This window comes from Mesoplodon mirus (assembly GCF_964341445.2).
Source record: "Mesoplodon mirus genome assembly, chromosome: 10".
NCBI classification, from domain to species: Eukaryota; Metazoa; Chordata; class Mammalia; order Artiodactyla; family Ziphiidae; genus Mesoplodon; species Mesoplodon mirus.
In genome coordinates this window covers 39436710-39508798 of record NC_138986.1, presented here as the reverse complement: position 1 = coordinate 39508798, position 72089 = coordinate 39436710, and the positions used below count along the sequence as shown (strand labels likewise).

General features: G+C 37.4%; 1 pseudogene across 1 annotated transcript; it reads left to right on the top strand.

Annotated features, from left to right (window-relative positions):
- The first annotated feature begins 30958 nt into the window (after positions 1–30958).
- Positions 30959–50595, top strand: LOC309811177 (tRNA endonuclease ANKZF1-like; annotated as a pseudogene). Its single transcript has 5 exons — positions 30959–30994; positions 41959–42283; positions 49714–50185; positions 50337–50447; positions 50479–50595. The product of its transcript is annotated as a tRNA endonuclease ANKZF1-like (transcript).
- Positions 50596–72089: the final 21494 nt, after the last annotated feature.

Sequence of the window (72089 nt, the reverse complement as noted above, 5' to 3'; positions counted from 1 at the left end):
AACTGAATTTTTTAAATCAAAGAAAGAATGCTTATGCTAGAGAGGAAGAGGAAAGGGAAACATATTAGTCCTTAGAACTGTTCTTTTTTTTGTTTTTTTTAAAAACACAAATATAGGCTTTCCCCGATCAAAAGTGGAATCATACTTCACGTGTTTGTTTTTTTATTAGTTATCTATTTTATACATATTAGTGTATACATGTCAATCCCAATCTCCCAATTCATCCCCTCCACACTCCCCAACCCCCGCTTTCCCCCCTTGGTGTCCATACATTTGTTCCTTAGAACTATTCTTAATTCCAACTACAGTTACTAATTCTCATCTTTTAAACTTAAGAAGTCATTAATACATGTACAATATCAGTTGTGTACATGTCTATGGTATTATCTAGTGACACACAAGATATTGTGACTGCTTATATCCAAATGGGAGAAACAAGTGAATGTGTATATTTGCCTGTACATGTACAAGAGTACGAAGATGGATATGTAAATATCAGAGCACATTTTAGGAAACACAAGTATAAGGGTGTGTTTTCATATACTGTCACAGAAGTGTAAACATATGGGAAACTGGAGACAATGAATTCATCAAGCCAGATAGTTCAAGGAAAAGGTGAGATTGCGTTGTTTAGGAGGAGAGTAGGAAAGTGACTTAGCAGAAAGGAAGCAAAGAAATACCATGTGTCACATACCTCTGTGTGATCCTCCAGAACCATTTTCCCTTTATTTCCATCTCCCCTCTGCCTCAAAAGTGGGACCGCATTGACCCCATCAAAGGACCCTGGTGTACTCTGGCTTCTGAATAAGTTTGAGACTTTATTTCTTCCAGGTTTCATTCCTCAGCCCTTTGGCATTAAAAGTGGTAACGTCTCACTGCTGCTGGCCTCCATTTCTGCCCTGTTTGTGGTGACCCACTTCTACTCCAGACAAATTTTTATAATCTGTCACTTTGTAAATAAATACTCATCTAATGATCTCTTTTCTATTGGGAACTTGGCTGATACATTAGTTGGTACTAGAAATGGCCCCAAGAAACAGACTCCTTGAACTAAGACTCTGGGATTAGCACATCATATATTTGAGGCATACTGGGATAACCCCTTTGCTGGGGCTGTGAGGGATTGGGTAGGGGTAACGCTTGGCATATTGTAGCCTCATAAATATTCAGGTAACCACTGCGGTTGCATGAGATGAAGAGCTGGCAGAGATCAAGTGGCTGTAACACATAGCTGCTCTGACAATTAAGATTTTAGCGTCATTTAGCTTCTTTCTACAGTTCTAGATAATATTGTTGACTGAAAAAAAAATGCACAACCTAAAAGTTGAGAGTTATGTTTTATTCAGCAGACAAAACTGAGGCCTGAAGCCCAGGACATAGCCTCTCAAATACCTCTAAGGGACTGTTCTGAAGAAGTAAGGGAGGAGCCGGGACACACCGGAGTTTTTGCAACAAAGACCAGGTAGTTGGAAGGTCTAAAGGTTACTGTTATCTAAAAAAGGGTACAAATTAACTTATCTACAAAACAGAAATAGAGTTACAGATGTAGAAAACAAACTTATGTTTACCGGGGTTGGGGAGAGGGATAAACTGGGAGAGTGGGGTTGACATATACACACCATTATACATAAAATAGATAACCAATAAGGACCTACTGTATAGCACAGGGAACTCTACTCAATACTCTGTAATGGCCTATATGGGAAAAGAATCTAAAAAAGAGTGGATATATGTATAACTGATTCACTTTGCTGTACACCTGAAACTAATACAATATTGTAAATCAAGTATACTCCAATAAAATTTATTTATTTTAAAAATATTTATTTATTTATTTATTCTTTCATTTTGGCTGCACCAGGTTTTTTTTTTTCTGTAGGTTTGTATTTTAATGATTTGTAGTATTTTTGTGGTATATTTGTGTGTGTGTGGTTTTTTTTTTTTACATCTTTATTGGAGTATAATTGCTTTACAATGTTGTGTTAGTTTCTGCTGTACAACAAAGTGAATCAGCTATATGTATACATATATCTCCATATCTCCTCTCTGTTGAGCCTCCCTCCTACCCTCCCTATCCCACCCCTTTAAGTCATCACAAAGCATCGAGCTGATCTCCCTGTGCTATGCAGCAGCTTCCCACTAGCCATCCATTTTACATTTGGTAGTGTATATATGTCAATGCTACTCTCTCACTTTGTCCCAGCTTCCCCTTCTCCCCTCCCTGTGTCCTCAAATCCATTCTCTACATCTGCGTCTTTATTCCTGCTCTGCCACTAGGTTCATCAGTACCATTTTTTTAGGTTCCATATATGTGTGTTAGCATATGGTATTTGTTTTTCTCTTTCTGACTTACTTCACTCTGTATGACAGTCTCTAGGTCCATCCACCTCACTACAAATACCTCAGTTTCATCCTTTTTATGGCTGAGTAATATTCCATTGTATATATGTGTCACAACTTCTTTATCCATTCATCCATTGATGAATGTTTAGGTTGCTTCCACGTCCTGGCTATTGTAAATAGTGCTGCAATGAACATTGTGGTACATGACTCTTTGAATTATGGTTTTCTCAGGGTATATGCCCAGTAGTGGGATTGCTGGGTCATATGGTAGTTCTAGTTTTAGTTTTTTAAGGAACCTCCATACTGTTCTCCATAGTTGCACCAGGTCTTAGTTGCAACATGTGGGATCTTTAGTTGCAGCCTGCGGCCTTCTTAGTTGTGGCATGCAAACTCTTAGTTGTGGCATGCATGCAGGATCTAGTTCCCTGACCAGGGGTCGAACCCAGGCCCCCTGCATCGGGAGTGTGGAGTCTTACCCACTGGACCACCAGGGAAGTCCCTAAAAAAAATTTTTTTTAAAGGGTTACTGTTTTTTAAAGAAAACCAGATATCTCAAGTTAAGGAATTTGGCACTTTTCTATGCATGGGAAGATGCAAGAGCCTGGGTTCAATGAAATCATTCCTTTGACATGCACCTCAGCTATCTGGGGCCAGTATCCTGTGATTTCTCATCCTGAGTCTCCTCAGTATATATCATTAGGAGTGGCTGTAGTGTGATAGCTTGATGGCTGCAACATCCCTTATTTACTGATATGGCAGGCAACATTTTTTTTCACTGACAATATCGATAGGGAAAAAGATAATTAAAACTATGAACATGTAATTACAAATGTGTACAGAGAGTCAGAAGGTTTCCTGAGTCGCTTTGAAGGAACTCTTCTCTCCTATAGTCACTCAGAAGATATAGCTGACAACCAAGCTCACAACCTGATTGTAAAGGTCGTAGAGTCACAGCACTAATTATAAATCAGACCCTCCATCTCTATTATGCTAAGAGAAAGGCAATTATCAGGAAACAACAGAACCATGCCGCATTGGATGTGCTATTTTGGAAGATAATGATGAAGTTAAGAACTATGAATCTCCAAATTCTCTTGAACACTTACCTCACACCAAATATTGACTCTCTTCACACTCATACCCTCCAGTGGAACATGGAATTGGATGGTGAAAGTAGGCAGTTACGATAATCAGTTTATGCCTAGTGACCGGCTTCAGAGGGAAAATTCAGATGCTGCATCTTATGGTATTCCTTTATTTTTTTTTTCTACTCTTTTCCCCATTAGTTCCTATATGAAGAATAGCAGAGGGCTTCCCTTGTGGTGCAGTGGTTGAGAGTTTGCCTGCCGATGCAGGGGACGCGGGTTCGTGCCCTGGTCCGGGAAGATCCCACATGCCACAGAGCAGCTGGGCCTGTGAGTAATGGCCGCTGATCCTGCGCGTCCGGAGCCTGTGCTCCGCAACGGGAGAGGCCACAACAGTGAGAGGCCCGCGTACCGCAAAAAAAAAAAAAAAAAAAAAAAGAATAGCAGAAATAGCTAAAATTTTAGACTTTGGGAAGGAATATGATAATTAATGTTACCCCATGATGATGCAATAGCTGATGAGATTTTGTTCTTGCTGGTTGCAGATAAAGGCTTTCCACCCAGACAAAGACAACACCGGGTGCCGAGAGGCAAAAAGGGCTGACTCTTTTTGTACTACAGCAAAAAGCCTCCCATACCCTCTGACTTCAGGTCAGTGGGGAGCCTAGCATAAGGTAGGAAGTAGGGAAGAGAGTGATGGCAGGGAACTTACTTCCTTGGCTTCTTTCTGGCGAAGTGACGTAGGGCTGGCTATATTCTCAGTGGAAAAATCCCTGCTCCTCCCCAGGTGGTCTTCTGTTCTCATCACTTCCTTGGTGAGTCCTCCTCTTAGGTCTCAGGACATGAATGGGGTAGGGGAGGGGAGTAAGAGCTCTGTTGTGGGTGGTCCCAGGTCCCTGCATGATCCAGTTGTTTAATAAATTCCATTCACACCTTGGTCATTAGTCCCTTTGTAAATGAACATTCCTTAAGTTACTCTGATGTGAGTGGGCCATCTGTTTCCTGTGAGGAAAGACCCTGACTGACACTTAGATGTCTGATAACAAACATGCCAAAACCAACTTTAGAATATGCAGAGGCAAATTTGGCAAGCTTCCCTGCTTGAAAAAAAAAAAAAAGTTCACTAAGAATTTTCCTCTATTCTGTATCTTTTCTGAAAAGACATCACTGAATCTCTAAGAGAACATAGGTTTTGAGCGCCAACCATTTCTGAAATGATACTGATGTTATCCATGAGTGTTGCCAAATCTCCAGGTCATGTCTGAAATATAGGATGATGCTTTGGAAGCTTTTAGTGAAGGTAATCTTTTCTAGAAACCTTAAAAAGTCTATGAATACAAAATCATTTACCATACCAATGAATACAAAGCTGTTTACCATAATTACCCTTCAAATTCCTCTTCTTCTCATTTTACATCTGGGTACTCAGTCTAAATAAGCATGACATCATCATGTAAATCATGAGAATTTTCAAGTAGTGATGGTGGATTTTAACTGATCCATTGGATCTCTCTTGCTTATTTCTCTCTGGTGACTAATCGTGAGTAACCAGAGAAGGTAACTCATGTGCAGTTAGGTTTGCTATCTGGTTACCTATCTAATAGTGGGTTAATCAACTGTAGCAAAGACTAGAAAACATTCCAAGTAATTAAAATCCATTAGGTTTGCTGGCTCTTACCTAAAAATCTAAAACAAAACAAAACAAAAAGTAAACAAAAATAAAAGACAATAACATTGTCCTAAGCTGGAATTAGGTTTGTTATTTATCTTTTGTTGTCTAACACATTTATTAATTCAGCCAACATTTGAACATCAAGTTTCAGTTTAGGTACTGATGATGAAAAAATAAAAGAAAAAAGAAAAAAGAAAATAATACACAAATCCTCCCTTTGGGAAAGTTTCTAGTCCAGTTGGGAGGAAGCAATTACAATATAAGTACCATGATAAAGGTAAACCATATACACACATAGGAGGGGCATCTAAGTCAGGTGGGAGATGGTCCAGAAAAATCTTCTTAGAGGCATCACATAGGAAAAATGTTTTGGAGAATAAATAGAATTAGATAGGCCAAGAAAGGGGACAAGGACATACCTAGGAGAGGGACAGATACAGACAAAGATGCAAAGATCTGAAATAGCATGATGTGTTCAGGGAACTGCCAGGGGTACTTTATAGCTGGAGAAAAGGGTGAGTATGAGAAGGTGACTGGTCAGGAAGCAAGAGAAATAGAAAGGAACAAGGTTCCAAAGCCTGGAGCAAGGCTACAAAGTTTACACTTCACACAAAGTTGTAGGGCTGTATTATTCAGAATGCCAGTTGCAAGTATAGTAAATGGCTTCAAAAGAAAGAAATGGACTGGCTTAACTGTAAATCCATGATAGGGTTGGCTTCAGGGTTAGCTAAATCCAGAAGCTCCCATGATTTCCTGAAGTTTGCTTTCCTCTATGTTTTGGGTCCAACCTTGGACTATAAAAATGTCTCATGGGGGCAAAATAAATGTCACTGCCCTTGGATTCCTTTGTACATACCATAAGGTCCAGAGGAAGATAAGAGTCTTCTATCCTGGCATTTGAAGCAAGAGTTCTGAGATTCACCCAGATTGAAACTTTTTAAGTCACATACCCACCTTTAGACCAAACAGGGTTCAACCCTGTGAGTGGGAAAATTTCCAATGAGGCATGTGTGTCAAATTCTCAAAAAGTAATTATTTCACAAGTAATGGAACTACCCTCTTTTTAACACTACATTTTACTAAAAAGCTCAACTAGTGCTGTCTTAGAGGCTTTACTTTTATCCACCTTAGTAAGCCACATGGTCAAATGATACTAAGTCCTGGAGAAAAAGGTGACACGTTATAAACCAACTGGAATTTCATTATGTTAGTTATTTTACTTATGCACGATGGGCACCAGAATTCCAATGCCTGTTCTTCTTTTCTAAGGAATTAGTGAGAACTTTTACCCAGAATCAGTATGGCCAAGAACAGTGTCATAGAATCTAATATGAGTCCTTTGAATGTGGGTTTTATATTATTCTATATTGGCCAATTCATGCTGAGATGTCCAAATTTTGCTTCTGGCTTGTATTACCGAATTCCTACTTCTTTCTAGGTTTTCTTCAACATACAGGCTTTGAGGATGGCATCTTTGCCATTTGATTTCTTGAAGAGCTTGCTTCCCTCTAATGTGCTTTGCACAATGTGGCCTGTGCCTTTTCCACACATTTGCTTTGGTGGCTGTATCTTCCCTCGGGTGAGATGCTTGCTCTCACCTCAGTGGTGGCAGATGCATTTTAATCCCCTTTTGTGAGAAGTTATTTTTGTTAGGAGTTTGCATTGTTCACAGTACTTTGACATGTGAAGAAAAAGAATACTAAACACTAAAAGATGAAGCCATTCTTGACCATTACTTAATGTACAAGATTAAGGATATATCTCTACTAACTGACTTTGTGAATGTTTAAATTGATGTTTGTTGAAGTTCATTTCACATTTGTATTAATAATAGTAGATTATTTTCTTCCCCTTTAAACTGGTTACCTTGGTTTTTACTGGTCCTTAATGTTGATCTGTATCTGGACAGGACTGACTAACCTCTTCCCAGGTATTTCCAACTTCTAACAATGTTTGGGTCAACTCTTGCACATGACTCATATTGATTATACATTCATTGTAATATCTTCTCCATTAGGTAATAAATTTCTTAAGGGTGACATTAGTGTTTTCCTTCTCAACTATTCTATATACTTTCTAGTGCTCGGAGGGCTAGATCTTCAATGAGTATTCAATATATAATTAAGATATGTTTTTAAAACCAAGTCAGGAAAAGTGTTCTTAACCATAGTCCTTTTATTTGAATAAATGTTTAAATCAAGTATCTTACCTAAAGGTGAACTATCCAGTATTAAATTATGTCGGATTCACTAATGATGTTCTTCTTAGGAAAGATACTTTCCTGTAAAGATGATTTCCATTCACCATCTCTGTTGATGACTTCAAGTACAGAGTTTGGGATTTTCTTATGAAATATGTAGAGAATTCTAAATGTACAGGGGTAAAAAAAACAGGTACATGTAAACTGGTCATAATACTTTGCAAAAATGACCCTATAAAAGTCTCAGGGATTATATTATGTTAATGTATGTAAGATATTTTTAAGGTCATAAGTCATAAGATTTAGTGCAAAGGTGACCAATATAATAAATAAAAATAGAGTGTAGAATTACCAAAGAGCTATATCATGCAATATTTTTTATTGCTAAGAGAAAAAAATTATTTGTTGCTTTGAAAGTAGTGATATTTCTTCACATTGTTCTCATTTCATATTTTTAACACAATACTTTAAAACAGAGTACTCTTTTATTGTAATATCAATTTTATCCCCCTTGCTTCAAGGAGTATATCCCATAATCAGAAGAATTGTACATCCTAAGGCATAAGTTGGTCACCCTTTATTTGGATAGCTACCTGATGAACTCAGTGGATTTTCTGAGGTCCTTTTCAGGTCATTGTCCTATTATAATTGTGAGAAAGGAATGATTACTGCGTAGAATAGCAAAAAATTGTTAACAATTTCTCCTCCCTATATCCTTTGAACCCCACTAAAGTTTATACTTCATTTGTTTTGCATTACAGTTAACTTTATACTTGTCTAACTCCTTCATTTTTCTATCTTTAAAGGTAAGGACATATATCTTCTCTTTTCTTACATTGGTAATAAAAGTTCTTTTCATGTAAAAGGGAGACCCTAACATTCGGTGAGTTGACTGTCCGGAGGACCATGTAAAACCCACTCTTACTGTTAACTAGCCATGTGATTGATTTTTGATAAATCACTTAATCCTCCTGGGCCTCAGTTTCTTCATCTGTAAAATGAAGGAGTTGAACCAGCTAATCCTGAAGACATGATCCAGTTCTAAAATGCTACAGAGTATATGATGGCAATAACCAAGCATTATTCTTCCCTATCAACATAACGCCACTAGAAATCTATGGAACATGTTTATATCCCAATATATTTGGATTTCATCTGCTATTAATCATCTACAAGTTACAAGATGGTTTGGATTCCAGAGTTTTATTTAGGCTCTTTTCATTAACAAATGAGCTGAATCGTATTGGTTTAATGCATTCTGATCGTTGCTCCTACTCTGTGCCAAGTCTGGGTAAAGGGATCCTTCCCTGTAGGTTAAGTCACTCTAGAGAGACGTGGCACCTCCTGTAAGAATTTCTGGATGCAGTATTTGCATTACTTTGCCATGTGTCCCCAGGCAGGAACTTGTCTGGTGATGTAGGCAAAAGAATTCAAGATGCAAGTTTTGTTTGTACTCTTTTTTTTTCTTGACTTTCTAACCTGTACTGAAGCAAGTGGTCGAGCTCTCCCCAGTCCTTTCCCAGTTTACTTATTAGGAAAAAATGAAGGAGGTGCAAAAGCTGCTGACTCTCAGGTGTACATGGTAGAGACCAATGTGAGTAAGGGTTCATTGTAGATTAAATGTATTCTGAAATAATGAGTTTCCCAAATTTCTAAAACTACATATTTTCTTTAGCTCTGCATTCTGAAACAAAGCACACACAACTCCCCCCAACCCCCCCCCCCACACACACTTTGCAGAGCTGCACTTTGGCACTGAGGGTGTGACTGCAAAGTCATAATAAATGAGTAGCCAACAAAAACCACTTAATGAGGCCCACCTATACAGTGTGACCCAGCACAGGATAAGCCTTGCTAAAATATTTCACCTGGCATGGGTTCAAGTTTTGAAGTTGAATGAGTCTGCTTTTGTTTCTCACTAAGTTGGGAAGAAAGAGGACTTGTTGTGGAGGAGAGCAAAGAAGGGAGGAATGAGTTAAGTCCTCAGCATCTGTAGTTCTTTTGCTTTGCTTCTTTTCAAACAAGCACACCACATTGAATAGCATGTGGAAAATTGGCATTTCCAGTGAATAAAAATTAACTGGCAAACAACAAAAGGAAAAACTGAGGAATGCTGTTTGGCTTGTCTTGTCTTGTCAGAGAAAGAACACGTGTGAATCAAATGGTTTAAGATGAATTTCACCTACACGTCTGGCTCCTGTTCAGATGTTTTTAGATTTCTTACTCAAGTTTGTTTACTTGGTAAATTTTTTAAGTATAATTTTTCTCTAAGTTAAGAATAAAAAAGGAGAGGACCATAAAAGTAGTATGGGTGAACAACTGTTCAAATGTTCCACTTCAAAAAACTTCCTCACTTTTGTTTTCTTTTGGGGAGACATTTAAAAATTTATGTGAAAAGCCAGAAAACTAACAATAGTATTGTAGAGTTCTGGCCTTTAGAGAAGATTGCTAATCTGATATTTTCATATGAAAGTATGTGTTTTTAAGAAAACATACAAAACATTTTTCAATATCAAAATACTTTTCTTCATGCACAATAGTTCCCCACCCCCGCACCGCCCAATATGCTGCATGCACTTAAAATATTTGAAATTAAAACCTCATTTTATTCTAGGGAATTTAGAACTGTTCATTTGCCTCCCTGTGTTGTGAGGTTATCCACTGACTGAATGTGTTTGATCTTAGTACAAAGCCAGGAGCCAGCCTCATGGCTGTCCTGTTCCTCGCTATCTTCCTTTGAGGCAGAAAACCATCTGACACAAAATACAATTTATATTTTCATTTAAAGAAATGGTCCTCTGAATACAGAACAGACAGCCTTTGTCATGCCAAGTCTATCATGACTTGTGATGGAATCAATTAATCAAAGCAGTTATCTGGTGAAAGAACATATGTTCAGTGACAGAGATCAACTTTCCTGAAAAATAGCTTCACGAAAAGCTGCACAAGCTTAAATTTTAGTGACAAGGATGTCAAACAACTCATCATGTATGTAAAATAAATCACCACCAAGACCTTTTCAACAATACCAGGGTCATGGGGTTTTCACTACTCTCAGACAATGTCATTAAATTATAATGACTAATGGTGCATTTCAAACAGTGTTTAACTTTCAAAATAACTGGACATTAACTTCAAGGGAAAATATATCACAAGGGAAAAAATTCCCTACAAATGATACTGCTCAATAAAGCCAGACTTCGTAATTTGATGTCAGGTTGTAGCCATCTGAAAGTTAGGAACTTTAGGATCAGAGACTGGCTGAGTTGTAGGGGAACTTAGATCACTCAATGTAACTATGTTACTTCATGGATGAGGGAGCTTAGGTTTAATGATAGCAAGTGACTACACAGCAAGTTTTGAGCAAAGCATGGTGAAGACTCAGTTTTCCCAACTCCCAGCACTATGCACATTACACTACAGCACATTTCATGTAGTTTCTGGGTGATATACTTGTCTCTATTTCATATCAGTGTCTCTGGCCTCTAGAGTTAAAAAGAGAGAGGTATCTGGATTGGAGCTGAGGAGACTAGAATGGATGGCACACTAACTTTCCTTTGGAAAAAATGGCAGTGCCTCTCCTGAGCTTAGAATCACATGACTGCTCACTCTAAATAAGAGTAAGGTGAAAGGAATACTTTACTGTCTTTTGAGGAGAACCAGAAGCTCAATTCTTAGGAAAGAAGCATCTTTCCCCAATAATTTTATCATTTTGATGAATTTCTGCTAGAAGTTGACAATATCTTTTTGAAGGCAAATACTCCTGCAAAAGCAAAATAAGAAAGAGAACTGCTGTTACAGTTTTTTTCAGTGACCTGTTTTTCAACTTAGTTTCTGTGTGTGTGTGTGTGTGCACGCTTGCGTGTGCATACAAACTAAGTGAAACTATTTTTAGGTATTTGGATCACAAATAAAAAAAGGAAAATTAAGACAAATATCCCTAATGTAATTTTTATGTTCTAAAATGGATTCACTCTATGACTGTTTGTTTGATTTTATGTGTTAAAAAATAAAGTTATAAGATTTAAAGCAGGGCATATTCAGCAGACTTTGAAAGGTTCGTAATTGTTGACTGTAGCAGCAGGTGATTAAGAAAGTGTTTAGAAACTATTTTGCATGGGCCTCCCAATTATTCATCATTTGAATCAGTCCAATGTGTTCAGCTTTCAAAGACTGGCTTAGTATCACTGCCAAACTGAAGCTGGCATCTTGAAAGCTTATTGAATCTTTTTGACCAAGTGCTTTGTTATTGTTTAAAAATTTTCAAAGTAAGAAAGAATAATTATTGAAGATGGAAAAACACTTGCTTGTGAAAATAAGTTTTTAACACTGTTGCTCTAAGAATCATGTTCCATTTTGATACCTCCTATTTCTCTTATATACTGATGAATATGCAGCTATGCCTCAACATTTGTCTTCCTGGAAGTTTCCCTCATCTTACTTTGGCTCATAATAGTTGACTTCCAGTACTACACGATATGGTAATTTAAACCTCTAGGACACTAACACTGAAAGTATTATTTCTCATTACATTTTTTGAAGTTCACCTTCAAAGCCACTTAATAAAAGGCAACTAAAACAGAAGTTTTTATGTTCCCTTTCTCTCTCTAACCAGTTTAATTTTTCTTGGAAGATGTTGTTTGTCCATAATGTTAAAATAGGGAACTATTTTTTATGTAGAAAATAATGGTTTATTTTCTGAAAATGTGATATGCACAAATGGTGAATTATTGTAAAACTCATATTGCCTACAATATAACACATTATATATTCTTCAAGGATCACCAAAAAGGCTACCTATCTCATTTTATTCTAAGCAGCAAGAAGCCAGATGGGACCTTTGATACTGCCTGGAAATCTTCGCTAGATGAGCCAGTTCCTCAGGTATATTTCACCTTCCATGTCACTACAGGCACCAGTGTTGCTAACTTTCTGCTGCTACACAACACAGATCCCCGGTATTCAACATTTCCTCACTTTGCTTTGCTCTTCAAAGATGGTCAGGCTTTGCTGAAAGTCTCTTTAAGGCCTCATATTTTCCCTAACAGTCTCCTTAGGTACCCCCAGATTTTTCCTACTACCCCATCCCCGAGCCACTGTTCTAAGACATTTATAGTGATAGCACGCTACTTCCAAGTAAAACATTTGAGTGTGGTGATGTCTTCCATCTAAATATTTGTCAATCAAACTTCCATCTTCAAATCCTGACCCGTTTTTGTTCATGATATCACCTCAGCTAATAGCACAGGCTTCCTTGAAGCTCAGTGACTGAGATTTATCAAAGAAAACTGCCATGATCTCTGCAGAAATAATTTCCAAATTTTTATGCAGTTATTATATCTTCTGGCCAGGGAGTATGATGAGTTTAAAGCATTAATTAGGAGCACATTCCATCTTTTGCATCCCATGGTTAAACTTTAATTAAAGCCCTTGAAGCCTTCTGGGCAAAACAATCAGCACATGGTGTGATCATCTCCTTCTTATTCTCTTTGCTTTGTGCTTCTTCATCTTTTGGACCTTAATTCGTTTATTCTAGGACTGTTTGGCCTTCTCTACTCAGGCAGCAGTAGACAAAGGAAGTCAGTAGTAGTTTGGTTTGTGTAGATTCTCGGAGAGACTGATTTCTGAAGGTTGAAGACAGTCATGCCCTGCACAAATATTTGTTGAGTGAGTACCAACTAAGGTTCCTGACACTGCTGGATGTTTTGAAACAACTGATAAATCAGATGTAGCTCCTTGTTTACAGGTGAAGGAATGTTCAGGCAAGATGGGGAAATGAGACTGGGACAGAGCTATCTACAATCCAAAGAAGCGAGGGTAAAGTGCCGTAAAATGCTACAACAATGCAGACAGTGAAGAGATTATTTCTTAACAGGGGGAATTAAGAGAAGACATAAGGGCAAAATGGGATTTAAGGTCTACTAGAAAGAATTTAGACTTGCAGAGTTTGAGGGGTGGGAGAACGTGGGAAATGAGAGACCAAGCAGGCAAGGGCAGTGTGGGTCATCAAATGAAAGGATATAAAAGGAAATAACGGGGAATAAATTTGAGTTAAGGTAAAAACAGGGAAGCTGGGCTTCAAATTCTACAGGTAACAGGCAGCCATCATAGATTTTTTTTAGCAGGGTTGTGACATAATCTAAATTTGCTTGAGTGTTAGAGAGTGAAGGCAGCAGTGAGACCATTTAGGAGGTCAAATCATGCAGGTTCTTGTTAGGTCTTTTTAATGATTTTGGACTCTATTCCAAGATTAAAAAGAAGACGTTATTAGAAAGGTTTTAATTGGGGAACTAGTTGTTTAGATTTGTGTTTTAAATAGCTAACTCAGGCTATAGTGCAGAATACATTGGAAGGGGTAAGAATAGACACAGAGAGGAAAGAAACTAGCCTGTCTCTTGTAGCTCTTAATGTTTGCAGGCTGCACTTTTTGTTTGATAATCCATCAATCCACAACCCCTTCTGCCTTGACTTGGCTTCCTCTTTCAAGCATCTTTTTGATATTCATTGTCTGATCTCTCACCTTGTGACCATACCTAAGAAACATCCCTTTTTCAGTAGAATCAATGCACTGGACCCACTGATTACATGGCTTTCCAATAGGGGAGTGAGGAGGTAATTAGAAATGCCACTCTTTGTCATCGTGGTTGTTATAGATTTCTCTGCATGTGTGTGTGTGTGTGTGTGTGTGTGTATTAGAAGAGTGTGAGGTTGGCCTATGAATGTGGGTTTGGAACAAAGGGAATCAGATTTTGTATTTTAGGCTCATTAGTCTCAGGAAGCAAGAACTGTGAAACTTTTTTTTTTTTTTTTGCAGTACGCGGGCCTCTCCCGTTGTGGAGCACAGGCTCCGGACGCGCAGGCTCAGCGGCCATGGCTCACGGGCCCAGCCGCTCCGCGGCACATGGGATCTTCCCGGACCGGGGCACGAACCCGCGTCCCCTGCATTGGCAGGCGGACTCTCAACCACTGCGCCACCAGGGAAGCCCTGTGAAACTTTTAAGACTGCGGGAATAGGTGGATTGCAGGTACTGTGTCCAAAGTGAAAGGGCTAATTAACATTTTGCCAAATGGAGTGGGTGCTGGAGCACACTGGGGCAATGGCAGACTTGGAGAAGGAAACTTTTTACAAAGAACCTTTAACAAAGCCTGTGGCCCATGCACTTGCTTAACATCAGAGAACAGGGTCTATGGGCAAATCCCATCACCTTAAATGCCCTATGGGTAGCCAGTTTTTATACCATTGGGTTGATTTTAAAGATAGCTGAGCCATTGTAAATATTTCCTTTTGGTGAGTAGAAATAAACCTTCTGGGGGAGAAAAGGCTATAATTTAAAGAATTCTCTGCTGGCCTCTTTCTATATTGTATTGAATTTAAGATCCTGTGACTAAGTTAACACTTCCAGTGTGGTATGAAATAAATATACTAAAAATGTACTCTTATGGGTGGCAACACACATAACATGGCAAGAAATTAAGCCTCTTGCTGAAAGTTACATGGCAAATTGTTGTGGTGCCATTTTACATACAATTTATTATCAGGTCAGTGGGTGGATTTGCATTTGTGAGGATAGAGACTAAGAGCAAAACCCAATAAAAGAAGACAGGGCTTCCCTGGTGGCGCAGTGGTTGAGAGTCCACCTGCTGATGCAGGGGACGCGGGTCCGTGTCCCGGTCCGGGAAGATCCCACGTGCCGCGGAGCGGCTGGGCCCGTGAGCCATGGCCGCTGAGCCTGCACGTCCGGAGTCTGTGCCCCACAACGGGAGAGGCCCGCGTACCGCAAAAAAATTTTAAAAAAAGAGGACAATTGATGACATAGACGAGATGGCTCACCACCAAACTAGCATGAGTGGCACTGTTTTTATGACTGGCTACTTATACTTCATTCCAAAGCTCAGCATAATGAAATGTAAGAAAACATTTAGAACATTCAACTTATGAAAAATACTTGCTTTCTTAAGACAACATGCCCATTCATGATACTGAGTTCAAAGCAGCTATTTAATTATAAGAAATCTAGCTTAGACAATTATAAATCAAGGAGCCATCAAGGCCCAAGCCCACAATCATTCTTTAGATACTGTTAAAAGTTGTTAGCATCATTTAAAAAAATATTTCATGTATCTGTCACTGAATAATCATATACCCAATCTCATGTAAAAACAACTATATTTGCCAATAGTTTGCAGTCTGAAGTAAAAATAAAACTCTTCAAGCAGAGAAACATCTCAAAATGTTACGGTATTTGCCTGGGTTGATTTTATATTGATTTTCTGACATTTATTCATTAATTTACATACTCAAGAAATTTTGGCAATGTTATCCAATGTCAAATAGCATAGGTCCCTATTCTCAATTATTTTATAGTTTGGTAAGACAGACAAATAAGACATATTTGTATATTAAGAAACTTTGTTAGTTATTTCTGTTAGGAATATTTGTCCATTTTATAAATATGTGAAAAAATGATATACAGTAGTGTTTTTTCCACATTTTTAAACGTATATGTAGACATTTTAAAAAAATGATTTCAGCCTTTGAAGTTGGCTTAAATAGTTTTTCTTAGTCTAAGATTTGAAAATGATTCTCCTGGGACTTTCTGGGTGGTCCAGTGGTTAAGATTCTGCCTTCCAGTGCAGTGGGCACGGGTTCAATCCCTGGTTGGGGAACTAAGATCCCACATGCCACGTGGTACAGCGAAAAAAGAAAAAAAACATTCTCCTATATATTTTCATAGTATGTTTTCATTTTTACATTTATAAAGTTAAACTTTCTAGAATTAATAGAGTATTAAAGAGAATTTTGAAAATTAATCCATCTACTGTTTTTTTTCTTTTTCTTGCCTTCTATTTTTTAAAATTTTTATTGAAATATAGTTGATTTAAAATGTGTTAGTTTCAGGTGTACAGCAAAATGATTAAATTATACATATATATATAAATATATATATTCTTTTTTTACATTCTCTTCCATTATAGGTTATTAAAAGATATTGAGTATAGTCCCCTGTGCAATACAGCAGGTCCTTGCTGCTTATCTATTTTATATACAGTAGTGTGTATATTTTAATCCTAAACTCCTAATTTATCCCTCCCCCTTTTTCCCCTCTGGTAACCATAAGTTTGTTTTCTATGTCTGTGGGTCTATTTCTGTTTTGTAAATAAGTTCATTTGTATCATTTGTTTTAGAGTCCACATATAAGTGATGTCACATGATATTTGCTGTTCTCTGTCTGGCTTACTTCACTTATTAAAGAGAATTTTTAAATGTCTAGCAATTCATCAAGCACCATGTGGTATTTTCTCAAATACCACAATCAAAATATTCTTATTCTTGGAAATTTTATTTTTATTATTTATTATTTAAAATTAGTTTTTATTAACATTATTTGAGATTTTTCTGAATACACTTATTCTCTGTTAAATCTGACTAGATTTTCCAGCAACAATTAAATCATTTTTTAACAACTGAAACTTGAATTGGTCTGGTTATGTTCATAATTTCATTGTCTATAACTCCAGTTGGACCCACGGCACTACTGGGCAATACTCTGTCTGCTGTTACACATTTCCATCTACCTTGTGGATGGACCAAATTTTTCCTATCTCATCTACCGAGCCCTGGTAGATAAGAGCAATAAGTAAAAGTAAAGAGTGCATGGCATGAATTACAAATATGTGTTTTATCGAAGAATAATTGCCTGGAAGTAAGGAAGGGAAATGAGGTGAAAAGGGAAGGCAATTTCTCTCTTCTTGAATTCTATCACAGGTTGAACAAATCAGGGAAAATAAACTTTCAGATTCTGAAAATTAAGTACCTTCATTTTTCTTTTTTTCTTTTCTTTTCTTTTTTTTTTTTGGCTGCACCGTGTGGTTTGCGGGATCTTAGTTCCTCGACCAGGGATGGAACCTGTGCCCTCTGCAGTGGAAGCCCGGAGTCCTAATCCCTGGACCACCAGGGAATTCCCCTCATTTTTCAAATTAACCGTTTTCGATTATTTTGTTGTTGTTCCTAACTAAGACCACTTACGAATCTTATTTAAAATGATCTTTACAGAGGTAGCATTATAGTGTAGTGTTTAAGAGGGCTGGGTCTGGAGCCACCCTACCTAGATTTGAATCCTAGCTCCACAGCTGACTGTTGTGTGACCTTAGGCATATTAATTAACCTCTCTGAGACTCAGTTTCTTCATCTGTATAATAGGGATATAATAGTACTTTTCTCATAGGACTGATATAAGGATTAAATTAGTTAGTATATCTAATGTACATTCAGTCATGTCTGGCATATAGTAGAAACTTGATAAATATCATTACTGTTAATACTATTATTACACCAAAGCAACAAATTTTACTTTATTGAGTGAAAAAATGTTTTAAGTTTAGTTTTGTAAAAATATTTTGATATTGTCCAAGTGAAAGTATCAACTCATTTTTTGTTTACTTCATATTCAACCAGTTATGATAACATGAAGATATAACCTGAATGTCCCCTTTATTTATTTTTATTTTTTTTCGCGGTACGCGGGCCTCTTACTGTTGTGGCCTCTCCCGTTGCGGAGCACAGGCTCCCGATGCACAGGCTCAGCGGCCATGGCTCATGGGCCCAGCCGCTCCACGGGATGTGGGATCTTCCCAGACCAGGGCATGAACCCGTGTCCCCTGCATTGACAGGCGGACTCTCAACCACTGCGCCACCAGGGAAGCCCTCCCCTTTATTTTTATTTCTCACATGACAGAGCTAGTGCTTTAACTCATAATATTTTCTAGACATTTTTACCCATGATAGTTTTAGCTCTTCATTCTCTCTTATAACCTTTTGAATACAATATTTTTTATTCCTCACTTTTCTTGTTCTTATTGTCTGAAAAGAAATATAGTGAAAATTAGAAAGTACATGGATATTTGAGTTGTACTTGAACTTTAATTTGTTTATATGTCATTGATTACCTACATTTGACTTAGTGGACATGTGATTTAATTGTTCTGACCCTGATTATCACCACCAGGTACTCAACTAAGTCAATGGCTCCTCTCATTTCCTCTTCTATTGTGTAAGTATAAGAACAAGGAGGTCTACTTAAAACGTAAATTGTTGAAGGAATTTCCAACAAGCTCCCATGAAATTCTGAAGATGTTAGTCCTCAGATCACACCTGAAGTACCAAGGCTCAAGTACTTCCTGCTAAAGCAGTACCTTAAACAAAAGAGTAAGAAATGAACCACTTTGGTCCCTATTCCTGCCCCTCTTCGCCAGGGGCCAATAGCATTAAAACTTAGAGCACTTTTTCTGGTGACTCCATACTATGTGTCAGAATCCAGCTCAACACAATATCTCATTTTTCAGGAATATTTGCTCAGTTCTACTTTCAACATATTCAAATACAAAGCCACTTTCACATTATTTTATGCCATGGGTTCTCAAGTGTGCATCAGAGCTTATTAAAACACAGATTGCTAGGTCCAATACCAAAATTTTCTGATTCAGTAAGTCTGAGATGGGGTTGAAAATCTGTACTTTTAACAAGTTCCTAAATGATACAGATGCTGCTGGTCAAGCACCACACTTCAAAACCACTGTTTTATGCCATAGTTTACATGCAAGAAAACCACAGCCAAAATGAACTCATGCCAATATCCAGTGATAAAAAAACCAGAAAGTTCAAATAAATGCATATGAAATGTTTTTCTTATTTGAATAAGTCAAACTGGAAAAGCAGGTCCTTTCAATCCTCCCATAAGGAAAAGGAGACAGAATTGGAAAGGCAACTTCAAAGCCAAGGGCACTCCCTGGAAAATGTACCACATCCAAGCTGAGAACAGAAGTGTGAAAAAAATCTTAATCACTCTCTGCAGCAAGAGAAACATTGATTCATGAGATGTGTAAACATTGCTCTTAAAAGTAACACTTGATAAGGATCAGTCTTGTGAACTATAAAGGAAAGGAAAATATCTGATTTGTAGCCACATTAAAATATTTCATAACTAGTCCCTTGTTGAGACTGTTGAGATGAAGTCTTCCAGGTTTAAGTGTAACCCTTTAAGTAATACAAGATGAAGGAGAATTCTGTGACCTTCTTACCTTCCTCAAGTTTTAGGAGGACTAAAGTGCTAAAGTGCTAACCAAGGAGAGGCAAACTTAGAAATATTGTTAGTATGGTAATAATTCCTTTATTTGGAGTCTATACATGTGATGCTTTGGACTGAAAACTGGCAAAGTTTATCCAGGGGAGGATTTTAGGGAGTCTAAGCTTGGAAGTTGCCACTGTTCCTAATATGACTTTTAGAATATTTAATGTAAACACCAAGAAGCTTCTGGACTTTGAATTCTTTCTATTCCTAATGTTAATTGAATCAAAAATGAATTCAGAATGATTCACCACATCAATTAGACATTTTCTGTTTCTAAAATTTCCCCTTAGATTTTAGATTTTTTTTTAGATGAATTAACACTTTACCTTAGGAAAACAACATTTACATTTGAAAATTTGAGGTCACGTTAGCAAATAATAATGACAAGCTTTTCCTAAAATGTGTAACAGTTTTCAGGAGGTATATTATAAACTTACTCTTAAAAATGTAAATAAATCATAGGAATGTTTTCTTAGAGCAGTCTCCCAAGGCAAAATAAGTAAAAGCAAAAATAAGCAAATGAGACCTAAACAAACTTAAAACCTTTTGCACAGCAAAAGAAACCATCAACAAAATGAAAAAACAACCTAAGAAATGGGAAAAAATATTTGCAAATGATGCAACTGATGGGGGTTAATAACCAAAATATACAAAGAATCATACAACTCAATATCGAAAAAATAAACAACCCAAACAAAAAATGAGCAGAAGACTTAAACATTTCTCCAAAGAAGACATATTGGATGACACACAGCCACTTGAAAATATACTCAACATAGCTAATTATGAGAGAAATGCAAATCAAAATCACAATAAGGTATCACCTCATATTGGTCAGAATGGGTATTACCAAAAAGCGTACAAATAATAAATGCTGGAGAGGGTGTGGAGAAAAGGGAACCCTTGTACACTGTTGGGAATGTAAATTGGGGCAGCCACTATGGAAAACAGTATGGAGGTTTCTTAAAAAACTAAAAATAAAGCTACCATATGATCCTGCAATCCCATTCCTGGGTATATATCCAGAAAAACCCCAAAAACTCTAACTCAAAAAGATACATGCACCCCAATGTTCATTGCAGCACAGTTTACTATAGTCAGGACATGGAAACAACCCAAGTGCCCATCAACAGACAATTGACTTAAGAAGATGTGGTGTATATACATACAATGAAATATTACTCAGCCATAAGAAAGAATGAAATATTGCCATTTGCAGCAACATGGATGGATCTAGAGAATATTATACTTAGTGAAGTAAGTCAGACAGATATTATATGATATCACTACATGCAAAATCTAAAAAATAATACAAATGAACCTACATACAAAACAGAAACAGACTCACAAAGAAAACAGATTTATGGTTACCAAAAGGGAAAGGGAGGGGGGCAAGCAACTTCCTTTGTAAATGCAGTAAGCATTGCATACACCATAGATTCTCACATTCCAGTTTCTAGAATGTAGTCAGCTAGCCATATGTAGCTACAAGGGAGGCTGAGATAGATGAACTCTAGCTAGACATTAATGTGTCCAAAAAGAAAAAGAGATTTTAGCCATTTTCCTAAGAGATGCTTTTCAAATGGAGAAATAGTTGCTTTGCCTCCAAATTCTATGGGTCTGTCCTCTCTGTGCCAAAGGCTTTATGCAGTGTATCTGGGGATTGAGAAAAATATTTTTGCCAGGTGAATAGTTGCTATCCTAGGAAGCTGGGACTGTGTTAATTTTCTCCAGCAAAGATATCACTTCCGGAATGGCAGCTACAATCAGATTAAGTTTTTGATAATCCAGTCATTCTCCAAGGTCCATCTAACCATCTTCCCAGAAGCTGATTTCCCAGGTCCTTCTTCAAGAACTTCCTAGGTCTGGAAATTGAGTGGGAGATGATAAGAAGGAATGAATTCTCCCTTTGGTGACTGAAATTAGATTTTTGTTTACCAGACCTACACTCTCTCCGGTTATAGAGATCAAGTAATACATTGCTGGCTGCCCATCCACTTTATACTAAAGAGCATTGTCGCCACCACCACACATTTCTGTAGATTAAAACACTGGTTGGTTGCCACTCAGTCTCTGTGGCTGATTATGATAATTGCAACCACCTTTTCTCTGAGGGTTAAGCACTACCACATGGTCTTTCCCACTCCAGTACTGTGTTATTCCCATTGAAATGAGAGATCCCAACAGATGAGAGACCCTAATACAATGGCCACATCCTTCACCTTTATTTTCAGTTTGCCAAAGACAGCTCCCATGGAACTTCTCAAGGACACCATTCTCTTCTTGGTGAATTTTTAAAACTTATTGCCTTGATGGAAAGGATGATCTCTGACATCTCCTGATGGACATAGAAGGAAGGTGTGTAGGTTGTATATAATAAATCTACCTCAAGTGTCTCAATTCTCTAAACCTTTAGATTCCTTCCTGCACATAGTGCAAGGAAGTTCTGGCATCTCGACAACGTGAACTGTTGATTTTCATTGAATCCAGGCTTCAGTAGTCAACAGAAGAAACTACTAAATGTAGTTAAAGCTGCTTGGCTGGCACTCTAAATTCAAAATGCTAGGTTAGCATATGTCTATAGATAACTCACTTTTTTTTTTTAAACATCTTTATTGGAGTATAATTGCTTTACAATGGTGTGTTAGTTTCTGCTTTATAACAAAGTGAATCAGTTATACATATACATATGTCCCTAGATCTCTTCCCTCTTGCATCTCCCTCCCTCCCACCCTCCCTATCCCACCCCTCTAGGTGGTCACAAAGCACCAAGCTGATCTCCCTCTTCTATGCAGCTGCTTCCCACTAGCTATCTATTTTACGTTTGTTAGTGTATATATGTCCATGCACTCTCTCACTTTGTCACAGCTTACTCTTCCCCCTCCCTGTATCCTCAAGTCCATTCTCAGTAGGTCTGTGTCTTTATTCCTGTCTTGCCCCTAGGTTCTTCATGACCTTTTTTTTTTTTTTTTTTTTTTTTAGATTCCATATGTATGTGTTAGCATACGGTATTTGTTTTTCTCTTTCTGACTTACTTCACTCTGTATGACAGACTCTAGGTCCATCCACCTCACTACAAATAACTCAATTTTGTTTCTTTTTATGTCTGAGTAATATTCCAGTGTGCTCAACATCATTAATCATTAGAGAAATGCAAATCAAAACTACAATGAGATATCATCTCACACCGGTCAGGATGGCCATCATCAAAAAATCTACAAACAATAAATGCTGGAAGCACTTCAAGATGGCGGAAGAGTAAGACGCGGAGATCACCTTCCTCCCCACGGATACACCAGAAATACAGCTACACGTGGAACAACTCCTACAGAACACCTACTGAACGCTGGCAGAAGACCCCAGACCTCCCAAAAGGCAAGAAACTCCCCACATACCTGGGTAGGGCAAAGCGGAGAGATCCCTACACAGAGGATCGGTGCCGAGCGGCACTCACCAGCCCGAGAGGCTTGTCTGCTCGCCCGCCGGGGCAGTCGGCACTGGGAGCTGAGGCGCGGGCTTCGGTCAGAGCGCAGGGAGAGGACTGGGGCAGGCGGCGAGAACTCAGCCTGAAGGGGGCTAATGTGCCACAGCTAGCCGGGAGGGAGTCCGGGAAAACTCTGGAGCTGCCGAAGAGGCAAGAGACTTTTTCTTCCCTCTTGGTTTCCTGGTGCGCGAGGAGAGGGGATTAAGAGCGCTGCTTAAAGGGGCTCCACAGACGGGCGCGAGTCGCGACTGAAAGCGCGGAGCCCAGTGACAGGCGTGGGACGCTGGGGCTGCTGCTGCCGCCGCCAAGAAGCCTGTGTGCGAGCGCAGGTCACTGCCCACACCGCCCTTCCGGGAGCCTGTGCAGCCCGCCACTGCCGGGGTCCCGGGATCCAGGGGCGGCTTCCCTGGGAGAACGCACGGCGCGCCTCGGGCTGGTGCAACGTCACGCCGACCTCTGCCGCTGCAGGCTCGCCCCGCACTCCGTGCCCCTCCCTCCCTCCCGGCCTGAGTGAGCCAGAGTCCCCGAAGAGGCTGCTCCTTTAACCCTGTCCTGTCTGAGCGAAGAACAGACGCCCTCCGGCGACCTACACGCAGAGGCGGGGCCAAATCCAAAGCTGAGACCCAGGAGCTGTGAGAACAAAGAAGAGAAAGGGAAACCTCTCCCAGCAGCCTCAGAAACAGCGGATTAAAGCTCCACAATCAACTTGATGTACCCTGCATCTGTGGAATACATGAATAGACAACACATCATCCCAAATTGAGGAGCCCGGAGTCAGTGCTGTGCCTCTGAGGTGGGAGAGCCAACTTCAGGACACTGGTCCACAAGAGACCTCCCAGCTCCACATAATATCAAACGGCGAAAATCTTCCAGAGATCTCCATCTCAACACCAGCACGCAGCTTCACTCAACAACCAGCAAGCTACAGTGCTGGACACCCTAAGCCAAACAACTAGCAAGACAGGAACACAACGCCACCCATTAGCAGAGAGGTGGCCTAAAATCATAAAAAGTCCACAGACACCCCAAAACACACCACCAGACGTGGACCTGCCCACCAGAAAGACAAGATCCAGCCTCATCCACCAGAACACAGGCACTAGTCCCCTCTACCAGGAAGCCTACACATCCCACTAAACCAACCTTAGCCACTGGGGACAGACACCAAAAACAACAGGAACTACGAACCTGCAGCCTGCAAAAAGGAGACCCCAAACACAGTAACATAAGCAAAATGAGAAGACAGAAAAACACACAGCAGGAGAAGGAGCAAGATAAAAACCCACCAGACCTAACAAATGAAGAGGTAATAGGCACTCTACCTGAAAAAGAATTCAGAATAATGATGGTAAAGATGATCCAAGATTCTATTTCCCAGATCCAAAATCTTGGAAATAGAATAGACAAAATGCAAGAAACAGTTAACAAGGACCTAGAAGAACTAAAGATGAATCAAGCATCGATTAAAAACACAATACATGAAATAAAAAATACTCTAGACGGGATCAATAGCAGAATAACTGAGGCAGAAGAACGGATAAGTGAGGTGGAAGATAAAATAGTGGAAATAACTGCTGCAGAGCAAAATAAAGAGAAAAGAATGAAAAGAACAGAGGACAGTCTCAGAGACCTCTGGGACAACATTAAACGCACCAACATTCGAATTATAGGGGTTCCAGAAGAAGAAGAGAAAAAGAAAGGGACTGAGAAAATATTTGAAGAGATTATAGTTGAAAACTTCCCTAATATGGGAAAGGAAATAGTTAATCAAGTCCAGGAGGCACAGAGAGTCCCATACAGAATAAATCCAAGGAGAAATACGCCAAGACACATATTAATCAAACTGTCAAAAATTAAACACAAAGAAATCATATTAAAAGCAGCAAGGCAAAAACAACAAATAACACACAAGGGAATCCCCATCAGGATAACAGCTGATCTCTCAGCAGAAACTCTACAAGCCAGAAGGGAGTGGCAGGACATAATTAAAGTGATGAAGGAGAAAAACCTGCAACCAAGATTACTCTACCCAGCAAGGATCTCATTCAGATTTGATGGAGAAATTAAAACCTTTACAGACAAGCAAAAGCTGAGAGAGTTCAGCACCACCAAACCAGCTTTACAACAAATGCTAAAGGAACTTCTCTAGGCAAGAAACACAACAGAAGGAAAAGACCTACAATAACGAACCCAAAACAATTAAGAAAATGGGAATAGGAACATACATATCGATAATTACCTTAAATGTAAATGGACTAAATGCTCCCACCAAAAGACACAGAGTGGCTGAATGGATACAAAAACAAGACCCATATATATGCTGTCTACAAGAGACCCACTTCAGACCTAGAGACACATACAGACTGAAAGTAAGGGGATGGAAAAAGATATTCCATGCAAATGGAAACCAAAAGAAAGCTGGAGTAGCAATTCTCATATCAGACAAAATAGACTTTAAAATAAAGACTACTAGAAGAGATAAAGAAGGACACTACATAATGATCAAGGGATCGATCCAAGAAGAAGATATAACAATTGTAAATATTTATGCACCCAACATAGGAGCACCTCAATACATAAGGCAAATACTAACAGCCATAAAAGGAGAAATCGACAGTAACACACTCATAGTAGGGGACTTTAACACCCCACTTTCACCAATGGACAGATCATCCAAAATGAAAATAAATAAGGAAACACAAGCTTTAAATGATACATTAAACAAGATGGACTTAATTGATATTTATAGGACATTCCATCCAAAAACAACAGAATACACATTTTTCTCAAGTGCTCATGGAACATTCTCCAGGATAGATCATATCTTGGGTCACAAATCAAGCCTTGGTAAATTTAAGAAAATTGAAATTGTATCAAGTATCTTTTCCGACCACAATGCTATGAGACTAGATATCAATTACAGGAAAAGAGCTGTAAAAAATACAAACACATGGAGGCTAAACAATACACTACTTAATAACGAAGTGATCACTGAAGAAATCAAAGAGGAAATTAAAAAATACCTAGAAACAAATGACAATGGAGACACGACGACCCAAAACCTATGGGATGCAGCAAAAGCAGTTCTAAGAGGGAAGTTTATAGCAATACAATCCCACCTTAAGAAACAGGAAACACCTCGAATAAACAACCTAACCTTGCACCTAAAGCAATTAGAGAAAGAAGAACAAAAACATCCCAAAGTTAGCAGAAGGAAAGAAATCATAAAAATCAGATCAGAAATAAATGAAAAAGAAATGAAGGAAACGATAGCAAAGATCAATAAAACTAAAAGCTGGTTCTTTGAGAAGATAAACAAAATTGATAAACCATTAGCCAGACTCATGAAGAAAAAAAGGGAGAAGACTCAAATCAATAGAATTAGAAATGAAAAAGGAGAAGTAACAACTGACACTGCAGAAATACAAAAGATCATAAGAGATTACTATAAGCAACTCTATGCCAATAAAATGGACAACCTGGAAGAAATGGACAAATTCTTAGAAATGCACAACCTGCCAAGACTGAATCAGGAAGAAATAGAAAATATGAACAGACCAATCACAAGCACTGAAATTGAAACTGTGATAAAAAATCTTCCAACAAACAAAAGCCCAGGACCAGATGGCTTCACAGGCGAATTCTATCAAGCATTTAGAGAAGAGCTAACACCCATCCTTCTGAAACTCTTCCAAAATATAGCAGAGGGAGGAACACTCCCAAATTCATTCTACGAGGCCACCATCACCTTGATACCAAAACCAGACAAGGATGTCACAAAGAAAGAAAACTACAGGCCAATATCACTGATGAACATAGATGCAAAAATCCTCAACAAAATACTAGCAAACAGAATCCAACAGCACATTAAAAGGATCATACACCATGATCAAGTGGGGTTTATTCCAGGAATGCAAGGATTCTTCAATATACGCAAATCAATCAACGTGATACACCATATTAACAAATTGAAGGAGAAAAACCATATGATCATCTCAATAGATGCAGAGAAAGCTTTCGACAAAATTCAACACCCATTTATGATAAAAACCCTGCAGAAAGTAGGCATAGAGGGAACTTTCCTCAACATAATAAAGGCCATATATGACAAACCCACAGCCAGCATCGTCCTCAATGGTGAAAAACTGAAACCATTTCCACTAAGATCAGGAACAAGACAAGGTTGCCCACTCTCACCACTCTTATTCAACCTAGTTTTGGAAGTTTTAGCCACAGCAATCAGAGAAGAAAAGGAAATAAAAGGAATCCAAATTGGAAAAGAAGAAGTAAAGCTGTCACTATTTGCAGATGACATGATACTATACATAGAGAATCCTAAAGATGCTACCAGAAAACTACTAGAGTTAATCAATGAATTTGGTAAAGTTGCAGGATACAAAATTAATGCACAGAAATCTCTGGCATTCCTATATACTGATGATGAAAAATCTGAAAGTGAAATCAAGGAAACACTCCCATTTACCATTGCAACAAAAAGAATAAAATATCTAGGAATAAACCTACCTAAGGAGACAAAAGACCTGTATGCAGAAAATTATAAGACACTGATGAAAGAAATTAAAGATGATACAAATAGATGGAGAGATGTACCATGTTCTTGGATTGGAAGAATCAACATTGTGAAAATGACTCTACTACCCAAAGCAATCTACAGATTCAATGCAATCCCTATCGAACTACCACTGGCATTTTTCACAGAACTAGAACAAAAACTTTCACAATTTGTATGGAAACACAAAAGACCCCGAATAGCCAAAGCAATCTTGAGAACGAAAAATGGAGCTGGAGGAATCAGGCTCCCTGACTTCAGACTATACTACAAAGCTACAGTAATCAAGACAGTATGGTACTGGCACAAAAACAGAAAGATAGATCAATGGAACAGGATAGAAAGCCCAGAGTTAAACCCACGGACATATGGTCACCTTATCTTTGATAAAGGAGGCAGGAATGTACAGTGGAGAAAGGACAGTCTCTTCAATAAGTGGTGCTGGGAAAACTGGATAGGGACATGTAAAAGTATGAGATTAGATCACTCCCTAACACCATACACAAAAATAAGCTCAAAATGGATTAAAGACCTAAATGTAAGGCCAGACACTATCAAACTCTTAGAGGAACACATAGGCAGAACACTCTATGACATAAATCACAGCAAGATCCTTTTTGACCCACCTCCTAGAGAAATGGAAATAAAGACAAAAATAAACACATGGGACCTAATGAAACTTCAAAGCTTTTGCACAGCAAAGGAAACCATAAACAAGACCAAAAGACAACCCTCAGAATGGGAGAAAATATTTGCAAATGAAGCAACTGACAAAGGATTAATCTCCAAAATTTATAAGCAGCTCATGCAGCTCAATAACAAAAAAACAAACAACCCAATCCAAAAATGGGCAGAAGACCTAAATAGACATTTCTCCACAGAAGATATACAGACTGCCAACAAACACATGAAAGGATGCTCAACATCTTTACTCATTAGAGAAATGCAAATCAAAACCACGATGAGATATCATCTCACACCAGTCAGAATGGCCATCATCAAAAAATCTAGAAACAATAAATGCTGGAGAGGGTGTGGAAAAAAGGGAACACTCTTGCACTGCTGGTGGGAATGTGAATTGGTACAGCCGCTATGGAGAACGGTATGGAGGTTCCTTAAAAAACTACAAATAGAACTACCATATGACCCAGCAATCCCACTACTGGGCATATACCCTGAGGAAACCATAATTCAAAAAGAGACATGTACCAAAATGTTCATAGCAGCCCTATTTACAATAGCCCGGAGATGGAAACAACCTAAGTGTCCATCATCGGATGAATGGATAAAGAAGATGTGGCACATATATACAATGGAATATTACTCAGCCATAAAAAGAAATGAAATTGAGCTATTTGTAATGAGGTGGATAGACCTAGAGTCTGTCATACAGAGTGAAGTAAGTCAGAAAGAGAAAGACAAATACTGTATGCTAACACATATATATGGAATTTAAGAAAAAAAAATGTCATGAAGAACATAGGGGTAAGACAGGAATAAAGACACAGACCTACTAGAGAATGGACTTGAGGATATGGGGAGGGGGAAGGGTAAGCTGTGACAAAGTGAAAGAGCGGCATGGACATATATACACTACCAAACGTGAGGTAGATAGCTAGTGGGAAGCAGCCGCATAGCACAGGGAGATCAGCTCGATACTTTGTGACTGCCTGGAGGGGTGGGATAGGGAGGGTGGGAGGGAGACGCAAAAGGGAGGGGATATGGAAACATATGTATATGTATAACTGATTAAATTTGTTATAAAGCAAAAAAATAAAAAAAAAATGCTGGAGAGGGTGTGGAGAAAAGGGAACCCTCTTGCACTGTTGGTAGGAATGTAAATTGATACAGCCACTATGGAGAACAGTATGGAAGTTCCTTAAAAAACTACAAATAGAACTACCATATGACCCAGCAATCCCACTACTGGGCATATACCCTGAGAAAATTATAATTCAAAAAGAGTCATGTACCAAAATGTTCATTGCAGCTCTATTTACAATAGCCAGGACATGGAAGCAACCTAAGGGTCCCTCAACAGATGAATAGATAACTCACTCTTATATTTTGTCTGCTTCAGCAGAACACTCTTAGACACCATCCCAATACAGCTCATCAGATTCCTACTGATATAATTTTAAAAGATTTTCTAAGTCTTAGGATGCATACTCTGTCTCTTCTGAAACAAGCTTATCAATTTTCCACCTGAGCAATTCTGGGATCTAGCTCTAGTTATGGATATAGAGGCAATGAGAGATGATGGGGATGGGTATTAAGAAGAACTGATATCCCTTTGTGAGGCAAAAGCACGGATGAAGTCACTGAAAGGTCTTTATGCATGGAAATATTGTTTTTCTCATACAAGGGGAGGGAGGCTACTTCTTCACACCAAAAAATCTCAGGGTGATTTGAGGAATCGAAGTTCACACCTTCAAATGGGTCTGTCCATATATGCTCATCCCAAGTCTCAGAGTCTAGCTTCTCAACCAGTGCTCTAACCTTAACATAATGGTTGTGGTGATGCTGTGTATTTATACAGTGTAGCAATTCTGCAACCTAAACAATCATATTTTTGGCCCAATCCTCAGGCATGTCTGCCCTGTAGTTACTAGAGAGAAGGGGTTCTTTTTAGGCTACCATGGAAGTTTTTAGTTCTCCACTAGTGCTTTGAGCTTGAAATTTAAGTCCTGTACTTATCTTTTTTGTTTTTGTAAGCTCCCAGGATAGTCAGAAACAGCTAGTCTACTCCATACCCTTTGTAATCATTATTGTCATAAAAACCAAATGCAACAGCCATTTGATATCTGGCTCTTCATCCCACATCAGCACTGAATAATTATGATGCCATGACACGCCATTACCGGTTTCTCATTTTCCTTCAGGAAGACCATGTTTTCATCAAATATGTTAACAAATCAGTTCCAGAATACCATACTGAGGATCTACTTTGTGTGGCTACTTCTGATGTCCAGTACTAGGTCAGTCAGAATCCCTACAGGAAACAGAATTCTCCCCAGATTGTTCAAATGAAGAGATTTCAACAAAGGGCTACCTATGGATGTGTGTGCAGGGTGAAGGGATAGTGAGGACCAATAGTTATGTTAATGATGATAGCACATCAGCAGGAAAGCATACCACTCCTAGGACCAAAAGGCCAAGGAGGAAATGAAGTTCCTTAAGCCCATAGAGAGCTAGAATTATGAAAAAGGGACCACCTGGCTGAAGTTCTGAACTTGGAGACACACAGCTAGTGCTGAATATACCTGCCAAGGCATGGAAGCATCAGGGAAGAAATACTCTGACATCTCTCTCCTTGAACTCTCCAATCTCCTGCCAGTGCTTCCACTGGCTAAACTTAACTAGAAGCCAATCAACAAGAGAAACCAGGAGATGAAGTCCTTGGGGGTCAGCCTCTGGCCACAGAGTTAGGCAGGGGAAGGGAGAAATAGATCTGTGAAGGGGTTCACGGGGGCGGTATGGAGGAGGATGCAAATGGAGAACTAACAGCACAGGTAAATATTTCATATGTCATCACAGTTTATCCTTTTACTAATATTATCTCTGTTTTCCACATTTTTTTTTTTTTTTTTTTTTTTGCGGTATGCGGGCCTCTCACTGCTGCGGCCTCCCCCGTTGCGGAGCACAGGCTCCGGATGCGCAGGCCCAACGGCCATGGCTCACGGGCCCAGCCGCTCCGCGGCATATGGGATCCTCCCAGACCGGGGCACGAACCCGTATCCCCTGCATCGGCAGGCGGACTCTCAACCACTGCGCCACCAGGGAGGCCCCTGTTTTCCACATTTTATAAATAGGAAAAGTGAGGGTCAATGTGGCTAAGTAAATTGTTTAGGATCACATAATTAGTAAATGGTCAAACCAAGGATGAATCCAAGTCTGTCTAGCTCATATTTATAGTCCTTCCTCTTCTATACCATATCGTGACATAAACATTTAGATATGAGCATGGAAATGAAAGGAGATTGAAAGTGATAGAGCTGGAATGGGGGAAAGGGCACAAAGAAAACATGAATTTTTGACATTCTTGAAACAAGTAATTTTAAAGACACTTGTTTTCTTAAGAGAACTTATCACAATCTGAGATTACTTCCTTGTTTACAAATTTGTCATCTGTTTCACTTACTAGAATGTAAGGCCCATAAGGACAAGGATTTTGTTTGCCTTGCTTATTGCTGTATTCCTGGTGCCAAAATTAGCACACAACATTTGTAGATTCTCAAAGAATATTTGTTGAATGAAAAAGTAAATAAATGAATAAATGATTGGGTTAAGGATATAAGCATATTCCTTTGGAAAATTGGGGGCACAGAATTCTATCCTGACATATTAAATTTGCAAATAATTGTGAGTACCGTTCAACATTTCTTGAATATTTCCAGGAAAGAGACATCAACTGTATAGGCATCTATTCCCTTGTTTAAATACATTGATAATTATATTTATACCTTTACTAAAGGCAATCAGTTCTGTTTTTATCCCAAATTTTAACCTCTATAATAGCAAAGATAATACCTTTATCACAGAAACCTTTTAAACACTTATTAAGAAACATTATATAATCATTTTTCTCTTATTTAAGATAAAGCCACTGGTTCCTTCAGCTTTTCTGCATGTAAATTAATTTCTAGTTATGTCACCCTTCTGGGTGTCCTCTTCTGTGCACAGCCTAATCTTTCAGTACTTTTCTTAAAATGTTAAAACTTGATAACGTGAACTTAACACAGTATTCTATATGTTGGCTGACTGATCAAGAGCAAAACTGCCTCCCTTGTTTTGGGAAATATATCTCTACTAATTAACCTATAAGTAAAAACTATTATATTTTCCTTTGTAGCCTCATCCTGTTGTTGATGCAAATTGAACAATCAAGGAACTAAAACCATTGAACTAAAATCATAAAGTCAGTGGGACTTTGTCATTGCCAGCTTTTCCTACACATTTAAAATTTCAGGTTTAGGATGATGGTGGGATCCATTTAAGTGTGCCATTCTATGAGGCTCACTGGATACTGATCTCAGATTCCAGTCTGTTCAGTCTGAACAGGCTCACCATGGGTATCGCCAGAGCTGATTCGCCCTGTGTACCTAGCACCCACATTTTCTTATACATTTTTCCTTTTCTCATTTCCTTTTTTTTTAAGCTGCCTTTTTGAAAAACTTGTCTAACTCTATGCTTTACCTAAAACCCATTGAGATAGATGGAATAAAGGAAAGTCTTTGCAATAACCAAGGATATACTCAGACTTGAGAAATATATTTGAATGAATATGAGAGAATGACAAATGTTTGTGTAAATGTTTGCCCATCTGTGTGACTGGCTGTGAAATCCTATGTTTATCTACAATTAGCATTATAACATGGGGTTGATAAAATGTATACAAATAACTTTCTTAAATTAAATAAAACATCAGTTTTTTTAATGGTACCCTTTGTAATATATAACACCAGTGGCAAGTTATATCAGGCTAATTTACAGTCTGAGGTGGAGTCAAGAAACAGTGGGATGTTTTACCCAATCATATCCCTTCCTATTGGTCCCTACAGTAGAGTTGATGATTTTTCTCAACTCTCCCTCCTGCCATATGTCTGGCAGTGCATGTGCAGGAGTGGAGTATATTTTCCCACTTCATTCATGCTGGGGTTGACCATGTGAAGTTTTTGGCCAATGCATATGGAATTCTGAGTCAAAGTCTTCAGAGACATCATAGATTTCTTCTTGCCTTCTTGGCCTTCTGTGAGCCACTAGGAGGAGCCCATGGCTTGGGTGGCTCCTGGTCCTAATTAGTATGCGGACACAGACAGAGCCTACCTGCAGCCAACCTGAAGCCTGGGACCAACCCAACTGACCTATACTCTGCAACAGAGCCAACCCAGACAAAACACAGACCTGCAAGAAGAAAAATAAACACTTGTGGCCACAAGGGGCTGAACTTTTCTGAGTGGTTTGTTATGAAGCATTATAGTAGCTATAGTTACTATATTTACATAGTTACATTAAATTTTGGGGGAAAATTAATATCAAAAGAAGAGATAAGAAAAAATAAAGTTAAGGGTGATGTCAGGAAAGGAGCACAACTTTTTTTGTTTTTTTGCAGTACGCGGGCCTCTCACTGTTGTGGCCTCTCCCGCTGCGGAGCACAGGCCCCGGACGCGCAGGCTCAGCGGCCATGGCTCACGGGCCTAGCCGATCCGAGGCATGTGGGATCTTCCCGAACCAGGGCACGAACCCGCATCCCCTGCATCGGCAGGCGGACTCTCAACCACTGCGCCACCAGGGAAGCCCGAGCACAGTCTTTTTAAATGTTGATAAAGAAATGGAAATCTTATTAAAAAGAACCACAGTCCCCTTTGCCTTCAATTCCTGGCTTCCTCTCAGATAATGGGTTAAATGAATTGTCATCTTGCCATACTAAAATGTTAGTTTTTAGGGATTTACTAATGTGAGTAGTGAATAAAAGATATCTAGAAGCGAAGGAAGAGTTTACTTTTCTTAAAAAAAGGGGGGGGGTAAATTAGGGGGTGGAAGGTAGGCACAGATGGTCTGTGGTTCAGTTTACATGAATCGCCCTTTCCAATGAAATCCTGTGTGCATCTCAACTAGGTTTAAATGTTAGAGATCCATTTATAGAGTACAATATGTCTGCTTTTGATATCCTAATCACATGCCGTGGAAAAGATAATATGGACTTGGAAAAAACTAAAAGAAAAAGACAATTTTCTTCTCTTGGGGGAAAAAAGTGTTTCCAAAACGTGCTGCAAGTGAGTTGAAGCTGTGTTTTAGGTGTCTTTTGCTTCCATTCTGCTACGGGAAGCTGAATGGAAAAACTGATCCACTATTTTTAAAACCGGGGAATTAGAAAGTTACTCTTCAATGCTCTTTTGGATATATAACTAATGAGAAATAAATCTACTTACATTCTTTAACTCCTGCCACCTCCCAAGAGTGGTGGCTCTAATTTAGCATGACCTGCCATCGGCTCAGGAAATTTCCACCCTGAGATTTTCCTAGCAGAGTCAAAATCAGTCACAGTCAGAAACAGATAAAGATTGTTTTTATGAGAGTTCTTGAAACTGCATTTAAATTCTATCTTTAAAAGTTGTAAAGGGCTTGGCTAATGATTTTCCATAGTGTCATTTTTAAACTATTTTGGCATGTCCTATGAACAGTACATAATTTACTGTTCAAAAATTAATAAAAAAAAGGCATTATATTTCTTGGAACAGAGTATCTTTGAGAAAGCAAAAATCCACCCCAGCACACTGACGTTATCCAGCTTATTAAGGGTGACAGACTCAGGCCTGCGTAGACCTTGGCCTGGTAGTAGATTAAGCGTGAAAGAGGAGGGCTTCCCTGGTGGCGCAGGGGTTAAGAATCCGCCTGCCAATGCTCGGGACCAGGTTCGAGCCCTGTTCCGGGGGGATTCCCCATGCTGCGGATCAACTAAGCCCGTGAGCCACAACTAATGAGCCTGCATGCCACAACTACTGAAGCCCGCGTGCCTAGAGCCCTTGCTCTGCAACAAGATAAGCCACTGCAATGAGAAGCATGCGCACCGCAATGAAGAGCAGACCCAGCTGGCTGCAACTAGAGAAAGCCCCTGTGCAGCAATGAAGGCCCAACGCAGCCAAAAATAAACATAAACAAATGAATTTCTTTAAAAAATGAGAGTGAAAGAGGAATTCGGAACAGGCTGCTTCTCAGGTGAGATGATGATATGATGTGGGTTCCAGGTGGGAATAACTCTGGGTGGGTTTTGGAAATGTCTCCACTCCTTTTCCCCAGCTGAGTTAACAGTATATTCTCCAAATACATTCTTTTTGTGAAGTTCTAGGCCTAGTATAAGGAAGGTTCCAGGATCTATTCATTCTCCTTTCATTTTTTCCCCTGAATTCTGTAAGGCAGTTCAAGAAAATTCAGTGAAGCAGTAGAGGAAAGATATTTTGGAGATGCAATTGCAAATGAGGTATAGATTCATAATGGGTCATTTATTAATTACATAGTGAATAGACTAAGAAACAAGGATAAAACTGTCAATTTCCTATCACTGCAATTATGGGGGCAAGGGGGAAAGGAAAGAGCTTACAGACAAACCAAATTACAATGAAAGAAAAAGAACTCAAATGGATTTATGAAAAAATATAAGGCATATCCAACATTTGGGAGCAAATAATATATTCTGCATACCTCATTAAAAAGTGTAAAGTATTATAAATTTAGTTCAAAGACACTAAATTTCAAATAAATTCTTACAATGGACTTGAGGACGTGGGGAGGGGGAAGGATAAGCTGGGACAAAGTGAGAGAGTGGCATGGACATATATATACTACCAAACGTAAAATAGATAGCTAGTGGGAAGCAGCCACATAGCACAGGCATATCAGCTCGATGCTTTGTGACCACCTAGAGGGGTGGGATAGAGAGGGTGGGAGGAAGATGCAAGAGGGAGGAGATATGGGGATATATGTATATGTATAGCTGATTCACTTTGTTATAAAGTAGGAACTAACACACCATTGTAAAGCAATTTTATCCCAATAAAGATGTTAAAAAAAAATACTGTCTAAAAGGTTTACTGTTAAATAGTCTGAACGGAATCTCTTATATTTTAATAGAGCTATCTTTTGTCAGTTTTTGGAATAGGAGCTAAGTTAAGCAGAATTAGAGTTCAGGCTCCTTTTCCTTCCTTACCTAATTTCTCCAGCTGCACAGGCAATATGGTAACCTTTGCCTGGGTTTGGTGCTGATCCTGTAATTAACTCAGAGGTTAGACATTAAACCCATTACAGAAGGGACTGAGTCAACCCTTTCACCATCACCAGCACCTAGCACAGTACCCAGCATGTAGCAAAGACTTCATAAATATTTGCTGTATAAAAAACATGAATGATTGACTGTTGGCCAGGAGTGGAGTATTGGGGTCTGAGGGGCTCAGTGAACGATACCTCTGTACTCTGCTTGGTTCATGAACCAACTGAAAAGTAGGACAAAAGAACAAGACAGATGGAGAACAAAATAATTCATGAAAAGCTGATAAAGTAGCATATGGCTTAAATGTGTGGGCAAATGGATTTCTTAATACTGACCCTCAGAATTAGATAAACATAATCTATACAGGGACGAGCAGTGCTAGACCTCCAGACACTTTCTTCCAAAAAGATAATGGGAGTAGAACAGGGCTAGTTTATATATAGCTAGTTTCTTCTGGATTCACCCATTAAATGGAATCTTTTGTCTCCTTAAGGAGGAATAAATAAGGGATGGAGAGAAGCTAAGAGTCTCACATTAGTGGGATTCTTCCATGTGGAAGGCAACACTAGCAACACCGAAGAGCCATCTTCCCGCCTGTCAACAGTGAGCGCTGTTACAGAGCTGAGTGGTGAGAGGCAGAGGCACTCTTGGTACATAGTGTCCATTGGTTACTTTCAGTTTCAGACAGCAAATGTCTTCCAAATGTCGACTTTTTGATAATCTGTAGAAATCATAAAAGTTCACAAATGTGTTGTCTCAGTGTTTGCCTCCACAAATAAGCATTAATCAATCAATCCCTAAACAATTGAATTAAATGTAATTTCCCAAACTGCCCTTTAAGTTCAGAGACAAATTCTGAGCACATCATTGTCCTCAATGGAGGCTTCACGGAATGAGTCACTGATAGAATTACACATGAATCATGGAAAAAAATCCAATGCCAACTTAAAATGTTTTGAAGTTATCTGGGGATTTGTGAAATATGTTAGCTATAGGAAGTCCTTTAGTTAATTCTGTATATAATGGTATTTTAATACCATAAAATACACCCAGGAAAATCTTCAAAACATGCAAATACGGATTTGTGTTTCATTTCTAGGAAAAAGAGAACCTCGAGAAAATTAAAATTTAACTGAATTTTAGGGTCAAAAGTCTTAGAAACTATTGAGCAGCACATGTTTCCCATCAGAACTTAACTGAGCAACATCAGCCAAAACTTCACCCCTGAATTGTCAGATGGTTTAAAGGCCACTGAGAACATGGGTAAAATTATTAAACTATACTGAAGGAAAATTTCACCCTATTTCACTTTTTGTAATGGAAATTTTCCTGGTTCTATTTATCTAAAAACTGCTAAAATTGGGGCTTCCCTGGTGGCGCAGTGGTTGAGAGTCCGCCTGCCGATGCAGGGGACACGGGTTCGTGCCCCGGTCTGCGAGGATCCTACATGCCACGGAGCAGCTGGGCCCGTGAGCCATGGCTGCTGAGCCTGCGCGTCCGGAGCCTGTGCTCTGCAAGGGGAGAGGCCACAGCAGTGAGAGGCCCGCGTAATGCAAAACAAACAAACAAAACAAACAAACAAAACAAAAAACAAAATAAAACTGCTAAAATTTGTTTCAAATAGTGACAAATGATTGAAAGTTGTCAAATACAATTAAATAAAATGAACGGATGACAAAGTTATGCCTACCTGGGTAACTCAGAAAGTAAATAGGAATGGTTTAAAAGAGGAAGAGAAAAAAGTTAAATAATCAGGTCGAAGTATTGCATTGAGAAAATTAAGTTTGTCAGAGAAATGTTTTCTTCTTGAATTGAAGCTAAGTCAGTGGAAACTTCTGATAAAAATCACAGATTTGATAAAAATTCATGAGTAACTGTTTCTATTTTTAGCTATATGTCTTATGAAAAATACATACAAAATAATTTAGGCAGTTTCAGAGTCCAACTACTATGAGTTCTGATTTCATATGGGACAATCACAAACAGATATTTCTGAATAGTTTAGATTTTCTCATCCTTGCATTTTTTTCCACGATGCTTTCACAGAAGGAATATAACTTTTTAAAAATAATAACTTCTTAAAAATTTAAATGTCCTCATCAATTTGCAGTATTATATTATCATATATCATATATTTTTGTCCAATCTTCTTTTACAAGATAACTTTAGGGAAAAATTTTAATGGAGAGACACATAAGTACACATAAGTACAGAAATACATGGAATTTTATAGGAATAAAGCTTCTCATTCCTGCATTTCCTTACCTTTTCCATTTCTCTCACCTCTACCTCTTGTTTTCCCAACAGTATACTTATGAATATTTTCCCAGCCTCTCCATGTGTGTGTTAATTCAGAAAGTTTCTATGTACTCTAATCTAGAACTTTCACACACTGCATATCTTCAGTGGATAAATTTCTAACCTGGATGTTCTCCTCACCCCTGTGGTTTAATCCTTATTTTGTACTTCTTAAGATGATATTTTTTGGGGGAAAGCTATATCATCATCTAAAACTCAACAGTTATAAGCAAAAGTCTTTGCGTTTCCCTCAGGCTGACTTCCTCTCCAACTTCAGGCTGCATTCAGGGGCACTGTGTCTGTTTTCAATCTCTCAATCCAGGAACTTTGAAGTCATCTTCTTTCCTCTATCTTTCCTTCCTCATATCCACTTCACTCAATTTATCGTCAAATAACTAACTTCTTTCCTTTGACATAGTTCTCTGATATGCTATATCTTCTATAGTAGGATGCACAAAAAGATAGTTGCTTTAGAGTATAAATATTTTTATTCTTATATTTTAACTCCACTAGTATAAAGATCACTCTGAATAGAAACTGAGGTATGACAAGTTTGGTGTCATTACTCTTTACAAAGTTTGAAGGTAGATATATCTACCTGGTGCCAAAATAATCATTTCTACTCTGGATTATCAGCAGCCTGATAACACTAGAATGTTATATATATATATATATATATATATATATATATATATATATATATATATATATATATATATATATATATATATATATAAAAATATATATATATATATAAATTTATAGGTATAAAATTATCAAAGTACACAAAACATTTGAACCCATTCTGCAGCACCTACTTTGATTATTGCCTTAAAGGAGCTCTCTAGGTGCCATATTTCTTGTCCTGGTTTCTGGGACTGGTTCTGTACTTTGGGGGCAGCACAGTTTCTGATATTGTGAGTAACAAGTTAACTGGCATACATGATCCATTACCTGGTGGTCCTATGACACAAATAATGAGATATTAGCCATTCACTCCTTTCTCTAACTTTGCCTCCTCATTGCTTTTACTGCCTGCTGGCCAACAGGAGAGCCAGCCATCTTATGAGATAGCTTCAAATTCAATCTTGTCAGAAGCAGAAGGATGAATAAAATGGATAAATTTCAAGATCTCTTCATTCCTAAAATTTTTGCTTAACCATTTATTTTTTTTTTAAATTATTTGATAAGTAAGTGCAGTGAGTCTGTGTTGGTGCAGCTATGTGAAAGATGAGCATCAAGAAAAATGTCATTATAGTAAGTATATGAGGAGAAGATAGCTGTATAAAACTTATACATACCAGTTTTCTTTACATATTCATAGACTTTGCTTTTCTTTGAATAACATTTCTTTGTCAATAATATAAAAACTTCACTAAAATTGTGCCAGATTATTAAACACACCTGTATAATTTAGTTGATTAAAAGATGCACAGATGAGTTAGCTGATCAAAATGCATGGCTATCTTACTAACTGAACTCATTAATCAGCTAACAGTGGAATAATCAGTAGTAATTAGCCATCAGTCTCTTTTTCATGGTCATTATACTAATTAAAATGTTAGCTTAAATTTGGAGCATAGGAAATATAAATTAAAAAGTACTTATTCTAACTACAGATTACAGTGACCCATTCATTCTTGGTTTGCTTGTTATAATTTCTATGAGATGACATACAGGTCGTGTGGATATTTCCATCTTATAGGACCTGAATGTAAAATTACTTATCAAGTAAGTGTTAAATCAAAGAATTAACAAATACATTTAGATCTTACCATCATCTCATTTTAAAATATAAAAAGGAAAGTTTTTGCTCAACAAAGGAAACCATTGACAAAATGAAAAGGCAACCTTCAGAATGGGAGAAAATCTTTGCAAAGCATAGATCTGAAAAGGGCTTAATATCCAAAATATATAAAGAACTCATACAACTCAATAGCAAAAAAAAAAAAAAAAAAAAAACCTGATTAAAAAATGTGCAGAGAAACCAAATAGACATTTTTCAATAAAAGACATGTAAGTGACCAACAGATTCATGAAAAGGTGCGCAACATCACTAATCATCAGGCAAATGCAAATCAAAACTGCAATGAGATATTATCTCACATCTATTAGAATGACTATCATCAAAGAGACAAGAGATAAATGTTGGCAAAAATATGGAGAAAAGTAAACCCTTGTGCACTATTAGTGGGGATGTCAATTGGTGTAGCCACTAGGGAAAACAGAATGGGAGTTCCTCAAAAAATTAAAAATAGAACTACAATATGATCCAGCAATCTCACTTCGATATCTGCACTCCCATGTTCATTACAGCATTATTCACAATAGCCAAAATATGGAAATAACCTAGGTGCCCATCAACAGCTGAGTGTATAAAGAAGATGTGGTGTACATGCACAATGGAATATTATTCAGCCATGGGAAAGAAGATATCCTACAATTTGCAACAACAGGGATGAAACTTGAGGGTGTTTGCTAAGCGAAAAAAACCAGACAGAGAAAAATAAATACTGCATGGTATTTTTTAAATATATGGAATCTTTTTTTAAAAAAGTCAAGCTCGCAGAAAGAGAGAGTAGAAAAATGGTTGCCAAGCGCAGCGGTGTGAGAGATATAGGAAGAGGTTGGTAAAAGGATACAAACATTCAGCTAGATGAATAATGTCTGAGGATCTAATGTAAAACATGGGGACTATAGCTTATAACACTGTATTATATAATTGAAATTTGCTAAGAGAGTAGAACTTAAGTATTCTCATTTAAAAAGATAAAAAAGTGAGGTGGTGGATATGTTAATTAACTAGATGTTGGGAATCCTATATGTATACTATATCAAATCACCACGATGTTACACTTTACATATCTTGTGATTTTAGTTTTCAATTATACCTCCAAAAAGCTGGAAAAAATAAAAAAATAAAAGGAACATTTTTATTCAAGCCTAAAAATTACTCCTTATCAGCTGTCATCTCATTGAAAATCTTAAAAGTGCCAAAATAGAATTTCAGCCTATCTCAATGACCATGGTATCAAGGTAAATAATTTTCTATCTCTAACACAAATCCATGAGTAAAAGGGTCCCATATTTATCTGAAAGTCTCTGATACAAAGAATGCTCATGGACAGACTCCCCAGACAGTTTCCTTAATACCTTCTGCTGTAGGCAAAGCTACACACAAGTGCTCATATTAGACAAAGGTCTTATTTTTATGGAGAATTCCACAGACTCCATGGACACCCCATTCCAGTGTTTAACTACCATCATGAAGCTCTGCCTTATTCTATAAGGTCATTCTTTCTCCCTGCTCTGTGCTCTTATGACTGAGAACATCTGGTCCCCATACCTAATTTAATGATATTTCCTGCTCCAGAGTTCCTTTTAAAATCACCCTCAAATTCTCTTCTATAGGCTAAATTCCAGGTCCACTCACCCTTCTTTAGAGTCTTATGTGCCAAGCCTTTAAGTACCTCGCCCTCCTCTGAACCCATGAAGGGCCACTCTCCTCCAGCCCAGAACAGGACCCTGTGCCGACAGAAGCAGCATTTCCCACTTGACCCCTGCCGAGCATTCACACGACCACCCTTCCACATCTCTGCTCATTCACTGCAGTTCTCAAACTGGTTCAAGGAAGAGACACTGTTTTATCTCAGGGAAGAGACGCTCTTTCCATCAACTTGCTTTCCCTCTCTGTCCCCAGGGGAAAGAGCAGAGAAGATTGAGCTTTGGGAGTCAAGTGGCAGACAGCTGTGGTTTCAGCTTCTAGCGGTCACACAACTCTAGAGGGACCGGAAGGTCAAGGGAAGCATGTAGAACCGCAGGCTGTTCACGTGGATCGGAGGAGGAGATGACCAACCCCTAATAAAACACTGTCTGCCGGACGTGCCATTGGGACTGGCATGCTAATTGAAAACAGCAGGCTTGGGGCTGCCGCTCTTTGACTTTAGCACTCAGCTTGGAATAACTTTTCCTTCCACAGCAAAAGCAGTACTGGGCCAGGAAAGCAGTGCTGTTATTTAAAAAAAAAAAAAAAAAAAAAAAAAAAAGATTCAAGCAAACCAGCATCACTGCTCCAGTAGAAGATAAAGAAATATTTCTTTATTTCTCTTTATTTACTTTTTCAGGAAGTTCATATCTTGCTTATTTCCTTTCAACTAGGCCACAGCTTGACACTGCTGTACACAATGTTTTATCTTAGGGTAGAGAATATCTATTAATCCAATTAATCTTTCAATAAAATTAGTGCCCTGTTATTTTTATTTTAACTATTTATTTTTTCTAAATCCAAATAACACAGGCATATAAGTTAACAGTTCTATATTATTTTTATTGAATGGAGGTACACTGTCTACCTCAACGCAAACCAGTTTTCCTTTCCCAGAAGTACCTTCTGTGTAGTCTTATGGCTATTTCCTTTGCTACTTATCTCTGTTTCTTTAAATAACACATCTAGTGTTAATTTCATTTAAAAAATTTTAGACATTATATACTGACTTTCTACTATGGAAAAAGAAAATTTAGCTTGTGTCACTACATTTTCCTTATTCACTTTCTGTTTCCTCAGCCTTTCAATGTAGTTGTATCATAACTTTGGTTAATTAAATAATAAGTGGTATTCACATTATTAATAGCATATACATGTATAATGGTGTTTACAAATAAACTATATAGGAAAATGCAATTACTTTTCACCATTTGCATACCTTTCTATTTCCCTAGAGTGTAAATTTTTTCTTATTTTTCATTTGTTTAGTTTTCTATGTACTTATCACTAATTCATTCTCAAACTCTCTCCCTGTCACCTATGTCTGCTTTTTAAATGTTCAAATACATCAAGTGTTTTATCAATTTATTTTGTGGATACATTCCTCTTGTAGATTTTTGATCTGCCCTAGTCTGGCCTGGTTTCCCAGTCCACGGCTGTGATCATGGTCTTTCTCTTCACCATTATCTTGGGGAGTCCCTTTGTTTCCCTTTTGACTGGATGTGCTATTTTCTGGATTCCATCCCTTCCTCTTTATGGGTTTATCCCCTCATTTTGGTGCAGATGTCTTCTAAAAAACTTCCTGAGAAGGCATACATGAAGTACATTTTTTGATATCTTTCAAGTTTGAAAACATCTTCATGCTCTCACATCTAATAAATAGATAATTTGTTTGCATATGGAATTCCAGGTTGATTATCATAGTCACTCAGAATTTCAAATGCTTTACTCCATTGTCATCTAGTTTCTAGTGTTGCAGTGAAGAGTTCTCAGCCATTGTGATTCTGGATCCTTTTTTTTTTTTTTTTGTAATCTATTTTGTTTTCTTTCTGGATGCTTATAGGATCTCCTTTTTGTTCTTAATGTTTTGAATTTCACAATGGTGTGTTTTGGTGAAGCCCGTTATCAGCACTGCTCTGGGTTCTTTTTGGGACCTTTCAATTTTGAAAAATTATCTTGAATTATTTATTTTATGATCTCTTCCACTTGATTTTCTGTTTTTTTCTTTTCTTAAGTGTTGTTTTCCAAATGTTGAAACTTCTGGATCAATATTACAATAATCTTTTCTTTTTTCCCTTTATTCTATTTCTTTTATCTTTCTACATAATCCCTGGGTTTTTTTTCCCCCTTTCATCTTTATCTTTCATTCATTCTATTGGATTTTAAATTTCTACAATCATATCTTTTAGTTTCAGAAACTTTTTTTGTTTGTATTCCATTTTTAGGATAATTTTACAGTAGGAAATTTCTATTAATCCATTTGCTATTTGATAGTCCCCTATTCTTAATTGATAAATGATACATATTCTCATATCTCTTACAACAATAATTATTCTCTCTTTTTAAAAAACTTTTCTTCTCCCTGTGAAGACTCTGGATGTCCAAGTTGCTTTTATCCCATTTCTTTTGGAATATTTATGCCTTTTATGCTAACAGGTTTCTTCAAATGTTGACAATCATTTACTCTCTCCTACTAAACAGTTAAGGTTGTGACACAAATAAACTGATTCTAAACTTAGTTCTCTCTGTGCACTTTACTTTTTGTGTGATCTGACTAAGCCATTTCATTGGGGGAAGGCTGTATATGTATTGGGGCTTTTCTCTTAGGCTCATCAAACTCCCAATAAAGTAATTCTACAATCTTCTGCTTGGGAGGTAATAGTCTGCCTCCTAGTATTCTGGAAGCCATGTAGCAGAAGAAAACTGGTGCCTCAACATTCAGTTTAAAAACTTACATTGACTTCTTCTATCTGTAATGATCCCTAAATCTCAGCTCTTCTTGGTATCTCCCAAAGAATTTCTGCTTTATCTTTTCCAGAGGAAAAATAACGAGTGGGAGAAGTGTAGTTGCATGGAATGAAAGAGAGGGTCTAGGAAGTCTAATAGTCTCCTTAACAAACCTTTAAACAGTAGTCTTTTCAGCTCCACCTTCAATTCACTTTTACAGGCACCCAATATCACTTTACTGAGTCATTTGAGGCATGACAGTGTAAATTGAGTTGCTTTTTGTTTTCCCCACTATTGTCTTAAAAATCTGTTTTCTCAGTCTAAAGGTGTCAATTACCACTTACTCTGCTTTTGAGCTTACCATGTTTTCTTACTCACATATCATTTCCATTTCTTTTTGACCTTGTAGATTTCATTTAGTAAGCTTTATTTTGTTATTTTAGTAAGTTTTTAAATGACTGAAGAAATGTTTATATGTTTAATATGCCACCTTTAGCTGGAAACCACCATTCATTCTTTTACTTGGAAATGTAAAGAGTCACATGGAAATAATCATGCAGAGATATCCATCCACAGAACTTTATATTTCCTATTGCATTACATCTACTAGATTCACAGATTTGTGTTATCTCATTGAGTTTTGTAGAAATTTGAGCTAGTAATCTCTTCCTGTAGACAGAAGTAGTGTTGGATTCTAGCCTTGTAATTTACTAGACAGTTGGCTTTAGAAAAATAACCTAACCTCCTTAAGTTTCAATCTCATCTCTAAAGTGGGGATAAAATAATTTCTTTATATGACTGTTGAAAGAACAGAGTCATTGTATGCAAAGGGCCTGGGTTGTGGTCATTATTATTACTTTATGAATTTCTGAAAATTATTCCTCTAGACTATTGCTTAATCTAAAATATTTATAATGTTTAGTTATCTCTGTTTACTATGTTTTCAGCTATAGCTATGACTTGATCAAAGTCAAACTTCCAATGGATATTGATTGTAAGTGATTTATTCTGATCTCAAAATTTTGAGATAGAAATATACATTATGGTAGTTGTTTTACAGTTGCTTTGTTCCTGATCTTAGCAGAAAAGCTTTCAGTTGTTCACTGTTGACTATGATGTTTGCTGTCGGATTTTCATAATAGTCTCTATTTTGTTGAGGTAATATTCTATTCCTAGTTTGTTGAGTGTTTTATTATGAAAAGGTGTTGAATTTTGTCAAATACCTTTTCTGGATCTATTGAGATTATCATGTGATTTTTATCCTTCACTCTTGTTAATGTGGTATATTACATTGATTGATTTTTGTATATTGAACTATCTTTGCATCCCAAGGGAAAAAAATCTCACTTGATCATGGTTTATGATGCTTTTAATGTGCTATTGAATTTGGTTTGTTAGTATTTTGTTAAGGATTTTTGCATCTGTTATCATCAGGGATATTGGTCTGTAGTTTTCTTTTCTTGTAGTGTCTTTGGCTTTGGCATCAGAGTAATGCTGGCCTTGTAAAAATGAGTTTGGAAGTGTTCTCTCCTCTTTAATTATTTGGAAGGATTTGAGAATGATTAACATTAATTCCTCTCTAATTATTTTGTAGAATTGTCTAGTGAAGCCATCTTGTCCTGGACTTTTACTGTTGGGAGACTTTTTATTGTGATTCAATCTCCTTACAAGTTATAGGTCTGTACAAATTTTCTACTTCTTCATGATTCAGTCTTGGTAGTTTACATGTTTCTAGAAATGTATCCATTTCTTCTAGCTTATCCAATTTGTTGACATTTAATTGTTCATAGTAGTTTCTTATAATCTTGTAAATTTCTGTTTCATCAATTGTAATGTGTTTTCTTTCATTTCTGGTTTTATGATTTGAGACTTTTCTCTCTTTTTCTTAATGAATTATTTGTCAATTTCATTGATCTTCACAACAACTAACTCTTAGTTTGATTGACTTTTCCTATTTTTTTACTAATCTCTGTTTTGTTTATTTATTCTCTAATCTCTATTATTTCCTTCTGCTAACTTTGGGCTTTGTTTGTTCTTTTTCTAGTTTCTTGAGGTGTATTTGAGGTCATCCCTTTTTTTTTTTTTTTTTTTTTCTTTTTTGCGGTATGCGGGCCTCTCACTGTTGTGGCCTCCCCCGTTGTGGAGCACAGGCTCCGGACGCGCAGGCCCAGCGGCCATGGCTCACGGGCCCAGCTGCTCCGCGGCATATGGGATCCTCCCAGACCGGGGCATGAACCCGTATCCCCTGCATCGGCAGGCGGACTCTCAACCACTGCGCCACCAGGGAGGCCCGGTCATCCCTTTTTAATACAGGTATTTACCACCATAAACTTCCCTCTTATTACTGCTTTAGCTGCATCCCATAAGTTTTATTATGTTATAGTTTTGTTTGTCTTAAGATATTTTTTAACTTCTCTTTTGATTGCTTCCTTAACTCACTGGTTGTCAGGAGTGTGCTGTCTAATTTCCACATATCTGTGAGTTTTCCAGTCTTCCTTCTGCTATTGATTTCTAGTTACATTTTCTTATGGTTAGAAAACATACTTGGTATGATTTCAAACTTCTTAAATTTGCAAACACTTGTTTTGTGACCTAACAAGTGATCTATCCTGAATAATGTTCCTGGAAAAGAATAAGTATTCTGCTGCTGTTGGGTGGGGTGTTTTGTATATGTCTGTTAGGTCCATTGGTCTATACTGTTGTTCAAGTTTTCTCTTTCCATATTGATCTCCATCTGGTTGCTCTATCCATTATTGAAAGAGGGGTATTGAAAGCTCCTACTATTATTGTGTTGCTATCTGTTTCTATCTTCAGTTCTGTCATTGTTTTCTTCCTAAATTTGAGTGCTGTGATGTTTGATGCATGTATATTTGTAATTGCTATCTCCCCAGTGAATTGATCCTTTTATCACTATGTAATGTCCTTCTTTGTCTCCTGTGGCAATTTCTGACTTGAAGTCTATTTTCCTATCTCTTTGTGGTTGTTACCATTTTGTCCAAGTATGATTTTCCTGAGCTTTTAGCATCTTTATGATGAATATCTTAAATTGCCAGGTAATTTATATACTTTCAATTCTTTAGGGTCAATACCTGGAGATGTATTTTGTTCCCTTGGTTGGGCCATGTTTTTCTGTTTCTTCATGTGACTGATTACTTTGTGTTGTAATCTGCACATTGAAAACAACATCCACTTCTCCCAGTCTTTATGGACTAGCTTCGTGCAGAGGAGACCTTCACTCATTAGCCTGAATAGAGATTTTGGGGGCCTCTCAAACCTTTTCTGTGGATGTATCATCACTGGGCTTTTGCATATAAATTTCCAGTCAGAGAGGTTTTGCAGGCTCTTTCTTCAAGGGTTCATAATCTCTTTTCCCCTCTGGTGTCTGTTTGTGGTACTGCAGGTTCTATGGAGCTGCCATAAGCCACCCAGCTCTTTTTTGTTCTCAGAGACCCCCAGGCATCTAGAGTATCCCAGGTCCTGTCAGCACTCCAAGTCAAATAAGATGAAAACCAATTCCTCTGGCATGTCCCCCACCCCCAAAAGAAGCCAACCGTTGGACACATGATTCAACTCTTTCCCTCTCCAGGGAGAAGCCAGGAGTTGGGGGTTTTCTCCCTCTTGCTCTATTCTGAGACAGGAGGAGTGGCAATGCTAGTTCAAACTTTCACCTTTGTTCTTAGCAGCCCCCAACCTGGCGTTCTTTCCTGTCAGTGTTTAGATTCAAGCAAGAAAGAAACCAATTCCTCTGTTAGCCCCCAACAAAAGTCAGAATGTTATATGTATATTCCAGTCTTTTGTCCCCCCTTCCCCACTCCCTGGAGATTCCAGGAGTTGGGGATTTCCTTCAGATCATGCTGCAGTGTGCTGCATTGTGCTGGTGGGAGGGATTCTGATGAGTGAATGCTATGAATTTTTCTACCAGCTTTGATGCAGCTGGTTTCAGGCTTGCCTGTGGTGAAGCAGCCTATTAATTGGTGTCTGGATTTCTCACAAAGGGAATTGGTCTTGTATCATTGTTGAATTGATATGTCCATGGGGAAAGGAGGGTTTGAGGCTTCTTATTCTGCCATCTTGCTGATGTTTCCATTCAAAGCATGAATAATTCTATAAATAATAACAAAAGTTCTCTAAAATGTCAAGCAGTTATTAGATACAGGTATGTTATTAAAGAGTGTTTTTGATAGAGCCAACTCCCAATCTTCCTTTCCTACCTTTCTCTTCTCTAGCTCACACTGTAGTTGAACTTGAGGTTTGGATTGCAAAGAGAAGTTCTAAAGGAAGGGGGCCTCACATGGAAATTTTACATGAGGTTCTACAGATATTTTTAGAGTATCTGAAATAAGTCTCCCATGAAGTAAGTTTCTAACATTTCACATCTTTTCTTTCCTTCATCACTCAGCCTTGAAGTTGGAAAACCATATTTCATATTAATAGTTTTACAGAATGAGTGTCAGAAGTTCATGTCAGAAGTAGTCCAAATCACCTCAATTCCCCTTGCCTCTTTTTCAGATCTCTTTTGCATGGAAAGATGAGTCCCAGCTGCAGATATTTTATTAGCTGTCAACTTTCCATTGACCAATAGTTCATTTTCTCATTTAAAATAAATCACTTCCACTCTGCTACACAGTAGGAAACTTCCTGGTGCATTTCTAGCATAACTGAAAATAGTTTGATGTTCTCGGCTTCTCCTTGAATAGTTGAATGAAGATATTGGAGAACCTTCAATGTCTCTGTGTGCTGAACATGGGATCATCAAACAGTTTGCCAGCTTGCCAGCGAGACAAAGAGAAGCAAAATGCAGCTGAAAGAGAAATTTTTTGGGGAGGGGTGACAATTTTATTTCAAGTGATCTGGATTATCTCTCTATGTACATTCTTATGCATCTGGGGCAGCTCACACCCTTCTACCCACTGCTTATTCCTTAGATGGATCTAACATAGCAAACTTTTCCCTAGGTTCAGAGTCAGAGGGAGAGGATGGCCCCCAGGTAGAGTTGGAGCTAGTAGAGGTGACAATGGGGACACTGGATCTTCGTGAATTTGAGGTATTGCCCAAGCAGAGGAGGAGAAAAAGGAATAAGAAGGAGAGAAACCGAGACCTGGAGGCTGGGGTGCAAATGACTCTTTCCCAGCAACCTCAAGAAGATGAGGCCTTTTCACAGTCAGCCCCTTTGGGGCCTTTCCCAGATGAGGCCAAGTCCCCTGGTCAGCCAGAGCTCTGGGATGTGCTTCTGGCTGCTTGCTGAGCTGGAGATAGCTTGCTTGCTGATGCTGAAGCTCCGGCTAGCTGCCAGCCCCCTAGACCCTGGAGTTCTGTCTCTGCTCAGTGCCCCCTTGGGCTCTGGTGGCTTCACCCTCCTGCGCACAGCAGCCGCAGCTGGGAGAGGCTCAGTGGTTGGCCTCAGAGGCAGGGGCAGACCCCTGTGCAGTAAGTAAGGGTCTTCATGCCGACTCCTTCTGGGGTACACGGACGATGATCTTGGCACTGGCTACTTGACGGTATTTCCCTTGGTCTGCTTGGGTGATGTTGGGAGGAACAGGAGGCAAGCTGAACCCATTTTTGGGTTTTCACACCTAAGGACTCCCGGACCCAGCCACCATGCACAGTTGCAGCTGACAAGTCAGCACGTAATGAGTTCCGGAGGTTCATGGAGAAGAATCCAGATGCTTATGATTACAGCAAAGCTCAGGTCAGCTTATACCTTCCCGGAAGTCCTCCAGGGGCCAGGGCCACTGACAGCAGAAATGGAGGCACGGCAGGCCACTCAGAAAAGGGAGCAGAAGGCCAAACGGAAAGACAAGCACATCTGCATCACACATTCCAGTCCCAAAGACTGAGCTCAGCTATATATGTATGCGTGTATGTATGTACCACAGAATATCAATAATAAGTTGTTCATAAATATGCTAGAAACCATTTTTCTTAATTTTCTCCCTCTGGAATAGAGTATGTTAACATACTAGACATTCCATTGTCTTAGATCTCTTGTTTGTCTTATCTCCATTTCTGAAATAATTTACTCACCAGGCACAGTGATAAGGACTGATAAAACACAGAAAAGAAAAAGTAAACAATACACAAGTAGTTAATTTAAAATACTTCTACTCAAGTAACTTTCCTTAGAGGAATTAGCAAACTTACTCTAGTGGGGCATAATGTTATTGGTGTGTATTTTTTGCTCTTTGGCCATAATGCTTTTGGTGGAAAATTTTCCTAGTACTAATTTTAGGAATACTATCAGTAAGCAAATAATCTTCAAGTAACATTTATTGAGCACTTAATCTGTCCCAGGCACTGTTCTAAGTGCTTAACACATATCGCCTACCTGCAGTGGCCGTTACAGAGAGGAAGATGTTAAGTAACCTCCTAAAAGTCACACAGCCAGATTGTGGCAGGTCTGGAATTGAAATCCACTCTGTCTGACCACAAAGCCTATACTCATAAACATTATCTTATTCTGCCCGCATTCTTGGTGTTCAATGAGTAATAGCAAAACCTGCTTTCCCTATAGCCTTAAACAATGAAGGGCTGGAATAGGAAAGAGCTAAATTGTAATAACAACATCCTACTCTGTTTTATGGTAAAGCAAACCAGTCATCACAAAAAAAGAAAAAAAAAAATATATATATATACACACATACATGTGTATTTCATTGTGAATCTCTAAAAAGTCTCATTTATTGTCACTTTGCTTGCTGTCCAAAGACTGAATTGAGTGCCCTGTATCTTCTTAGACCTCCATCCAGGAAAGGATAAGAAAGTTTATATACTCTTTTTTCTTTCCTAAATGGCAAAAAGCCCAGACTTTTTGTTACCATTCCATGGTAAACATTTGTCTCTCCAGTCACCCAGATTCATGATTCATTTGTTAGCGGCTTAGCGGGCACATTTTGGCCAGCAGCCTGCCATGTGCCCATGTCGGACTCTGAGTGAGTTCTGTACAGAGGAAGTCTCCTTTTGACCATACAAGAGCATGTGCATGGGATTTCAACCAGAAGCAGCTTAGCAATGAGATAGGTATGCAGAACAGGAAGGGCCTAACGAGGCACCTCACCCATGAGTTACCATGGGAGCCACACTGAGCATTGAGCATCGTTGGCTGTGAACCACTGTTGTAAAGCAGAAGCACTGTAGCTGCACTGTTCTATTGTGCCTCTCTATGTGTTGGATAGGACAGAGATGTGGCTGCTTTAAGATGCCATCACTGATTGGAACACACGTGAAACAAGTCTGGAATCTCTACACCACATTACCACTGTGTGCTTACCTTCTGTCATCATGATTCACCATGTTCTCTTGAGCTTTGTAGCGTCGCTATTTACCATAGCCTTATCTTTTAAAGATAAGGTGAGCCTTCCATTAACACTGAATCTAAAAATCTGCATAAAACATGTGCCCGGCTGTCCTCCATCCTACCCTTACCTCATTTGTTGGAACTCAAGCTCTCACCTCCAAGGGAGCCATTGTGCAAAACAACAAACAGATGAAACTTGGAAAACAATGTAAATATAGGGAAAGTGAAGAGGCTATAAAGGATCAAAAACACATCTTTTCTCTTTTACTTTGTATGTTTCTTATTTCATTCATTCCTTCAATGAGTAATTATTGAGTGCCTTCTACATGGAAGGCACTGCAGTAGTGACAAGAGGGGAGGGAGATCATTTTGAGGCACAAAGTCCTTGGGGAGGTAGGCTGGTCCTGGGTAGTGTGCCAATAGTGTAGTTTAAAACAGGAAGTGAGTATAGCACACACCAAAAACTGAGCAGCAGGCAAAATTCAGGTGACAGATGAAAGAATATAAAAGATTCCTAATAAATATTGTCTATGACAATATTTTATTCACAGCCAGCCCTAAAGGAAAGAAGTAAATGTGTGTCCTCTGCCTTCTTCCTCCCTGAAAGAGCTCTGTCTCAAATATAATAACCACAGTTCAACTTAATTATGCATTCAGTGGGTTTCAGGTGGAGAGGGGCTATGATTTGAAATATTTTTCTGTGAGAAATTATGTTTAAGAGCCAAACCATTTGCAAGCAAATTTTGAGGGCTGTGTGTATCTACATGGAATCATGTTTTTCCCTTTCCCAGGACTTAATTTGTTATATAACTGTGTTTCTAACTATATAATTATATAGAGTTTAACTACCTATGTAAAGGCAGGCAGAATATGTAGTAAAATTTCTTTTGCCACAGTTAAAAGTTCAAGATATATTTATGGCCAGTATCTTTCCACCTATAATAGACATAAACTGGTTTTCTTTGGCGTTTCTAAGTATGAGACTTTTTTATCCCAAATATTCACTAATAATATATTAATATATAATATATATATAATATATAATAATATATTTAGATCATAGATCTAAAGTGTTTTCCTCTTGAGTTTAAATTTGTGGTACAATTCTTCTACAAACTTAAAAAACTTAGAATTCATCTAATCCTTCTTTGGGTGAAAATTTCAAAGTAGGGAAAGGAATAATATTTTTTAACTCTGTTCCAAGATCATTCTGACTAATAGTACATTCTTAAATTCTTGTGAGTAATTTTAATGGATTTGTTGAGAGATCAGCTTAACTACTTGAGGAGGAAAATTGTTAATAAGGTAGCTGTGTTATGACAAAGGTATACTCCTGTTTCATTCTTTGTCTTCACCAAAATTTCTCAGACCCAAACACTTTATCAGATTTAATTGTTTTTTAGAAATTAAAGACTTCAGTCAGGAGACTTCATCCTTAGTTTTTATGGGACCTGATCTAAAGAGATAAATCAAGAGTGGTTGTTCAAATCTGAATTAATATTGTTGAGATTCCACTGGCAACACAACTGCTGATTTGGAATATCTGTCGTGACTTTAGTCATGAAGATTGAACACAAAATATTATAACATTTCATTAAACATTACAGAGTTCATTTCAGGCCACTATTTTGATTCCCATTTGTATTCTTCTGGACATACATTTAATAGCAGATTAAATATCCAGTATGACCTACATTCTGAGAAAAAGAAGTAACTGAGAGGTTTTTCAAGTTTTATGAATAGAAAAATCTCAAGAGAACAAAAATCTCCCAGAAAAGTTAACATATTAAGGTAGAAATGCCCCCTTCACTTTGTCTGTGCTGCACTGAGAGGTACTTCACAGAACAGCATCCATCAGAGAAAGGGTGAATCTTGGCTCTGCCACCTCATAACTCAGAACTTGTGTTTTCATTCAAATTGCTTAAAGATTCTGGGCCTTGATTTCCACATATGTAATAGAGAGAAATAAATGGTACTATATAGAGTAGTTGTGAGGATTAAATGATATCCTGAACAAAAAGCATCCAAGAAAGTGGCTGGGAGATAGCAGCTTTTCAGTAAATGGTAGCTGTGTAGCTCCATATACCAGAAAAAAAAAATACTGAGCAATAATGAGCAAGTCAATCACCACAGCCCTGGGAGTCCTGGGTCTGAGTCCTAAAGAACTTATGAAATTTAAAAAGCATGGTCTTTTTTCACCCAGAAAGTTGGAGTAAAGGGGTTTACTCAATAGCAATAGCCACAGAGATTGAATTGAAACATAAGCAACCTTTTTATTAAAAAAGTAGGATGAAAAGGTGGTTCACAGTTCTAACACAGAACTTTGCCTAAGTAACTCAATCTACTTCTGCCTTTGCCATTTGGAGGAAAACAAACAGTAAGTCTGTGGGGAAAAAAAGAAAAGCATGGTCTTTTCATTGACCAGTGTGTGTGGGTGTGTGTGTGTGTGTTTCGGATTGAGGGTGGGGTGGGGTGTGTGTATAGGGAATACATGTTTATGATGGATGAGAGATTTAAGTCCAGTTTTCTATTTTCTTTCACTCAATAGGCAAAAGAGTCTCATGTGCTCAACTTCTTCCTTCTTAGTACTTATTTGAAGCATTAAGGCTATTTTCTCTAAGTGTACATGATTGGTAATGGGTGTTAATCATGTCAACTAGACTCTGCACATGTGTTAGCTAATTCTTTACCCTTCTTTGGTCTAGAAATGTCTTGACTTTATTAAAAATCTAGTTCCTTAAGAAGGCACTAACTGAGAATTTATAATGTTGGAAATTTCAGGAAAACTACTGGACTTCATTTTTAGGGACTGTCATGTACATTATCTGTGCAGACTTCTGAACACTCTTCTGCACACAAGGCCAGTCCTAACTGTGGCTCCTCTGTTGTTTCCATTGTCCATGCCTGGCAAAAGTGGGGCTGTTCTATTTAATCAACAGCCTAGATGACTTTATTCTTTAGTTATATGATGTAACCTTTTTGGAAAACTATTTAGTAAAATGCGCTATGAGCCTTGCTGATACCTAAATACTCATATCCAGTTAAAATTCAATAGTTTATAATTTACCCACAGAAAAATAATTTAAAGGAAAACAACATACACAAGCAATGTGAATGAAGAAATTCACTGCAGTGTTATTAACAGTTACATTGGAGGTGACTTAATTGTTCAACAAGAGGGAAATGGCTGAATAAATATCAAAGCAAGTCAATGAAATACTATGCAGTTGCTAAAGTAGTCATTATGAACATTATGTAATAACATGAAAATGTCATGATATACTGTTAATTAAATAAAACATAACAAAGATCATATTACCTCATCATTACAACTTCAGAAAATATGTAAGCATGAATAAGTACTAGGAGTAAAAACTTCATAGTGTGTACTGTAATGGTAGAAATTGTGGATGTTCTTCATTTCTTTTTCTACTTTCTATATTGTCATAATTTGGCTTGTACAACAGAAACAAGTTTTGAGTAAGCGATAAATAATTGAACACGATCTACAAAATTCACAACACTATTCAAAATATGTTCAGGTATAACTTTGTAGATCAAGGTTTAACTTGTACTATTTAAATTAATAATTATATGGATAACTCAATACGTGTAGTCACTTATGTTTTTCAGTTGGTCTATCTAGAAAAAACAGAGGCTAAAGGTAGTGAATCAGAAGTAGAAGACATAGAATGTTGCCTCAACTATGCCACTAACAGACCGTTTAACCTGAAACAGTGTCTTCCCCTGAAACTGAATTTTCTCACTTGTAAAACTCAGGAAATGGACTAGAACATTTTTTAGGTAACTTTCCTATCTAAAGTCCTGTGATACTGAGCTTATAGTCCTTTATTCAAACCCTATCTAATGTTTACCGCCTCTAGTCAGGCACTATCTTGCATGCTAACAATATTTATTACTGTTATTGTATTTATTTAGAACACCTGCTGAAAATGTGACTTAATTAAATCCCAAATGATTGTAAGTCTTATCCACTATTTCTCCCCAAATCCCTATCAATCCTAGGAATTTTATCGTTGGAGTTGCACAGGATAAAAATTGTATATACATGATCACTCTATTTGAAAAGAAAAAATAAAGTATCAGTAGCTTATTCATACATGCTTCTTTTCAAACTTCTTCAAGATAAAAAAACATTTTATGACCAATTTAAATTTTGCAATTTAGGTAGAAGTTCATAGAATGATGAAACAAAGTTTTCCATAAAAATATGACTAGATCAGGTACAATTTTCTTGTTAATTGTAACAGGTAACTATAAATAATTTAAAAATTGTTAAGATAGAATCAGGAGTGAGGAAATCAATTTGCTTATGAATATAAAACAAAAGACTGAGGATATTTAAAAATAAGCTCCAGCAAGAAACTTCAAAGAATCTGTAAAACAAAATATAATATATTCTAATTCTTACTACCTTAAAACTAACTGGAATCATCACAAATAAGCTTCAAAGTTAGGTCCATCCAGAGGCAGCTTACCTTTTGACATTTTCAGTGTCAGGAAGGAAACCAGTTACCTCTAATCAGAGACTTTGGTATTTAGTTCAATTCAGGAGCTAACCACCTACAGGAAATGAAAAGACAGAACACAAAGTCTGTAAAAGCAGGTTGTTTTGATCTTCAGTAAAACTCTGCTCCAGTACCCTGGCATTCTCAACTTTATTGAATGTGAGGGTTCATAATGAACACAGCATGTTAACGTCTGATTTCAGTAAGGAAACTCCACCTCTTTCTCTCTGCTCCCTATTTTTGTGTTTGACAAGAAGCTCTTCCTTCTGTAGATAAACTCATAAAACTTTATCTGATATGGCACAAGGTAAAATTTTGAATGAATCACAAAACATTTAGGCTTTGTGGCAACCAACCAAATTTCATAAAATCTTTCCTCAAACAGCTTACAGTATGCACTGTAAAGTCATTTATCCAACTAGTATCTATGGAATATTTATTTGTACCTGAACATAGAACTTTTTTTTAAGTGCAAGAAAGGGAAAAAAAAGCACAAAATATTCAGCACCAGCAACCCTAAAGTTTTAAATTCCATGGGCTTTGAGGTTTGATTATTTAGCTCAAGTAGTGGGTCAGATAAGAGACATTCTGGTCTAAGGACTTATTATTTTAGATATTTTATCTCCTGAGTAATATTGGTGATATAGAGACTCCAGGAATGTATGGTCAGGGAAGGTGCAGAGAGCAACATCAGAGCTTGTTGAGAGGCTGGAGAAAGAGCTATAGCAAGAGATTAAATAAACTATCCCCCCAGACCACTGTTTGTGATTTATGTTAATGACCACTTGCCCAGAAAGCAGGGAAAGAATTGACTCAAAGCCTATTTAGCATGTCTGTTCATCAGTCAAGCATTTAGTAGGTTTTTCCCATGCACCAAACACGGTGCCAGGTATGGGATCTGGCAATGACTACCAAGACAGCCCCTAAGAGGAGCAAATATTCATTTCAAAGCCGCTGACCTAAAATGGCTCTTTTTTTTTTGTTCTGAAAAATGTTAACAGCTTTTTTTTTCCCTCTAGTTTTTAATCCAATGAACATTTCACTAATTCTTTATGGTTCTGCCATTTAGATGTTTGGCTTTTGAACTAAGGCCATTGAAAGAAGGTTGAGAGACCATTAAGACTGATTAGGATAAAATACTAGCAAGGTCCTTTAGGTTTTTGTCTACTGAGATTGTACCATGAAATCCTCCTCAGGGACATCTGTCTAATAACTACAACTATTTACTTCTAATTAATTTTTTTTAAGTGTTTGGTGTGGCATCATTGGGGCTGATGGAGCAAGGGGAAAGTTAAAGTTTTTGCCCCATTTTTAGAATTCATTTTTCCCATTTCTCTCTTATTAAATGAGCACTAATATCTAAGCTACATGCCCTTTTTTTGCGGTACATGGGCCTCTCACTGTTGTGGCCTCTCCCGTTGCGGAGCACAGGCTCCGGACGCACAGGCTCAGCGGCCATGGCTCACAGGACCAGCCGCTCCGAGGCATGTGGAACCTTCCCGGACTGGGGCATGAACCCCTGTCCCCTGCATCAGCAGGCGGACTCTCAACCACTGCGCCACCAGGGAAGCCCCATCTACATGTCCTTTTTGACCATAGTCTTTCTAATTGACCAAAATCTTAGATGTGGGAAATGCAAGAATTATGCACATTTCTATTAGGTCTCACCCTTGAGAAAATTTTACATGGTTCTCCTTGCTCTTCCCTTACTTTATGCCATCCAGTATATCTGTGATTTCAAGAACAGCTCTGTAATTTGAAATTTAGTTTCTAAATTTCAAAAGTGACTTTTCAGCCGATCTGCTTATTGATTTATTGTTAACCTTTTAGTTCTGGAATAGGGTTTTAGAGCTTAGTTTCATTGGAATTTATCTAGTCAATTCCATTAATTTATGCTAAGGTTGTGAGGATCTTTTCTGAATCACACAATTTGTTTCAGTGGAAACCAAATGGGAAGAGGTTTCCAGACTCCCATCAGTGTTCTTTTTGCCACACCTTTTTAAAAAAAATTTTGCCTTCACTTATTCCTTCTTTTTTTAATTTATTTTTTAATTGAAGTATAGTTGATTCACAATGTTTCAGGTGTACAGCAAAGATTTAGTTATACATATATATATTCTTTTTCTGATTCTTTTCCATTACATCTTCTTATTCTGGCTTTTAAGATGCAATATTGTATATAAATAATAGTTGAGCATTTTTTAAATAAATATTTCTGATAATAACCAGCAAAGGAAACACTGGAACCCAGCTAGTAAATTTTGTGAAGAGACATAATGCCTGAAAAATCGAGACAGAGAAAGAAAACAAGAGTTCTCTCAGTCTCTCTTGATCTCAGTCACTTCTCAAGAAAAAAAATTCTCCTCTATCTAGGCTTGTTTCTTATGAAGACCAGAGCATCCGTGTGGAATTATCTCAAATATTGGATTGTGGATAGAAAAACTCTCTGAGAAACAGGTCGAAAGTACAATCTTGATGTTGCCATGGTATATTTTAATAGCACCCCTGAAATGGGTTAAAAAACATACAGTTTGTCTGACTCCACTTACGTGGAACTCCAGAGTCATTTTGGTAACAGAAACTGATCTAACCTGTTATTAAACTCAGTGTCTATTTTTTTTAAGGGATAAAAATTGCTTTGGTAAGAACTTTAAAATTCAAAAATCTATTAATGAACCAGTCCAACAAAGCCTAGTAAAATGAAGGATCTGTACCTTTATTCATGCATCTTGATTCAAAATGAATATATCTTTAATCTTTTATGGTTATAGATAAAAGGAAAAATTTTTCTGCATCTAAATGTACTTGATGAAAAATTAGATATAAATATTGATATATGTCTCTAAAATTGCATTTCTCAGGGAAATATCCATTTAGTTCCTGAGAGTTTTTTTGTGAACACAATTGATACAAAGGAAAAGATATCAGGGCTTTCTAAATTAAAAGTATCTGATAAGTAATGTTAAAAGATGTTTGAAAAGTCCAACATAGTAAAAATGGTACAGATAAAATTGGAATAAAGAAATAATAAAAGAAAATAAATTAGCTAAACGGTCAAGCTTTCTTAATTTATTGAAGGAAGTGTTTAGGGGATTAAGTGTGCATTCTTACATGCTCATACTTCAAGGTGAGATAATGTTGGCATAACCATCTAGGACCTCCCTCAGTCTTGTCCACATTGTTTGGCAAGCTTCAGGTGGATGCTTCTGTGGTACGGTAGTATCTTCTCTTTGGATATACTTTTCATCTCAAAACAATGTATAAATATTATGCCTCCAGTTCTAGGAGATCTTGAGGCACAAAGTAAAATCAGAATGGATGTGATCATGGAAATATCCACAGTGAGGCATTAACATCTACAGTTAACTATGTCAGCTTCAGACTTCCTGCTGTACTATCCACTGTTTTACACAATTCAGCCAGCTGACTCATTCAAAACCTTAAGGCTCATCAGAATAAATTAATGAGTCATCATTAACAAATGGGCAGAGTATGTCCCTTTTTTCCTCACTGGGGTAAAATAATGCTCCTGAGTACTTCTGGAGTAAATGTATATCAACTTTTTAGTCTTTTGAATTACTAAAACCATCAATAATAATTTACATACTTAGGGAAGACAAGAAATTTTCAGAGTTCTGGGTTACTACTTGACAAAAACTGTAAAGAAATGATTTTTCATATATTTATGAAGAAAATTAATTGACAAGCAGACTTTTTTGTGATTCTTAATAATAATCACAGTTTTATGTGTCTGATGGGATGAAGCAGTTAGAGATGTAATCCCAGTGTTTCTGTCCACATGTTCATAATTCATCCAATGAAGGTATTCAGAGAAAGGTCTTTGTTTTGCCCTTTCTTTGAGTTCAGAAGCTCACACTGTGCAAAATAATATTTTTCATTCCTACCAGGTGATATAATGATAAGAATATGTTTAAGATCAGCAGCTGAGACATTAAATGTAAATACAGTGTGTTATTGACAGAAGCCAAAATACCATTCAAGTGACTGGGGGAAAATAGAAATTCATCAGGCATCAAAATCCCAAATAAGACCTCCATATTAATCAGTGCTTATTTAAATCATATTAACTAATTTAATAAACTAATAAACTATTTTCCTTTGCTTTTATCTATTAATTTTTAAAACACTTAACACATTTATTGGACTAAAATTTATATAATAAAATTCACTCACTGAAAGTATGCAGCCTAATGATTTTTAGTAAAATTTAGAATTGTGCAAATATCATCATAGTTCAGTTTTTTTAGATAACTTCCCTCACTCTAGGAAGATCTCTCATGTATGTTTTCAGTGAAACCTGCTGTCACTCCCTGACCCAGGTAACACTGATGTAGTTTCTGTCTCTATATTTTTGCTTTTTCTAGAAATTTTACGTAAAAGGTGTTATAGGCAGAAAAAAAGCCTCCCAAAAATGTCCACACCCTAATCCCTAGACCCCGTAAATGTGTTACCTCACATAGCAAAAGTGACCTGGCTCATGTGACTAAGACCTATACATAGCTGAGGAGGCTATCCTAGATTATCTGGGTGAGCCCAATTTAATCACATGAGTCCTTAAAAGCAGAGAACCTTTCCCAGCTGAGTCAAAGAGACACAACAATGGAAGACAGGTTAGAGAGATGCACTGTGAGAAGGACTTGGCCAATCACTGCTTGCTTCAAAGATAAAGAAAAGGGGTCATGAGCCAGGGAATGCAGGCAACTGCTAGAAGGGAAAAGTCAAGGAAACTGATTCTCTTCTAGAGCCTTCAGAAAGAAACAATACCCAAGTCAATATCCAATATAAAATAAACAGTGATGTCTTTTGAGAGGACTGCTAATTATTTATTGATAGCATATAACTTAAGAACGATTTACAGCCTTAAAAAGCTGGAGTTGTCTGTTGGCACTCAAAATGGTTGAACCCAGAGAGAGTGGACAACATTTTAAATTTCTACTACTTCTTTTTTCCCATGGGACCAAGTAATAAAGATTTTCTTCCTTTTAATTTCTGTTTTGCTGTTGTATCAACATCACTGGTCTAAGAAGAATCATTTAACAATTTGTGTCGGTGAAACAGACATTTGCTACTTGTTAGTACACTGTTTTTGCACAGTCTGTATGAACAGGTGAATTTTCTCTAGTGCTGAATCTTTCCATTTAGTCAAACCATTCCAAAATATGAGTGAAAATGTCAAAATATGAATATTCCCACTTACCTTGGACTCTGAAAAGAGTCAATATGGAATACTTGACATTTAGCCTAATAACCATAATTTCAATAAATCATGTAAGAAAATGTCGGTGAACCCAAGATAATATTCTTTTTTCCTAGTAGCTGGTTTCGTTGTTTTCTCCAAATCTCTATTTATGGGAAAAGATTTGGAGTTCTCTCATTGTCAATTTATACTTGAGTTGAGTTATGTAAATATACAGAAGAATATCTAGACATCTAAAACAACAGGATTTTGGGCTAGGTCTAAATTCAATTCATCTATTTGGTATATGAAGTTATATCTTGTTAGAATTAAAGAAAACAATAGATAGCCCATTTACAGACTTTTATTTGTATAAATTATAAGAGAACACCTCTAGAAATTGTTAAACCACACATGTCATTGGGTAATAACCCATCCTGAAAATAATTTTTTCCTAACAAGGTTAATTGCTGAACTTTAGTTTTTGCTAATATATCTGCCACTAGATGAGATGTGTCTGAATATACTACCTAGAGTTCAAGGCAGAAATTTTTGTGCTTGAAAATTTTTCAATTAATAAATCTAGGTTTATTTCATGAAATAAAAATGTTCTGAATCACCTTTAATCAGATTAAAAAGGTAAAGACCAAAGTACAATACATTCAATACTGAGATTAGCTCAGATTTGTGCTCTACAGACAATTCCATTTCTGACTATGACATCAGTATGCATTTGGGAATTATAGTAATTGCCACCATAAGATTAAATTCAAATACTCTTAACTCTTTACTGACTGATCCTTCATTCATCCTTCTGTATTTTTTATAGTCCAAACTTTTATTATGTATGTATTTATGAAAATTAATCCTACCATTTGTTACCTTATTTTTAGGTGTAAATATATAACACTTATTTTCAAAAATTTTGTTGTTGAAACCGATTATAAGAACAGAAAATTAGAGGCTATTTGCAGCACTATCTATTGGTCGTGAAATTTAAAAACTAAATCCCCATTATGTTAGTGGCATGTTAATTATTCACAAAATTTAAAAAAATAATTTATAGATTTCAAAAAATATTTTGTATCTTTGTACTATTTATCACTAACTTTTGCTTTTTGGTTTTAGTTTTGTTTTTGTTTTGCTTTTCATAAGAGAGTACAGATATCAATTGAATTAAACTTTCTTACATGTTACTTCAAACTATTTAAAATAGTATCTGATGGGAGTTCTTTATTCATCAAGACACTATGTAAAATTGACAGCACAATCCAAAAACAAGGTTGTTTTTATTACTACTACTTTCATTTATTACTTAAATTGACCCATCTTTAAAATAGTCCTGCTTGAGTTGATCCCCAAGCTTGTCACTTGAGTTATAATAAAATTTTATCTTTTACTTTTGTAAAATATTATGCTGTAAATATCTTTTACTTTAAAATATTATGCTGTAAAATATCTTTTACTTTTGTAAAATATTATGCTGTAAATATATAAATTTATGATGTCATTCAGTACCTGGGACAAGTAATATAGGAAGAGTGTCATCTTTCATTAAGTGAAAAGGGGCACACAATAAAAAGTTAAGAGGCGAGAGCTTGAGTGCTTAGAAGAACTGTGGAAATCTTCCCACATCTCTCCAAGTCCAAGAAAATCCAGAATTTCTTTGAGGACTCTATGCTATACACTATATTTTAACTTCTATTTGGAGGGAGGGGTTTAGTTACTTTTGGGGCTTAGTTACTTTTAAAAAGAAAAGCAAGGAGAGAAGTAATATTAGGCTTTGTCATACTGTATCCCAATTTTGCATTACTGTACTATTTCCCAATATTTTGTCATGACAGGGGGAATCACAAGTGAATATATCTAGCTATAAGAAAGTGCTAATTTATCCAAATTGATTGAGTTATTACCTCATGAAATCGATGACTTTTCTTGATTGCCAAGGAGATAGTAACTTCAAATGGTGAATTTCTTCATACATATGATTCTATTTTGAGTAAAGATTTGGAGATTATACTATAGTTCATTGAGGTACCCAGAGATTTCTAACTTTTTCTTTCTAAGTCACATTTAAAGTATATAGTTTGGGATGGAATGAAAATATGTAGTTATTTTAATAAAAGCTAGGAAGTTTCTTTTTGCAAAAACAGCATTAGTGACATAACCTTTTTATCTCCCTATGGTAACATGTTTAGACTTCAATAAAAATTAGAAATGTATATAAGTATTTATTTCACAAACTGGTGGATCAAACTATCACAAGTTCTAACAATATACTTTCCTGTTTTCAATATAGCAAAATATACTTTCCTAGTTAGCAGGTTAATGAACATCTCTTCTGATAATCCATTGTCAGTTGCTGTATTCACTGTGGGTGGCTGAGTTTAAATGGACTTTTTTCCTTGTTCTTAGATGACATGGGTTTTGTTTGTCTCGTCTGGCATCCTGAGAAGTCTCTGTGGCATGACTGTGTCTCTGCCTTTCCAGCTCATTCTTTTCTTTAATTTTTGATTTTCTAAAAAGTCAGCATTCACATTCCCCAATGTCTTCACCTTGACTTGCTCAAAACATTGAGTGTTGTAGATAATACTAGTAAATGTGATTTTATTGCTTTCTTTAATTGTTTTAGGTTTTCTGTTTCCTTTTTTAACTACCACAAATAGTGTATTGAATATATATGCACTTACATTTAAGTAGAATATAAAAATAGAAAGAGAAAAAGGAGAGTTTGCTTTTTGGATTCATCATGAGAATTTTCAAAGTCATTATTTTTTAAAAAGTTTCTCAAATGTAGTGAATAACAGCATATGCTCTCTTTTGAGCATACTCAAATCTGAATTTGAATGTCAAAGTCCAGTTTTTGGTTCCTCTATAATTTTCAGCAAAATTCCTAGGTAAAATTACAGGCCAATAATCAAAGGGAATGAGGAGATTATGTGATACAGTATCCTTTACTTGTTTCAGAAAAATTTGGTATTGTTAAATTCACTAACCATCCTGGCTTTTCCTTTTAGTGAATTAGTGGCCTTGAAATAATTTTAATCCTATTGAAGACCTTATGTATCAGTCATGAATTAATCCTACTAAGATGACTTATAATTTTTAATACATGTGGACATTAATGAAAATTTGCACATCAGGAAGTTTTTCATCAGAAAAAATGGGTTCACTTACTTTCATAGTTATTTGTGATTCTATGTGTGATTCTATGTGCATTTGGGCCTACATATACTATCATCTAATTTTTTAATAGATGAGATTATCATTAATTTTTCAACTAAGAGGACTTAATTTGGGGTTTAAGAATACAGATACTAATGAAAAATAGGGTTGTCATCTGGATTTACTGGGGAAAATTGCAGTACCAAAATTACAGGCACTGTCCTTTATAATTCCTGGTATTGTATACATTTGAGGGTATCCTGATATACCATTTGGCTTCCTTGTTTTGCCAAGACAAGTCTCAGTGAGGTTGAAAAAAGATATTTGGGGCCAAATAATACAGTGTGGTTAAAAAACATTTGCCTCATGTAAATATAGTTTTGGTGAAAGAATATCTAAGATTTGCCTCTCCAACAATAATACCATGTGATCTTGGAAACCTTCTGTTATTATGGCTTTAATTTATGTAAACATAAAATTTTATGGGCTTAATCAATATTGTTAAACATAAGATGATCCTTCACTCAAGTTGTTAGTTTGGAATTCTTTGTAAAATGAAAAGCCAGCAAAGTAGTGTTTGGTTTCAATATAACATTTTCTTCAAGAGGATTGTAGCAGAAATAGTTGTTTAGAAGAAAAAAAGAATCCTTAATAAGCAGCATCCTAAAGAGATTGCTGTCCATCACGTTGTAACTCATTGACTATTATCAAGAGAAAGATTTTCCAAAGGTATGACGTTATGTATATTGCAGTCAGTCTTTGCTTGAATCTTGTGTCTACTTGCTTGTAATGAATTATAAAGCAGCTGTTGCAATGACCCTGTTCCTCCTCATCTTTTGTGTTGTGGTCGAGGCTTATAAGTGAAGGTTTTCTGTCCTACTTGATTTAGCAATGCTCTTGTAGATGTGTTACATAAGGTGAGCTTGCTGAAACTGGCTAGTCAAGGATGATTGCACGACTTGTGAGAGTTTTGTGTATCCACTCACAGCTCGTAACTACAAAACAAATTTTGTTTTCAAGGTTCATATAAGACCCAAGTTTAGAGTTCCTGGAAAATAATTCACATTACTTCTTGGGATGCTTCTATAATTCCTAGAATTATCTTTTCGATGGCCGTCACCTTTATACAACACTCTGCCGTAATGCTGATCCTACTTTTTTTTTATTATCTGCAAATTTCTTTATTAATGGATTTCAGACCAGAGAAAATTACTCATCAGAGTTAACAGAGGAAGAAAAACATGTAATCTCCAAACCTGTTTCTCTCATTTCTGTTTTCCTCTTAATGATACATAAGAATGCAAATTATTGAAAATATTTTTTGATCCTTGAATAAGAAACCAGGAGGAAAAAATCCCCAGGCCATTTATTATCCCTATTTATGTAACATGCAATGTCAATTAAGTCCCCCCAAACAATCTCAAAGGTAGTTATTTAATTGTAATTTTGTTGCCTTGCTAGCAGACTTCTTTGTTTCATTTGCTTCCTTTTTTAATTTGAATTTTATTTTATCTCTTTATACAGCAGGTTCTTATTAGTTATCTATTTTATGCATATTAGTGTATATATGTCAATCCCAGTATCCCAATTCATCCCACCACCACCACAAGACCCCCCTTGCTTTCCCCCTTTGGTGTCCATATGTTTGTTCTATACATCTCTGTCTGTTTCTGCCTTGCAAACTGGTTCATCAGTACCATTTTTCTAGATTCCACAAATATGCATTAATATACGATATTTGTTTTTCTCTTTCTGACTTACTTCGCTCTGTATGACAGTCTCTAGGTCCATCCACACCTCTACAAATGACCCAATTTCATTCCTTTTTATGGCTGAGCAATATTCCATTGTATATATGTACCACAACTTCTTTATCCATTCGTCTGTCGATGGACATTTAGGTTGCTTCCATGACCTGGCTATTGTAAATAGTGTTGCAATGAACATTGGGGTGCATGTGTATTTTGAATTATGGTTTTCTTTTGGTGTATGCCCAGTAGTGGGATTGCTGGGTCGTATGGTAATTCTATTTTTAGTTTTTTAAGGAACCTCCATACTGTTCTCCATAGTGGCTGTATCAATTTACATTCCCACCAACAGTGCAAGAGGGTTCCCTTTACTCTACACCCACTCCAGCATTTGTTGTTTGTAGATTTTCTGACGATGCCCATTCTACATTGTGTGAGGTGATACCTCATTGTAGTTTTGATTTGCATTTCTCTAATAATTAGTGATGTTGAGCATCTTTTCATGTGCCTCTTGGCCATCTGTATGCCTTCTTTGGAGAAATGCCTATTTAGGTCTTCTGCCCATTTTTGGATGGGATTGTTTGTTTTTTTAATACTGAGCTGCATGAGCTGTTTATATATTTTAGAGATTAACCCTCTGTCCATTGATTCATTTGCAAATATTTTCCCCCATTCTGAGGAATGTATTTTCATCTTGTTTATAGTTTCCTTTGCTGTGCAAAAGCTTTTAAGTTTCATTTGGTCTCATTTGTTTATTTTTGTTTTTATTTCCATTACTCTAGGAGTTGGTTCAAAAAAGATCTTGCTGTGATTTATGTCAAAGAGCATTCTCCCTGATCTTCTATCATAAAGAGATGGCAATGGAGTTCTTACACTGTTAGCATTCATGGCACAACCTTTCTTTTTCTATCATTTATCAAGGATTAAAGACCCCAGAGGAGTCATCAGGGTAGAAGTGGAGATTTGTCCTCACACAATCCCAGGTCAAAATTCTATTTCTGCAATATTTTTGCTAAAAGGACAAGTTTCTTAAACTTCTTTAGCTACAGTGTTATCATGTATAAAATAGGGCTAAGGACAGAGGCCAAATAAATCATAATTATCTTCGGTCTCTACCTCAGACTATCTAAAATGAGTCTGATTTGTAAAAAGCTGAGCAAGAGGATTAGAACAACAGTGAATATGTACATAACTTATGTTATGAAAGATCTATGAAAACATCCTTCAGAAACAGTAACTCTCTCACTTATGTAGGATAACTTGTAGTGTCTGTAAGGTAGGCAAAAAGGCAGATGTTATTTCCTTTACTATCAATAGAAACCCTGGGATGGGAGGTGAGGTGGGTGTGATTGCTGAATCTTCTATGTGTCTATATTTACCAATTTGTGAGTGTGTGTGTGAGAATATATGTGTATGGTGTAGGTGTGTGGAGATGTAGCTGTGTAGGTGAATTGCTAGGGTTTAGGTGAATTGCTAGGGTGAATTGCTGTGTAGGTGAATTGCTAGGGTTGACACTCACTTGTTCTGTGATCTGGACTCTTAATTGTGGTTTCCTCATATTTAAAAGTGGGTGATTTCTGAGCCCCACGTCAGGCTTCCGAACCTGAGGGTCTGGCAACGGGAGGAGGAATTCCTAGAAAATCAGACTTTGAAGACTAGTGGGATTTGATTGCAGGACTTCGACAGGACTGGGGGAAACAGAGACTTCACTCTTGGAGGGCACACACAAAGTAGTGTGTGCATCAGAACCCAGGGGAAGGAGCAGTGACCCCAGGGGAGACTAAACCAGACCTACCTGCTAGTGCTGGAGGGTCTCCTGCAGAGGGGGGGGTGGCTGTGGCTCACTGTGAGGACAAGGACACTGGCAGCAGAGGTTTGGGAAGAGCTCCTTGGCGTGAGCCCTCCCAGAGTCCACCATTAGCTCCACCAAAGAGCCCAGGTAGGCTCCAGGGTTGGGTTACCTCAGGCCAAACAACCAGCAGGGAGGGAACCCAGCCCCACCCATCAGCAGTTAAGCAGATTAAAGTTTTACTGAGCACTGGCCACAAGAGCAACAGCCAGCTCTACCCACCACCAGTCCCTGCCATCAGGAAACTAGCACAAGCCTCTTAGATAGCCTCATCCACCAAAGGGAAGACAGCAGAAGCAAGAAGAACTACAATCTTGCAGCCTGTGGAACAAAAACCACAATCATAGAAAGATAGACAAGATGAAAAGGCAGAGGGCTATGTACCAGAAGAAAGAACAAGATAAAACCCCCCAAAACAACTAAATGAAGTGGTGATAGGCAACGTTCCAGAAAAGGAATTCAGAATAATGATAGTGAAGATGATCCAGGACCTCGGAAAAAGAATGGAGGCAAAGATCGAGAAGATGCAAGAAATGTTTAACAAAAACCTACAAGAATTAAAGAAAACAAACAGAGATGAATAATACAATAACTGAAATGAAAACTACACTAGAAGGAATCAATAGTAGAATACCTAAGGCAGAAGAAGGGATAAGTGACCTGGAAGACAGAATGGTGGAATTCACTGCTGCAAAACAGAATAAAGAAAAAAGAATGAAAAGAAATGAAGACAGCCTAAGAGACCTCTGGGACAACATTAAACACAACAACATTCGCATTATAGGGGTCCCAGAAGGAGAAGAGAGAGAAAAAGGACCAGAGAAAATATTTGAAGAGATTATAGTCGAAAACTTCCCTAACATGGGAAAGGAAATAGCCACCCAAGTCCAGGAAGGGCAGAGAGTCCCATACAGGATAAACTTAAGGAGAAACATGCCGAGACACATAGTAATCAAATTGGCAAAAATTAAACACAAAGAAAAATTATTGAAAGCAACAAGGGAAAAACAACAAATAACATACAAGGGAACTCCCATAAGGTTAACAGCTGATTTCTCAGCAGAAACTCTACAAGCCAGAAGGGAATAGCATGAATACTTAAAGTTATGAAAGGGAAGAAGCTACAACCAAAATTACTCTACCCAGCAAGGATCTCATTCAGTTTTGATGGAGAAATCAAAAGATTTACAGACAAGCAAAAGCTAAGAGAATTCAGCACCACCAAATCAGCTATACAACAAATGCTAAAGGATCTTCTCTAAGTGGGAAACACAAGGGAAGAAAAGCACCTACAAAAACAAACCCAAAATAATTAAGAAAATGTTCATAGAAACATAAATATCGATAATTACCTTAAATGTGAATGGATTAAATGCTCCAACCAAAAGACACAGGCTTGCTGAATGGATATAAAAACATGACCCATATGTATGCTGTCTACAAGAGACACACTTCAGACTGAGGGACACAGACAGACTGAAAGTGAGGGGATGGAAAAAGATATTCCATGCAAATGGAAATCAAAAGAAAGCTGGAGTAGCAATACTCATCAGATAAAATAGACTTTCAAATAAAGAATGTTACAAGAGACAAGGAAGGATACTATATAATGATCAAGGGATCAACCCAAGATGAACATATAACAATTATAAATATATATGCACCCAATATAGGGGCACCTCAATAGGTAAGGCAACTGCTAGCAGCTATAAAAGAGGAAATCGACAGTAACACAATAATAGTGGGGGACTTTAACACCTCACTTACACCAATGGACAGATCATCCAAAATGAAAATAAATAAGGAAACAGAAGCTTAAAATATCACAATAGACGAGAAAAATTTAATTGATGTTTATAGGACATTCCATCCAAAAACAGCAGATTACACTTTCTTCTCAAGCGTGCACAGAACATTCTCCAGGATAGATCACATCTTGGGTCACAAGTCAAGAATCAGTAAATTGAAGAAAATTGAACTCATATCAAGCATCTTTTCTGACCTCAACACTATGAGATTAGAAATGAATTACAGGGAAAAAAATGTAAAAAATACAAACACATGGAGGCTAAAATATACACTACTAAATAACCAAGAGATCACTGAAGAAATCAAAGAGGAACTCAAAAAATACCTAGAGACAAATGACAATGAAAATATGATGACCTAAAAACCTATGGGCTGTAGCAAAAGCAGTTCTAAGAGGCAAGTTTATGGCTATACTAGCTTACCTCAAGAAACAAGAAAAATCTCAAATAAATAATCTAAACTTACACCTAAAGGAACTAGAGAAACACAAACAAAACCCAAAGTTAGCAGAAGGAAAGAAATCATAAAGATTAGAGCAGAAAAAAACTGAAATAGAAACAAAGAAAACAATAGCAAAGATCAATAAAACTAAAAGCTGGTTCTTTGAGAAGATAAACAAAATTGATAAACCATTAGCCAGACTCATCAAGAAAAAGAGGGAGTGGACTCAAATCAATAAAATTAGAAATGAAAATGGAAAAGTTACAACAGATACCACAGAAATACAAAGCATCCTAAGAGACTACTACAAGCAACTGTATGCCAATAAAATGGACAACCTGGAAGAAATGGACAAATTCTTAGAAAGGTATAACGTTCCAAGACTGAACCAGGAAGAAATAGAAAGTATGAACAGACCAATCACAAGTAATGAAATTGAAACTGTGATTAAAAATCTTCCAACAAGCAAAAGTCCAGGATCAGATGGCTTCACAGGTGAAATCTATCAAACATTCAGAGAAGAGCTAACACCCATCCTTCTCAAACTCTTCCAAAAAATTGCAGAAGAAGGAACATTCCCAAATTCATTTTATGAGGCCACCATCACCCTGATACCAAAACCAGACAAAGATTTTCCAAAAATGAAAATTATAGACCAATATCACTGATGAATATAGAGGCAAAAATCCTCAAAAAAAACTAGCACAGGGCCTCCCTGGTGGCGCAGTGGTTGAGAGTCCGCCTGCCGATGCAGGGGATACGGGTTCGTGCCCCGGTCTGGGAGGATCCCATATGCCGCGGAGCGGCTGGGCCCGTGAGCCATGGCCGCTGGGCCTGCGCATCCGGAGCCTGTGCTCTGCAACGGGAGAGGCCACAACAGTGAGAGCCCCGCATACCGCAAAAAGAAAAAAAAAAAAAAAAAAAAAACTAGCACACAGAATTCAACAAGACATTAAAAGGATCATACACCATGATCAAGTGGGATTTATCCCAGGGATACAACGATTCTTCAGTATAATCAAATCAATCAATGTGATACACCATATTAAAAAATTGAAGAAAAACCATATGATCATCTCAATAGATGCAGAAAAAACTTTTGACAAAATTCAACACCCATTTATGATAAAAACTCTCCAGAAAGTGGGCATAGAGGAAACCTACCTCAACGTAATAAAGGCCATATATGACAAACGCACAGCAAACATCATTCTCAATGGAGAAAAACTGAAAGCATTTGCTCTAAGATCAGGAACAAGACAAGGATGTCCACTCTCACTGTTATTATTCAACATAGTT